This window comes from Carcharodon carcharias, chromosome 9 (genome assembly GCF_017639515.1).
Source record: "Carcharodon carcharias isolate sCarCar2 chromosome 9, sCarCar2.pri, whole genome shotgun sequence".
Taxonomy (NCBI): domain Eukaryota; kingdom Metazoa; phylum Chordata; class Chondrichthyes; order Lamniformes; family Lamnidae; genus Carcharodon; species Carcharodon carcharias.
In genome coordinates this window covers 60,348,366-60,415,112 of record NC_054475.1, presented here as the reverse complement: position 1 = coordinate 60,415,112, position 66,747 = coordinate 60,348,366, and positions in this window count along the sequence as shown.

The window sequence follows — 66,747 nt, the reverse complement described above, 5'->3', positions numbered from 1 at the left end:
TGAGTGATGGAGAGAGAGTGAGTGCTGATGGGAGAGATAGAGAGTGAGTGCGGGACAGGGAGAGCGAGTGGGTGCTCGGGAGAGGGAGACAGTGGGTGAGTAATGGGGAGAGAGAGAGAGAGAGAGTGAGTGCTGGAGAGAGAGAGTGAGTGCTGGAGAGAGAGAGAGTGAGTGAGTGCTGGAGAGAGAGAGATAGAGAGTGAGTGGTGGAGAGAGAGTGAGTGCTGGTGAGAGAGATAGAGAGTGAGTGGTGGAGAGAGAGTGTGTGCTGGTGGGAGAGATAGAGAGTGAATGTGGGACAGGGAGAGAGAGTGAGTGCTGGAGAGGGAGAGATAGCGAGTGCTGGAGAGGGAGAGAGAGCGAGTGCTGGAGAGGGAGAGAAAGCGAGTGCTGGAGTGGGAGAGATAGTGAGTGCTGGAGAGGGAGAGATAGAGAGGGCTGGAGAGGGAGAGAGAGAGCGAGTGCTGGAGAGGGAGAGATAGCGAGTGCTGGAGAGGGAGAGATAGTGAATGCTGGAGAGGGAGAGATAGCGAGTGCTGGAGAGGGAGAGATAGTGAATGCTGGAGAGGGAGAGATAGCGAGTGCTGGAGAGGGAGAGATAGTGAATGCTGGAGAGGGAGAGATAGCGAGTGCTGGAGCGGGAGAGATAGTGAATGCTGGAGAGGGAGAGATAGAGAGTGCTGGAGAGGGAGAGAGAGCGAGTGCTGGAGAGGGAGAGATAGCGAGTGCAGGAGAGGGAGAGATAGAGATGGAGTGCTGGACAGAGAGGTAGAGAGTGAGTGCTACGGAGAGAGATAGAGAGTGAGTGCTGGAGACCGAGAATGAGTGAGTGCTGGAGAGAGAGAAATAGAGATTGAGTGCTGGAGAGAGAGATAGGGAGTCAGTGCTGGAAAGAGAGAGAGTGAGTGCTGGAGAGAGAGAAATAAAGAGAGAGTCGTGGAGAGAAAGATATAGAGAATGAGTGGTGCAGAGAGAGTGAGTGCTGGCGAGAGAGATAGAAAGTGAGTGCGGGAGAGGGAGAGAATCTGAGTGCTGGAGAGAGAGAGATGGAGAATGAATAGTGGAGAGAGGGAGTGAGTGCTGGGGAGACAGGGACAGAGAGATTGAATGCTGCAGTGAAAGAGAGAATGAGTGCTGGAGGGAGAGAGAGTGAGCGAGCGCTGTAGAGAGAGAGGGAGAGAGTGAGTGCAGGAGAGGGAGATAGGGAGTGAATGCTGGAGAGGGAGAGATAGAGAGTGCTGGAGAGAGAGTGAGAGAGCGAGTGCTGGAGAGAAAGAGAGAATGAATGCTGGAGAGAGAGAGTGAGCGAGTGCTGGAGAGGGAGAAAGAGCAAGTGCTGGACAGAGAGATAAAGATTGAGTGCTGGAGAGAGAGATAGAGAGTGAGAGCTGGAGAGAGAGCGAGATAGATTGTGAGTGCTGGAGAGAGAGAGAGAGTGAGTGCTGGAGAGAGAGAAATAAAGAGAGAGTCATGGAGAGAAAGGGATAGAGAGTGAGTGGTGCAGAGAGAGTGAGTGCTGGCGAGAGAGATAGAGAGTGAGAGCGGGAGAGGGAGAGAATCTGAGTGCTGGAGTGAGCGAGATGGAGAATGACTAGTGGAGAGAGGGAGTGAGTGCTGGGGAGACAGGGACAGAGAGATTGAATGCTGCAGTGAAAGAGAGAATGAGTGCTGGAGGGAGAGAGAGAGTGAGCGAGTGCTGGAGAGAGAGAGGGAGAGAGTGAGTGCTGGAGAGGGAGACAGGGAGTGCATGCTGGAGAGGGAGAAATCGAGAGTGACTGATAGAGAGAGAGAAAGAGAGAGTGAGTGGTGGCTAGAGGACAGAGGGTGACTGCTGGAGAGGTAGAGAGTCTGAGTGCTGGAGAGGGAGAGAGACTGAGTGCTGGAGTGAAAGAAATATTGAGTGCTGGAGAGAGGGAGTGAGTGCTAGACAGAGAGTGAGTGACTACTGGAGAGAGAGAGATAGAGAGTGAGTGGTGGAGAGAGAGTGAGTGCTGGTGAGAGAGATAGAGTGAGTGGTGGAGAGAGAGTGAGTGCTGGTGGGAGAGATAGAGTGTGAGTGCGGGACAGGGAGAGCGAGTGGGTGCTGGGGAGAGGGAGAGAGTGGGTGAGCACTGGAGAGAGAGGGAGAGAAAGAGAGAGAGTACTGGAGAGGGAGAGAGAGCGAGTGCTGGAGAGGGAGAGATAGCAAGTGCTGGAGAGGGAGAGATGGAGATGGAGTGTTGGAGAGAGAGAGAGTGAGTGCTGGAGAGAGAGATATAGAGAGTGAGTGCTGGAGAGAGAGAGAGAGTGAGTGGTGGAGAGAGAGAGAGAGAGTGAGAGAGCGAGTGCTGGAGAGAAGGAGAGAGAGAGTGAGTGCTGGTTAAAGAAAATGAGTGAGTGCTGTAGAGAGAGAGATGGAGAGTGAGTGCTGGAGAGAGAGAGAGAGTGAGTAAGTGCTGGGGAGAGAGAGATAAGACAGCGACTGCTGGAGAAAGAGATAGAGAGTTAATGCTCGAGAGAGAGAGAGAGTGCTGGAGATGGAGAGAGAGCGAGTGCTGGAGAGAGAGTGTGAGTGAGTGCTGGAGAGAGAGAGTGAGAGAGCGAGTGCTGGAGAGAAAGAGAGAGAGAGTGAGTGCTGGATAAAGAAAATGAGTAAGTGCTGGAGAGAGAGATATAGAGGGTGAATGCTGGAGAGAGAGAGGGAGTGAGTGGTGGAGAGAGTGAGAGAGAGTGAGTGGTGGAGAGATAGAGAGAGAGTGAGTGCTGGAGAGAGAGACTGAGAGAGCGAGTGCTGGAGCGAAGGAGAGAGAGAGTGAGTGCTGGTTAAAGAAAATGTGTGAGTGCTGGAGAGAGAGAGATAGAGAGTGAGTGCTGGAGAGAGAGAGAGTGCAGGAGAGAGAGAGAGAGTGAGTGCAGGAGAGAGAGAGCGTGAACGGGTGCTGTAGAAGGAGAGAGCGCGAGTGCTGGAGCGGGAGAGAGATCGAGTGCTGTAGATGGAGAGAGAGCGAGTGCTGGAGAGGGAGAGGGAGTGAGTCAGTGCTGGAGAGAGAGATCGGGAGAGAGTGCTGGAGAGAGAGAGATAGAGAGCTAGTGGTGGAGAGGGAGAGAGAGCGAGTGCTGGAGCTGGAGAGAGCGAGTGCTGGAGAGTGAGAGATAGAGAGTGAGTGCGGGAGAGTGAGAGATAGAGAGTGAATGCTGGAGAGAGAGAGAGATAGAGAGTGAGTGCTCGAGAGAGAGAGATAGGGAGAGAATGCTGGCGAGAGAGAGGAGTGCAGGACAGAGCGAGTGAGTGCAGGAGAGAGAGAGAGAGTGAGTGCAGGAGAGAGAGAGAGAGTGAGCGAGTGCTGGAGAGGGAGAAAGATCAAGTGCTGGACAGAGAGATAAAGATTGAGTGCTGGAGAGAGAGATAGAGAGTGAGTGCTGGAGAGAGAGTGAGAGAGCGAGTGCAGGAGAGAAAGAGAGAATGAGTGCTGGAGAGAGAGATTGAGCGAATGCTGGAGAGGGAGAAAGAGCAAGTGCTGGACAGAGAGATAAAGATTGAGTGCTGGAGAGAGAGATAGAGAGTGAGAGCTGGAGAGAGAGCGAGATAGATTGTGAGTGCTGGAGAGAGAGAGAGAGTGAGTGCTGGAGAGAGAGAAATAAAGAGAGAGTCATGGAGAGAAAGGGATAGAGAGTGAGTGGTGCAGAGAGAGTGAGTGCTGGCGAGAGAGATAGAGAGTGAGAGCGGGAGAGGGAGAGAATCTGAGTGCTGGAGTGAGCGAGATGGAGAATGACTAGTGGAGAGAGGGAGTGAGTGCTGGGGAGACAGGGACAGAGAGATTGAATGCTGCAGTGAAAGAGAGAATGAGTGCTGGAGGGCGAGAGAGAGTGAGCGAGTGCTGGAGAGAGAGAGGGAGAGAGTGAGTGCTGGAGAGGGAGACAGGGAGTGCATGCTGGAGAGGGAGAAATCGAGAGTGACTGATAGAGAGAGAGAAAGAGAGAGTGAGTGGTGGCTAGAGGACAGAGGGTGACTGCTGGAGAGGTAGAGAGTCTGAGTGCTGGAGAGGGAGAGAGACTGAGTGCTGGAGTGAAAGAAATATTGAGTGCTGGAGAGAGGGAGTGAGTGCTAGACAGAGAGTGAGTGACTACTGGAGAGAGAGAGATAGAGAGTGAGTGGTGGAGAGAGAGTGAGTGCTGGTGAGAGAGATAGAGTGAGTGGTGGAGAGAGAGTGAGTGCTGGTGGGAGAGATAGAGTGTGAGTGCGGGACAGGGAGAGCGAGTGGGTGCTGGGGAGAGGGAGAGAGTGGGTGAGCACTGGAGAGAGAGGGAGAGAAAGAGAGAGAGTACTGGAGAGGGAGAGAGAGCGAGTGCTGGAGAGGGAGAGATAGCAAGTGCTGGAGAGGGAGAGATGGAGATGGAGTGTTGGAGAGAGAGAGAGAGTGAGTGCTGGAGAGAGAGATATAGAGAGTGAGTGCTGGAGAGAGAGAGAGAGTGAGTGGTGGAGAGAGAGAGAGAGAGTGAGAGAGCGAGTGCTGGAGAGAAGGAGAGAGAGAGTGAGTGCTGGTTAAAGAAAATGAGTGAGTGCTGTAGAGAGAGAGATGGAGAGTGAGTGCTGGAGAGAGAGAGAGAGTGAGTAAGTGCTGGGGAGAGAGAGATAAGACAGCGACTGCTGGAGAAAGAGATAGAGAGTTAATGCTCGAGAGAGAGAGAGAGTGCTGGAGATGGAGAGAGAGCGAGTGTTGGAGAGAGAGTGTGAGTGAGTGCTGGAGAGAGAGAGTGAGAGAGCGAGTGCTGGAGAGAAAGAGAGAGAGAGTGAGTGCTGGATAAAGAAAATGAGTAAGTGCTGGAGAGAGAGATATAGAGGGTGAATGCTGGAGAGAGAGAGAGAGTGAGTGGTGGAGAGAGAGAGAGAGAGTGAGTGGTGGAGAGATAGAGAGAGAGTGAGTGCTGGAGAGAGAGACTGAGAGAGCGAGTGCTGGAGCGAAGGAGAGAGAGAGTGAGTGCTGGTTAAAGAAAATGTGTGAGTGCTGGAGAGAGAGAGATAGAGAGTGAGTGCTGGAGAGAGAGAGAGTGCAGGAGAGAGAGAGAGAGTGAGTGCAGGAGAGAGAGAGCGTGAACGGGTGCTGTAGAAGGAGAGAGCGCGAGTGCTGGAGCGGGAGAGAGATCGAGTGCTGTAGATGGAGAGAGAGCGAGTGCTGGAGAGGGAGAGGGAGTGAGTCAGTGCTGGAGAGAGAGATCGGGAGAGAGTGCTGGAGAGAGAGAGATAGAGAGCTAGTGGTGGAGAGGGAGAGAGAGCGAGTGCTGGAGCTGGAGAGAGCGAGTGCTGGAGAGTGAGAGATAGAGAGTGAGTGCGGGAGAGTGAGAGATAGAGAGTGAATGCTGGAGAGAGAGAGAGATAGAGAGTGAGTGCTCGAGAGAGAGAGATAGGGAGAGAATGCTGGCGAGAGAGAGGAGTGCAGGACAGAGCGAGTGAGTGCAGGAGAGAGAGAGAGAGTGAGTGCAGGAGAGAGAGAGAGAGTGAGCGAGTGCTGGAGAGGGAGAAAGATCAAGTGCTGGACAGAGAGATAAAGATTGAGTGCTGGAGAGAGAGATAGAGAGTGAGTGCTGGAGAGAGAGTGAGAGAGCGAGTGCAGGAGAGAAAGAGAGAATGAGTGCTGGAGAGAGAGATTGAGCGAATGCTGGAGAGGGAGAAAGAGCAAGTGCTGGACAGAGAGATAAAGATTGAGTGCTGGAGAGAGAGATAGAGAGTGAGAGCTGGAGAGAGAGCGAGATAGATTGTGAGTGCTGGAGAGAGAGAGAGAGTGAGTGCTGGAGAGAGAGAAATAAAGAGAGAGTCATGGAGAGAAAGGGATAGAGAGTGAGTGGTGCAGAGAGAGTGAGTGCTGGCGAGAGAGATAGAGAGTGAGAGCGGGAGAGGGAGAGAATCTGAGTGCTGGAGTGAGCGAGATGGAGAATGACTAGTGGAGAGAGGGAGTGAGTGCTGGGGAGACAGGGACAGAGAGATTGAATGCTGCAGTGAAAGAGAGAATGAGTGCTGGAGGGCGAGAGAGAGTGAGCGAGTGCTGGAGAGAGAGAGGGAGAGAGTGAGTGCTGGAGAGGGAGACAGGGAGTGCATGCTGGAGAGGGAGAAATCGAGAGTGACTGATAGAGAGAGAGAAAGAGAGAGTGAGTGGTGGCTAGAGGACAGAGGGTGACTGCTGGAGAGGTAGAGAGTCTGAGTGCTGGAGAGGGAGAGAGACTGAGTGCTGGAGTGAAAGAAATATTGAGTGCTGGAGAGAGGGAGTGAGTGCTAGACAGAGAGTGAGTGACTACTGGAGAGAGAGAGATAGAGAGTGAGTGGTGGAGAGAGAGTGAGTGCTGGTGAGAGAGATAGAGTGAGTGGTGGAGAGAGAGTGAGTGCTGGTGGGAGAGATAGAGTGTGAGTGCGGGACAGGGAGAGCGAGTGGGTGCTGGGGAGAGGGAGAGAGTGGGTGAGCACTGGAGAGAGAGGGAGAGAAAGAGAGAGAGTACTGGAGAGGGAGAGAGAGCGAGTGCTGGAGAGGGAGAGATAGCAAGTGCTGGAGAGGGAGAGATGGAGATGGAGTGTTGGAGAGAGAGAGAGAGTGAGTGCTGGAGAGAGAGATATAGAGAGTGAGTGCTGGAGAGAGAGAGAGAGTGAGTGGTGGAGAGAGAGAGAGAGAGTGAGAGAGCGAGTGCTGGAGAGAAGGAGAGAGAGAGTGAGTGCTGGTTAAAGAAAATGAGTGAGTGCTGTAGAGAGAGAGATAGAGAGTGAGTGCTGGAGAGAGAGAGAGAGTGAGTAAGTGCTGGGGAGAGAGAGATAAGACAGCGACTGCTGGAGAAAGAGATAGAGAGTTAATGCTCGAGAGAGAGAGAGAGTGCTGGAGATGGAGAGAGAGCGAGTGCTGGAGAGAGAGTGTGAGTGAGTGCTGGAGAGAGAGAGTGAGAGAGCGAGTGCTGGAGAGAAAGAGAGAGAGAGTGAGTGCTGGATAAAGAAAATGAGTAAGTGCTGGAGAGAGAGATATAGAGGGTGAATGCTGGAGAGAGAGAGAGAGTGAGTGGTGGAGAGAGAGAGAGAGAGTGAGTGGTGGAGAGATAGAGGGAGAGTGAGTGCTGGAGAGAGAGACTGAGAGAGCGAGTGCTGGAGCGAAGGAGAGAGAGAGTGAGTGCTGGTTAAAGAAAATGTGTGAGTGCTGGAGAGAGAGAGATAGAGAGTGAGTGCTGGAGAGAGAGAGAGTGCAGGAGAGAGAGAGAGAGTGAGTGCAGGAGAGAGAGAGCGTGAACGGGTGCTGTAGAAGGAGAGAGCGCGAGTGCTGGAGCGGGAGAGAGATCGAGTGCTGTAGATGGAGAGAGAGCGAGTGCTGGAGAGGGAGAGGGAGTGAGTCAGTGCTGGAGAGAGAGATCGGGAGAGAGTGCTGGAGAGAGAGAGATAGAGAGCTAGTGGTGGAGAGGGAGAGAGAGCGAGTGCTGGAGCTGGAGAGAGCGAGTGCTGGAGAGTGAGAGATAGAGAGTGAGTGCGGGAGAGTGAGAGATAGAGAGTGAATGCTGGAGAGAGAGAGAGATAGAGAGTGAGTGCTCGAGAGAGAGAGATAGGGAGAGAATGCTGGCGAGAGAGAGGAGTGCAGGACAGAGCGAGTGAGTGCAGGAGAGAGAGAGAGAGTGAGTGCAGGAGAGAGAGAGAGAGTGAGCGAGTGCTGGAGAGGGAGAAAGATCAAGTGCTGGACAGAGAGATAAAGATTGAGTGCTGGAGAGAGAGATAGAGAGTGAGTGCTGGAGAGAGAGTGAGAGAGCGAGTGCAGGAGAGAAAGAGAGAATGAGTGCTGGAGAGAGAGATTGAGCGAATGCTGGAGAGGGAGAAAGAGCAAGTGCTGGACAGAGAGATAAAGATTGAGTGCTGGAGAGAGAGATAGAGAGTGAGAGCTGGAGAGAGAGCGAGATAGATTGTGAGTGCTGGAGAGAGAGAGAGAGTGAGTGCTGGAGAGAGAGAAATAAAGAGAGAGTCGTGGAGAGAAAGAGATAGAGAGTGAGTGGTGCAGAGAGAGTGAGTGCTGGCGAGAGAGATAGAGAGTGAATGCGGGAGAGGGAGAGAATCTGAGTGCTGGAGTGAGCGAGATGGAGAATGACTAGTGGAGAGAGGGAGTGAGTGCTGGGGAGACAGGTACAGAGAGATTGAATGCTGCAGTTAAAGAGAGAATGAATGCTGGAGGGCGAGAGAGAGTGAGCGAGTGCTGGAGAGAGAGAGGGAGAGAGTGAGTGCTGGAGAGGGAGAGAGAGTGAGTGCTGGACAGAGAGATAAAGATTGAGTGCTGGAGAGAGAGATAGAGAGTGAGAGCTGGAGAGAGAGCGGGATAGATTGTGACTGCTGGAGAGAGAGAGAGAGTGAGTGCTGGAGAGAGAGAGTGAGTGCTGGATAAAGAGAATGAGTGAGTGCTGGAGAGAGAGAGGTAGAGAGTGAATGCTGGAGAGAGAGATAGAGAGTGACTGCTAGAGAGAGAGAGAGAGTGAGTGCAGGACAGAGAGAGTGAGTGCAAGAGAGAGACAGAGAGTGAAAGAGAGAGTGCGTGCTGGAGAGAGAGAGAGAGAGTGAGTTCTGGATAAAGAGAATGAGTGAGTGTTGGAGAGAGAGAGAGAGAGAGAGAATGAGTGCTGGAGAGAGAAAGATAGAGAGTGAGTGCTGGAGAGGGAGAGAGATTGAGTGCTAGAGTTGGAGAGAGAGCGAGTGCTGGAGAGGGCGTGATAGAGAGTGAGTGCTGGAGAGGGAGTGATAGAGAGTGAGTGCTGGAGAGTGAATGCTGGAGTGTGAGCGATGGAATGGGAGCGAGAGAGATTGAGAGCTGGAGAGGGAGAGAAGCAAGTGCTGGAGAGAGAGAGACAGAGAGAGAGCACGTTCTGAAGAGGGAGCGATAGCGAGTGCTGGAGAGGAAGAGATAGAGAGTGAGTGCTCGAGAGAGAAAGGTCAAGAGTGTGTGCTGGAGAGTGAGAGAGAGAGAGAGTGAGTGCTGGAGAGAGAGAGAGTGAGTGCTGGAGAGAGAGAGAGAGAGAGAGAGGGAGTGAGTCCTGGAGAGTGAGAAATCGAGAGTGAGTGGTGGAGTGAGAGAAGAGAGTGAGTGGTTGAGAGAGAGTGAGTGCTGGCGAGCGAGATAGAGAGTGAGTGCAGGAGAGGGAGATAGAGAGTGAATGCTGGACAGTGAGAGATAGAGAGTGAATGCTGGAGAGTGAGAGAGAGAGCTAGAGAGTTACTGCTGGAGAGAGACAGAGTGAGTGCAGGAGTGTGAGAGATGGAGAGTGAGTGGAGGAGAGAGAGAGAGAGAGTGCGAGTGCTGGAGAGGGAGAGAGAGTGAGTCCTGTAGAGGGAGAGAGAGCGAGTGCTGGAGAGAGAGAATGAATGAGTGCTGTAGAGAGAGAAATAGAGATAGAGTGCTGGAGAGAGAGAGTGAGAGACTGAATGCTGGAGAGAGAGATAGAGAGTGAGTGCTGGAGAGAGAGATAGAGACTGAGTGCTAGAGGGAGAGAGATAGAGACTGAGTGCTGGAGAGAGGGTGTGAGTGCTGGAGAGAGAGAGAGAGTGAGTGCTGGATAAAGAGAATGAGTGAGTGCTGGAGAGAGAGAGAGATAGAGAGTGCTGGAGAGAGAGCGAGAGAGAGTGAGTGGTGGAGAGAGAGAGTGAGAGAGCGAGTGCTGGAGAGAAAGAGATGTGAGTGCTGGAGAGAGAGAGAGAGATTGAGTGCTGGATAAAGAGAATGAGTGAGTGCTGGAGAGAGGGAGAGGGAGTGCAGGACAGAGAGAGAGAGTGCAGGACGAGAGAAAGAGTGAATGAGTACAGGAGAGAGAGAGAGTGAGTACAGGAGAGAGAGAGAGTGCGTGCTGGAGAGAGAAGAGTGAATGAGTGCTGGAGAGGGAGTGAAGAGAGTGAGTGCTGGATAAAGAGAATGAGTGAGTGCTGGAGAGAGAGAGATAGAGAGTGAATGCTGGATAGATAGATAGAGAGTGAGTGCTAGAGAGAGAGAGAGAGTGAGTGCAGGACAGAGAGAGTGAGTGCAGGAGAGAGAGAGAGAGAGCGTGTGAGTGCTGGAGAGAGAGAGAGAGAGTGAGTGTTGGAGAGAGAAGGATAGAGAGTGAGTGCTGGAGAGGGAGAGAGTGAGTGCTGGACAGAGAGCGAGTGAGTGCAGGAGAGAGAGCGAGTGAGTGCTGGAGAGAGAGAGAGTGAGTGAGTGCTGGAGAGAGAGAGTGAACGAGTGTTGGAGAGGGAGTGAAGAGAGTGAGTGCTGGATAAAGAGAATGAGTGAGTGCTGGAGAGAGAGAGAGAGAGAGTGAGTGCATGAGAGAGAGAGAGTGAGTGCTGGGGAGAGAGAGTGAGTGCAGGGGAGAGAGAGAGAGAGTGAGTGCAGGAGAGAGAGAGAGTGAGTGCTGGAGAGAGAGAGAGAGAGTGAGTGCAGGAGAGAGAGAGAGTGAGTTCTGTAGAGAGAGAGAGTGAACGAGTGCTGGAGTGGGAGTGAAGAGAGAGAGTGCTGGATAAAGAGAATGAGTGAGTGCTGGGGAGAGAGAGATAGAGAGTGAATGGTGGAGAGATAGATAGAGAGTGAGGGCTAGAGAGAGAGAGAGTGAGTGCAGGACAGAGAGAGTGAGTGCAGGAGAGAGAGAGAGAGAGTGTGAGTGCTGGAGAGAGAGAGAGAGTGAGTGTTGGAGAGAGAGAGAGAGTGAGTGCTGGAGAGAGAGAGAGAGAGAGAGAGTGAGTGCTAGAGAGAGAGTGAGTGCTGGAGGGAGAGAGTCAGAGAGCGAGTGCTGGAGAGAAAGAGAGAGTGAGTGCTGGATAAAGAGAATGAGTGAATGCTGGAGAGAGAAAGATAGAGAGTGAGTGCTGCAGAGGGAGAGAGATTGAGTGCTAGAGATGGAGAGAGAGCGAGTGCAGCAGAGGGAGTGATAGAGAGGGAGTGCTGGAGAGGAAGAGATAGAGAGTGCATGCTCGAAAGAGAGAGGTCCAGAGTGTGTGCTGGAGAGTGAGAGAGAGAGAGAGTGAGTGCTGGAGAGAGAGAGAGTGAGTGCTGGAGAGATAGAGAGAGAGGGAGTGAGTGCTGGAGAGAGAGAAATCGAGAGTGAGTGGTGGAGTGAGAGAGAAGAGAGTGAGTGGTTGAGAGAGAGTGAGTTCTGGCGAGGGTGATAGAGAGTGAGTGCAAGAGAGGGAGAAAGCCTGAGTGCTAGAGTGAGAGAGATAGAGTGTGACTAGTGGAGAGAGAGAGTGAGTGCTGGGGAGAGAGGGAGAGACAGATTCAATGCTGGAGAGAAAGAGAGAATGAGTGCTGGAGAGGGAGAGAGAGTGATTGCTGGAGAGGGAGAGATAGAGACTGTGTGCTGGAGAGAGAAAGATAGAGAGTGAGTGCTGGGGAGAGAGATAGGGAGTGAATGCTGGAGAGAGAGAGAGAGAGAGCGAGAGAGTGAGTGCTGGAGAGAAAGGGTGAGAGAGCGAGTGCTGGAGAGAAAGGGAGAGTATGTGCTGGAGAGAGAGAGAGAGAGAGAGAGAGTGAGTGCTGGATAAAGTGAATGAGTGAGTGCTGGAGAGAGTGATATAGAGAGTGAGTGCTGGAGAGAGATGGTGAGTACAGGACAGAGAGAGTGAGCGCACGAGAGAGAGAGTGAGTGCTGGAGAGAGAGAGAGAGCGAGTGCTGTAGATGGAGAGAGAGCGAGTGCTGGAGAGGGAGAGATAGAGAGTCACTGCTGGATAGAGAGATAGAGAGTGTGCGCTGGAGAGAGAGAGATAGAGAGTGAGTGCTGGAGAGAGAGAGAGAGATAGAGAGTGAGTGCTGTAGAGAGGGAGAGTGAGCGAATGCTGGAGAGGGAGAGTGAGCTACTGCTGGAGAGGGAGAGAGAGCAAGTGCTGGAGAGGGAGAGAGAGTGAGTGCTGGAGAGAGAGAGAGGGAGTGAGTGCTGGAGAGAGAGAGAGAGATAGAGTGAGAGGGGGAGAGAGAGAGTGAGTGCTGGGGAGAGAGAGTGAGTGCAGGGGAGAGAGAGAGAGAGTGAATGAGTGCTGGAGAGGGAGTGAAGAGAGTGAGTGCTGGATAAAGAGAATGAGTGAGTGCTGGAGAGAGAGAGATAGAGAGTGAATGCTGGAGAGAGAGATAGAGAGTGAATGCTGGAGAGAGAGATAGAGAGTGATGCTAGAGAGAGAGAGAGAGAGTGAGTGCTGGAGGGAGACAGTCAGAGAGCGAATGCTGGAGAGAAAGAGAGAGTGAGTGCTGGATAAAGAGAATGAGTGACTGCTGGAGAGAGAGAGATAGAGAGTGAGTGCTGGAGAGAGAAAGGTAGAGAGTGAGTGCTGGAGAGGGAGAGAGTTTGAGTGCTAGAGGTGGAGAGAGAGCGAGTGTAGCAGAGGGAGTGATAGAGAGTGAGTGCTGGAGAGTGAATGCTGGAGTGTGAGTGATGGAATGGGAGAGAGAGAGATCGAGTGCTGGAGAGGGAGAGAAGCAAGTGCTGGAGAGAGAGAGACAGAGAGAGAGAACGTGCTGAAGAGGGAGAGATAGCGAATGCTGGAGAGGAAGAGATAGAGAGTGAGTGCTCGAGAGGGAGAGGTCAAGAGTGAGTGCTGGAGAGAGAGATAGAGAGTGAATGCTGGAGAGAGAGATAGAGAGTGAGTGCTAGAGAGAGAGTTAGAGAGTGAGTGCTAGAGACAGAGAGAGAGTGAGTGCAGGAGAGAGAGAGAGTGAGTGCTGGAGAGAGAGAGAGTGAACGAGTGCTGGAGAGGGAGTGAAGAGAGTGAGTGCTGGATAAAGAGAATGAGTGAGTGCTGGAGAGAGAGAGATAGAGAGTGAATGCTTGATAGATAGATAGAGAGTGAGTGCTAGAGAGAGAGAGAGAGTGAGTGCAGGACAGAGAGAGTGAGTGCAGGAGAGAGAGAGAGAGAGCGTGTGAGTGCTGGAGAGAGAGAAAGAGAGTGAGTGTTGGAGAGAGAGAGAGTGAGTGAGTGCTGGAGAGAGAGAGTGAACGAGTGTTGGAGAGGGAGTGAAGAGAGTGAGTGCTGGATAAAGAGAATGAGTGAGTGCTGGAGAGAGAGAGAGAGAGAGTGAGTGCAGGAGAGAGAGAGAGTGAGTGCTGGGGAGAGAGAGTGAGTGCAGGGGAGAGAGAGAGAGTGAGTGCAGGAGAGAGAGAGAGTGAGTGCAGGAGAGAGAGAGAGAGAGTGAGTGCAGGAGAGAGAGAGAGTGAGTGCTGGAGAGAGAGAGAGTGAACGAGTGCTGGAGTGGGAGTGAAGAGAGAGAGTGCTGGATAAAGAGAATGAGTGAGTGCTGGAGAGAGAGAGATAGAGAGTGAATGGTGGAGAGATAGATAGAGAGTGAGTGCTAGAGAGAGAGAGAGAGTGAGTGCAGGACAGAGAGAGTGAGTGCAGGAGAGAGAGAGAGAGAGAGTGAGAGTGAGTGCTAGAGAGAGAGTGAGTGCTGGAGGGAGAGAGTCAGAGAGCGAGTGCTGGAGAGAAAGAGAGAGTGAGTGCTGGATAAAGAGAATGAGTGAATGCTGGAGAGAGAGAGATAGAGAGTGAGTGCTCCAGAGGGAGAGAGATTGAGTGCTAGAGATGGAGAGAGAGCGAGTGAAGCAGAGGGAGTGATAGAGAGGGAGTGCTGGAGAGGAAGAGATAGAGAGTGAGTGCTCGAGAGAGAGAGGTCAAGAGTGTGTGCTGGAGAGTGAGAGAGAGAGAGATTGAGTGCTAAAGAGAGAGAGAGTGAGTGCTGGAGAGAGAGAGAGAGAGGGAGTGAGTGCTGGAGAGAGAGAAATCGAGAGTGAGTGGTGGAGTGAGAGAGAAGAGAGTGAGTGGTTGAGAGAGAGTGAGTTCTGGCGAGGGTGATAGAGAGTGATTGCAAGAGAGGGAGAAAGCCTGAGTGCTAGAGTGAGAGAGATAGAGTGTGACTAGTGGAGAGAGAGAGTGAGTGCTGGGGAGAGAGGGAGAGAGAGATTCAATGCTGGAGAGAAAGAGAGAATGAGTGCTGGAGAGGGAGAGAGAGTGATTGCTGGAGAGGGAGAGATAGAGACTGTGTGCTGGAGAGAGAAAGATAGAGAGTGAGTGCTGGGGAGAGAGATAGGGAGTGAATGCTGGAGAGAGAGAGAGAGAGCGAGAGAGTGAGTGCTGGAGAGAAAGGGTGAGAGAGCGAGTGCTGGAGAGAAAGGGAGAGTGTGTGCTGGAGAGAGAGAGAGAGAGAGAGAGAGTGAGTGCTGGATAAAGTGAATGAGTGAGTGCTGGAGAGAGTGAGATAGAGAGTGAGTGCTGGAGAGAGATGGTGAGTACAGGACAGAGAGAGTGAGCGCACGAGAGAGAGAGTGAGTGCTGGAGAGAGAGAGAGCGAGTGCTGTAGATGGAGAGAGAGCGAGTGCTGGAGAGGGAGAGATAGAGAGTCAATGCTGGATAGAGAGATAGAGAGTGCGCTGGAGAGGGAGAGATAGAGAGTGGGTGCTGGAGAGAGAGAGAGAGATAGAGAGTGAGTGCTGTAGAGAGGGAGAGTGAGCGAATGCTGGAGAGGGAGAGTGAGCTACTGCTGGAGAGGGAGAGAGAGCAAGTGCTGGAGAGGGAGAGAGAGTGAGTGCTGGAGAGAGAGAGGGAGTGAGTGCTGGAGAGAGAGAGAGAGATAGAGTGAGAGGGGGAGAGAGAGAGTGAGTGCTGGGGAGAGAGAGTGAGTGCAGGGGAGAGAGAGAGAGAGAGTGAATGAGTGCTGGAGAGGGAGTGAAGAGAGTGAGTGCTGGATAAAGAGAATGAGTGAGTGCTGGAGAGAGAGAGATAGAGAGTGAATGCTGGAGAGAGAGATAGAGAGTGAATGCTGGAGAGAGAGATAGAGAGTGATGCTAGAGAGAGAGAGAGAGAGAGAGTGAGTGCTGGAGGGAGACAGTCAGAGAGCGAATGCTGGAGAGAAAGAGAGAGTGAGTGCTGGATAAAGAGAATGAGTGACTGCTGGAGAGAGAGAGATAGAGAGTGAGTGCTGGAGAGAGAAAGGTAGAGAGTGAGTGCTGGAGAGGGAGAGAGTTTGAGTGCTAGAGGTGGAGAGAGAGCGAGTGTAGCAGAGGGAGTGATAGTGAGTGCTGGAGAGTGAATGCTGGAGTGTGAGTGATGGAATGGGAGAGAGAGAGATCGAGTGCTGGAGAGGGAGAGAAGCAAGTGCTGGAGAGAGAGAGACAGTGAGAGAGAACGTGCTGAAGAGGGAGAGATAGCGAATGCTGGAGAGGAAGAGATAGAGAGTGAGTGCTCGAGAGGGAGAGGTCAAGAGTGAGTGCTGGAGAGAGAGATAGAGAGTGAATGCTGGAGAGAGAGATAGAGAGTGAGTGCTAGAGACAGAGAGAGAGTGAGTGCTGGAGAGACAGAGATAGAGAGAGTGAGTGCAGGGGAGAGAGAGTGAGTGCAGGGGAGAGAGAGAGAGAGAGTGCAGGAGAGAGAGTGAGTGCTGGAGAGAGAGAGAGAGAGTGAGTGCAGGAGAGAGAGAGAGTGAGTGCTGGAGAGAGAGAGAGTGAATGAGTGCTGGAGAGGGAGTGAAGAGAGTGAGTGCTGGATAAAGAGAATGAGTGAATGCTGGAGAGAGAGAGATAGAGAGTGAATGGTGGAGAGATAGATAGAGAGTGAGTGCTAGAGAGAGAAAGAGAGTGAGTGCAGGACAGAGAGAGTGAGTGCAGGAGATAGAGAGAGAGAGAGAGAGAGTGTGAGTGCTGGAGAGAGAGAGAGAGAGTGAGTGCTGGAGAGAGAGAGAGAGAGTGAGTGCGGGAGGGAGAGAGTCAGAGAGTGAGTGCCGGAGAGAAAGAGAGAGTGATTGCTGGTGAGCGAGAGAGTTTGAGTGCTAGAGTTGGAGAGAGAGCGAGTGCTGGAGAGGGAGTGATAGAGAATGAGTGCTGGAGAGTAAATGCTGGAGTGTGAGTGATGGAATAGGAGAAAGAGAGATCGAGTGCTGGAGAGGGAGAGAAGCAAGTGCTGGAGAGAGAGAGACAGAGAGAGAGCACGTGCTGAAGAGGGAGAGATAGCGAATGCTGGAGAGGAAGAGATAGAGAGTGAGTGCTCGACAGAGAGAGGTCAAGAGTGAGTGCTGGAGAGAGAGATGGAGAGTGAGTGCTCGAGGGAGATAGATAGAGACTGAGCGCTGGAGAGAGGGTGTGAGTGCTGGAGAGAGAGAGAGTGAGTGATGGATAAAGAGAATGAGTGAGTGCTGGAGAGAGAGAGATAGAGAGTGCTGGAGAGAGCGCTAGAGAGAGTGAGTGGTGGAGAGAGAGAGTGAGAGAGCGAGTGCTGGAGAGAAAGAGATGTGAGTGCTGGAGAGAGAGAGAGAGAGAGAGAGAGGGAGTGAGTCCTGGAGAGTGAGAAATCGAGAGTGAGTGGTGGAGTGAGAGAAGAGAGTGAGTGGTTGAGATAGAGTGAGTGCTGGCGAGGGAGATAGAGAGTGAGTGCAGGAGAGGGAGATAGAGAGTGAATGCTGGACAGTGAGAGATAGAGAGTGAATGCTGGAGAGTGAGAGAGAGAGATAGAGAGTTACTGTTGGAGAGAGACAGAGAGTGAGTGCAGGAGTGTGAGAGATGGAGAGTGAGTGCAGGAGAGAGAGAGAGAGTGCGAGTGCTGGAGAGGGAGAGAGAGTGAGTCCTGTAGAGGGAGAGAGAGCGAGTGCTGGAGAGAGAGAATGAATGAGTGCTGGAGAGAGAGAAATAGAGATAGAGTGCTGGAGAGAGAGATAGAGAGTGAGTGCTAGAGGGAGAGAGATAGAGACTGAGTGCTGGAGAGAGGGTGTGAGTGCTGGAGAGAGAGAGAGTGAGTGCTGGATAAAGAGAATGAGTGAGTGCTGGAGAGAGAGAGAGATTGAGAGTGCTGGAGAGAGAGCGAGAGAGAGTGAGTGGTGGAGAGAGAGAGTGAGAGAGCGAGTGCTGGAGAGAAAGAGATGTGAGTGCTGGAGAGAGAGAGAGAGATTGAGTGCTGGATAAAGTGAATGAGTGAGTGCTGGAGAGAGACAGAGAGTGAGTGCTGGAGAGAGGGAGAGTGAGTGCAGGACAGAGAGAGTGAGTTCAGGACGAGAGAAAGAGTGAATGAGTACAGGAGAGAGAGAGAGTGAGTGCAGGAGAGAGAGAGAGTGCGTGCTGGAGAGAGAGAGAGTGAATGAGTGCTGGAGAGGGAGTGAAGAGAGTGAGTGCTGGATAAAGAGAATGAGTGAGTGCTGGAGAGAGTGAGATAGAGAGTTAATGCTGGAGAGAGAGATAGAGAGGGAGTGTTAGAGAGAGAGAGAGAGTGAGTGCTGGAGTGAGAGAGGGAGTGAGTGCTGGAGGGAGAGAGTCAGAGAGCGAATGCTGGAGAGAACGAGAGTGTGAGTGATGGATAAAGAGAATGAGTAAGTGCTGGAGAGATAGATAGAGAGTGAGTGCTGGAGAGAGATAGAGAGTGAGTGCTGGAGAGGCAGAGAGATTGAGTGCTAGAGATGGAGAGAGAGCGATTGCTGGAGAGGGTGTGATAGAGAGTGAGTGCTGGAGAGTGAATGCTGGAGTGTGAGTGATGGAATGGGAGAAAGAGAGATCGAGTGCTGGAGAGGGAGAGACAGAGAGAGAGCACGTGCTGAAGAGGGAGAGATAGCGAGTGCTGGAGAGGTAGAGATAGAGAGTGAGTGCTCAACAGAGAGAGGTCAAGAGTGTGTGCTAGAGAGTGAGAGAGAGAGAGAGTGAGTGCTGGAGAGAGAGAGAGAGTGAATGCTGGAGAGAGAGAGATAGAGAGTGAGTGCTGGAGAGAGAGAGAGAGAGAGGGAGTGAGTGCTGGAGAGAGAGAAATCGAGAGTGAGTGGTGGAGTGAGAGAGAAGAGATTGAGTTGTTGAGAGAGAGTGAGTGCTGGCGAGGAAGATAGAGAGTGAGTGCAAGAGAGGGAGAGAGCCTGAGTGCTGGAGTCAGAGAGATAGAGTGTGACTAGTGGAGAGAGAGACTGAATGATGGGGAGAGAGCGAGAAAGAGATTCAATGCTGGAGAGAAAGAGAGAATAAGTGCTGGAGAGGGAGAGAGAGTGAATGTTGGAGAGAGAGAGAGTGATTGCTGGAGAGGGAGAGATAGCAATGCTGGAGAGGGAGAGATAGAGACTGAGTGCTGGAGAGGGAAAGATAGAGAGTGAGTGCTGGGGAGAGAGATAGGGAGTGAATGCTGTAGAGAGGGAGAGTGAGCGAATGCTGGAGAGGGAGAGTGAGCTACTGCTGGAGAGCGAGTGAGAGCAAGTGCTGGAGAGGGAGAGAGAGTGAGTGCTGGAGAGAGAGAGAGTGAGTGAGTGCTGGAGAGAGAGAGAGAGATAGAGTGAGAGGGGGAGAGAGAGAGTGAGTGCTGGGGAGAGAGAGTGAGTGCAGGGGAGAGAGAGAGAGAGAGAGTGAATGAGTGCTGGAGAGGGAGTGAAGAGAGTGAGTGCTGGATAAAGAGAATGAGTGAGTGCTGGAGAGAGAGAGATAGAGAGTGAATGCTGGAGAGAGAGATAGAGAGTGAATGCTGGAGAGAGAGATAGAGAGTGAGTGCTAGGGAGAGAGAGAGAGAGTGCTGGAGGGAGACAGTCAGAGAGCGAATGCTGGAGAGAAAGAGAGAGTGAGTGCTGGATAAAGAGAATGAGTGACTGCTGGAGAGAGAGAGATAGAGAGTGAGTGCTGGAGAGAGAAAGGTAGAGAGTGAGTGCTGGAGAGGGAGAGAGTTTGAGTGCTAGAGGTGGAGAGAGAGCGAGTGTAGCAGAGGGAGTGATAGAGAGTGAGTGCTGGAGAGTGAATGCTGGAGTGTGAGTGATGGAATGGGAGAGAGAGAGATCGAGTGCTGGAGAGGGAGAGAAGCAAGTGCTGGAGAGAGAGAGACAGAGAGAGAGAACGTGCTGAAGAGGGAGAGATAGCGAATGCTGGAGAGGAAGAGATAGAGAGTGAGTGCTCGAGAGGGAGAGGTCAAGAGTGAGTGCTGGAGAGAGAGATAGAGAGTGAATGCTGGAGAGAGAGATAGAGAGTGAGTGCTAGAGACAGAGAGAGAGTGAGTGCTGGAGAGACAGAGATAGAGAGAGTGAGTGCAGGAGAGAGAGAGAGTGAGTGCTGGAGAGAGAGAGAGAGATTGAGTGCAGGAGAGACAGAGAGTAAGTGCTAGAGAGAGAGAGAGAGTGAGTGCAGGACAGAGAGAGTGAGTGCAGGAGAGAGAGAGAGAGAGAGAGAGTGCGTGCTGGAGAGAGAGAGAGAGAGTGAGTGCTGGAGAGAGAGAGTGAGTGCTGGATAAAGAGAATGAGTGAGTGCTGGAGAGAGAGAGGTAGAGAGTGAATGCTGGAGAGAGAGATAGAGAGTGACTGCTAGAGAGAGAGAGAGAGTGAGTGCAGGACAGAGAGAGTGAGTGCAAGAGAGAGACAGAGAGTGAAAGAGAGAGTGCATGCTGGAGAGAGAGAGAGAGAGTGAGTTCTGGATAAAGAGAATGAGTGAGTGTTGGAGAGAGAGAGAGAGAGAGAGAATGAGTGCTGGAGAGAGAAAGATAGAGAGTGAGTGCTGGAGAGGGAGAGAGATTGAGTGCTAGAGTTGGAGAGAGAGCGAGTGCTGGAGAGGGCGTGATAGAGAGTGAGTGCTGGAGAGGGAGTGATAGAGAGTGAGTGCTGGAGAGTGAATGCTGGAGTGTGAGCGATGGAATGGGAGTGAGAGAGATTGAGAGCTGGAGAGGGAGAGAAGCAAGTGCTGGAGAGAGAGAGACAGAGAGAGAGCACGTTCTGAAGAGGGAGCGATAGCGAGTGCTGGAGAGGAAGAGATAGAGAGTGAGTGCTCGAGAGAGAAAGGTCAAGAGTGTGTGCTGGAGAGTGAGAGAGAGAGAGAGTGAGTGCTGGAGAGAGAGAGAGTGAGTGCTGGAGAGAGAGAGAGAGAGAGAGAGGGAGTGAGTCCTGGAGAGTGAGAAATCGAGAGTGAGTGGTGGAGTGAGAGAAGAGAGTGAGTGGTTGAGAGAGAGTGAGTGCTGGCGAGCGAGATAGAGAGTGAGTGCAGGAGAGGGAGATAGAGAGTGAATGCTGGACAGTGAGAGATAGAGAGTGAATGCTGGAGAGTGAGAGAGAGAGCTAGAGAGTTACTGCTGGAGAGAGACAGAGTGAGTGCAGGAGTGTGAGAGATGGAGAGTGAGTGCAGGAGAGAGAGAGAGAGAGTGCGAGTGCTGGAGAGGGAGAGTGAGTGAGTCCTGTAGAGGGAGAGAGAGCGAGTGCTGGAGAGAGAGAATGAATGAGTGCTGTAGAGAGAGAAATAGAGATAGAGTGCTGGAGAGAGAGAGTGAGAGACTGAATGCTGGAGAGAGAGATAGAGAGTGAGTGCTGGAGAGAGAGATAGAGACTGAGTGCTAGAGGGAGAGAGATAGAGACTGAGTGCTGGAGAGAGGGTGTGAGTGCTGGAGAGAGAGAGAGAGTGAGTGCTGGATAAAGAGAATGAGTGAGTGCTGGAGAGAGAGAGAGATAGAGAGTGCTGGAGAGAGAGCGAGAGAGAGTGAGTGGTGGAGAGAGAGAGTGAGAGAGCGAGTGCTGGAGAGAAAGAGATGTGAGTGCTGGAGAGAGAGAGAGAGATTGAGTGCTGGATAAAGAGAATGAGTGAGTGCTGGAGAGAGAGACAGAGAGTGAGTGCTGGAGAGAGGGAGAGGGAGTGCAGGACAGAGAGAGAGAGTGCAGGACGAGAGAAAGAGTGAATGAGTACAGGAGAGAGAGAGAGTGAGTACAGGAGAGAGAGAGAGTGCGTGCTGGAGAGAGAAGAGTGAATGAGTGCTGGAGAGGGAGTGAAGAGAGTGAGTGCTGGATAAAGAGAATGAGTGAGTGCTGGAGAGAGAGAGATAGAGAGTGAATGCTGGATAGATAGATAGAGAGTGAGTGCTAGAGAGAGAGAGAGAGTGAGTGCAGGACAGAGAGAGTGAGTGCAGGAGAGAGAGAGAGAGCGTGTGAGTGCTGGAGAGAGAGAGAGAGAGTGAGTGTTGGAGAGAGAAGGATAGAGAGTGAGTGCTGGAGAGGGAGAGAGTGAGTGCTGGACAGAGAGCGAGTGAGTGCAGGAGAGAGAGCGAGTGAGTGCTGGAGAGAGAGAGAGTGAGTGAGTGCTGGAGAGAGAGAGTGAACGAGTGTTGGAGAGGGAGTGAAGAGAGTGAGTGCTGGATAAAGAGAATGAGTGAGTGCTGGAGAGAGAGAGAGAGAGAGTGAGTGCATGAGAGAGAGAGAGTGAGTGCTGGGGAGAGAGAGTGAGTGCAGGGGAGAGAGAGAGAGAGTGAGTGCAGGAGAGAGAGAGAGTGAGTGCTGGAGAGAGAGAGAGAGAGTGAGTGCAGGAGAGAGAGAGAGTGAGTTCTGTAGAGAGAGAGAGTGAACGAGTGCTGGAGTGGGAGTGAAGAGAGAGAGTGCTGGATAAAGAGAATGAGTGAGTGCTGGAGAGAGAGAGATAGAGAGTGAATGGTGGAGAGATAGATAGAGAGTGAGGGCTAGAGAGAGAGAGAGTGAGTGCAGGACAGAGAGAGTGAGTGCAGGAGAGAGAGAGAGAGAGTGTGAGTGCTGGAGAGAGAGAGAGAGTGAGTGTTGGAGAGAGAGAGAGAGTGAGTGCTGGAGAGAGAGAGAGAGAGAGAGAGTGAGTGCTAGAGAGAGAGTGAGTGCTGGAGGGAGAGAGTCAGAGAGCGAGGGCTGGAGAGAAAGAGAGAGTGAGTGCTGGATAAAGAGAATGAGTGAATGCTGGAGAGAGAAAGATAGAGAGTGAGTGCTGCAGAGGGAGAGAGATTGAGTGCTAGAGATGGAGAGAGAGTGAGTGCAGCAGAGGGAGTGATAGAGAGGGAGTGCTGGAGAGGAAGAGATAGAGAGTGCATGCTCGAAAGAGAGAGGTCCAGAGTGTGTGCTGGAGAGTGAGAGAGAGAGAGAGTGAGTGCTGGAGAGAGAGAGAGTGAGTGCTGGAGAGAGAGAGAGAGAGGGAGTGAGTGCTGGAGAGAGAGAAATCGAGAGTGAGTGGTGGAGTGAGAGAGAAGAGAGTGAGTGGTTGAGAGAGAGTGAGTTCTGGCGAGGGTGATAGAGAGTGAGTGCAAGAGAGGGAGAAAGCCTGAGTGCTAGAGTGAGAGAGATAGAGTGTGACTAGTGGAGAGAGAGAGTGAGTGCTGGGGAGAGAGGGAGAGACAGATTCAATGCTGGAGAGAAAGAGAGAATGAGTGCTGGAGAGGGAGAGAGAGTGATTGCTGGAGAGGGAGAGATAGAGACTGTGTGCTGGAGAGAGAAAGATAGAGAGTGAGTGCTGGGGAGAGAGATAGGGAGTGAATGCTGGAGAGAGAGAGAGAGAGAGCGAGAGAGTGAGTGCTGGAGAGAAAGGGTGAGAGAGCGAGTGCTGGAGAGAAAGGGAGAGTATGTGCTGGAGAGAGAGAGAGAGAGAGAGAGAGTGAGTGCTGGATAAAGTGAATGAGTGAGTGCTGGAGAGAGTGATATAGAGAGTGAGTGCTGGAGAGAGATGGTGAGTACAGGACAGAGAGGGTGAGCGCACGAGAGAGAGAGTGAGTGCTGGAGAGAGAGAGAGCGAGTGCTGTAGATGGAGAGAGAGCGAGTGCTGGAGAGGGAGAGATAGAGAGTCACTGCTGGATAGAGAGAGAGAGAGTGTGCGCTGGAGAGAGAGAGATAGAGAGTGAGTGCTGGAGAGAGAGAGAGAGATAGAGAGTGAGCGCTGTAGAGAGGGAGAGTGAGCGAATGCTGGAGAGGGAGAGTGAGCTACTGCTGGAGAGGGAGAGAGAGCAAGTGCTGGAGAGGGAGAGAGAGTGAGTGCTGGAGAGAGAGAGAGGGAGTGAGTGCTGGAGAGAGAGAGAGAGATAGAGTGAGAGGGGGAGAGAGAGAGTGAGTGCTGGGGAGAGAGAGTGAGTGCAGGGGAGAGAGAGAGAGAGAGAGTGAATGAGTGCTGGAGAGGGAGTGAAGAGAGTGAGTGCTGGATAAAGAGAATGAGTGAGTGCTGGAGAGAGAGAGATAGAGAGTGAATGCTGGAGAGAGAGATAGAGAGTGAATGCTGGAGAGAGAGATAGAGAGTGAGTGCTAGGGAGAGAGAGAGAGAGTGCTGGAGGGAGACAGTCAGAGAGCGAATGCTGGAGAGAAAGAGAGAGTGAGTGCTGGATAAAGAGAATGAGTGACTGCTGGAGAGAGAGAGATAGAGAGTGAGTGCTGGAGAGAGAAAGGTAGAGAGTGAGTGCTGGAGAGGGAGAGAGTTTGAGTGCTAGAGGTGGAGAGAGAGCGAGTGTAGCAGAGGGAGTGATAGTGAGTGCTGGAGAGTGAATGCTGGAGTGTGAGTGATGGAATGGGAGAGAGAGAGATCGAGTGCTGGAGAGGGAGAGAAGCAAGTGCTGGAGAGAGAGAGACAGTGAGAGAGAACGTGCTGAAGAGGGAGAGATAGCGAATGCTGGAGAGGAAGAGATAGAGAGTGAGTGCTCGAGAGGGAGAGGTCAAGAGTGAGTGCTGGAGAGAGAGATAGAGAGTGAATGCTGGAGAGAGAGATAGAGAGTGATTGCTAGAGACAGAGAGAGAGTGAGGGCTGGAGAGACAGAGATAGAGAGAGTGAGTGCAGGGGAGAGAGAGTGAGTGCAGGGGAGAGAGAGAGAGAGAGTGCAGGAGAGAGAGTGAGTGCTGGAGAGAGAGAGAGAGAGTGAGTGCAGGAGAGAGAGAGAGTGAGTGCTGGAGAGAGAGAGAGAGAAAGAGTGCAGGAGAGAGAGAGATTGAGTGCTGGAGAGAGAGAGAGTGAATGAGTGCTGGAGAGGGAGTGAAGAGAGTGAGTGCTGGATAAAGAGAATGAGTGAATGCTGGAGAGAGAGAGATAGAGAGTGAATGGTGGAGAGATAGATAGAGAGTGAGTGCTAGAGAGAGAAAGAGAGTGAGTGCAGGACAGAGAGAGTGAGTGCAGGAGATAGAGAGAGAGAGAGAGAGAGTGTGAGTGCTGGAGAGAGAGAGAGAGAGTGAGTGCTGGAGAGAGAGAGAGATAGAGTGAGTGCGGGAGGGAGAGAGTCAGAGAGTGAGTGCCGGAGAGAAAGAGAGAGTGATTGCTGGTGAGCGAGAGAGTTTGAGTGCTAGAGTTGGAGAGAGAGCGAGTGCTGGAGAGGGAGTGATAGAGAATGAGTGCTGGAGAGTAAATGCTGGAGTGTGAGTGATGGAATAGGAGAAAGAGAGATCGAGTGCTGGAGAGGGAGAGAAGCAAGTGCTGGAGAGAGAGAGACAGAGAGAGAGCACGTGCTGAAGAGGGAGAGATAGCGAATGCTGGAGAGGAAGAGATAGAGAGTGAGTGCTCGACAGAGAGAGGTCAAGAGTGAGTGCTGGAGAGAGAGATGGAGAGTGAGTGCTCGAGGGAGATAGATAGAGACTGAGCGCTGGAGAGAGGGTGTGAGTGCTGGAGAGAGAGAGAGTGAGTGATGGATAAAGAGAATGAGTGAGTGCTGGAGAGAGAGAGATAGAGAGTGCTGGAGAGAGCGCTAGAGAGAGTGAGTGGTGGAGAGAGAGAGTGAGAGAGCGAGTGCTGGAGAGAAAGAGATGTGAGTGCTGGAGAGAGAGAGAGAGAGAGAGAGGGAGTGAGTCCTGGAGAGTGAGAAATCGAGAGTGAGTGGTGGAGTGAGAGAAGAGAGTGAGTGGTTGAGATAGAGTGAGTGCTGGCGAGGGAGATAGAGAGTGAGTGCAGGAGAGGGAGATAGAGAGTGAATGCTGGACAGTGAGAGATAGAGAGTGAATGCTGGAGAGTGAGAGAGAGAGATAGAGAGTTACTGCTGGAGAGAGACAGAGAGTGAGTGCAGGAGTGTGAGAGATGGAGAGTGAGTGCAGGAGAGAGAGAGAGAGTGCGAGTGCTGGAGAGGGAGAGAGAGTGAGTCCTGTAGAGGGAGAGAGAGCGAGTGCTGGAGAGAGAGAATGAATGAGTGCTGGAGAGAGAGAAATAGAGATAGAGTGCTGGAGAGAGAGATAGAGATTGAGTGCTGGAGAGAGAGATAGAGAGTGAGTGCTAGAGGGAGAGAGATAGAGACTGAGTGCTGGAGAGAGGGTGTGAGTGCTGGAGAGAGAGAGAGTGAGTGCTGGATAAAGAGAATGAGTGAGTGCTGGAGAGAGAGAGAGATTGAGAGTGCTGGAGAGAGAGCGAGAGAGAGTGAGTGGTGGAGAGAGAGAGTGAGAGAGCGAGTGCTGGAGAGAAAGAGATGTGAGTGCTGGAGAGAGAGAGAGAGATTGAGTGCTGGATAAAGTGAATGAGTGAGTGCTGGAGAGAGACAGAGAGTGAGTGCTGGAGAGAGGGAGAGTGAGTGCAGGACAGAGAGAGTGAGTTCAGGACGAGAGAAAGAGTGAATGAGTACAGGAGAGAGAGAGAGTGAGTGCAGGAGAGAGAGAGAGTGCGTGCTGGAGTGAGAGAGAGAGTGAATGAGTGCTGGAGAGGGAGTGAAGAGAGTGAGTGCTGGATAAAGAGAATGAGTGAGTGCTGGAGAGAGTGAGATAGACAGTTAATGCTGGAGAGAGAGATAGAGAGGGAGTGTTAGAGAGAGAGAGAGAGTGAGTGCTGGAGTGAGAGAGGGAGTGAGTGCTGGAGGGAGAGAGTCAGAGAGCGAATGCTGGAGAGAACGAGAGTGTGAGTGATGGATAAAGAGAATGAGTAAGTGCTGGAGAGATAGATAGAGAGTGAGTGCTGGAGAGAGATAGAGAGTGAGTGCTGGAGAGGCAGAGAGATTGAGTGCTAGAGATGGAGAGAGAGCGATTGCTGGAGAGGGTGTGATAGAGAGTGAGTGCTGGAGAGTGAATGCTGGAGTGTGAGTGATGGAATGGGAGAAAGAGAGATCGAGTGCTGGAGAGGGAGAGACAGAGAGAGAGCACGTGCTGAAGAGGGAGAGATAGCGAGTGCTGGAGAGGTAGAGATAGAGAGTGAGTGCTCAACAGAGAGAGGTCAAGAGTGTGTGCTAGAGAGTGAGAGAGAGAGAGAGTGAGTGCTGGAGAGAGAGAGAGAGTGAATGCTGGAGAGAGAGAGATAGAGAGTGAGTGCTGGAGAGAGAGAGAGAGAGAGGGAGTGAGTGCTGGAGAGAGAGAAATCGAGAGTGAGTGGTGGAGTGAGAGAGAAGAGATTGAGTTGTTGAGAGAGAGTGAGTGCTGGCGAGGAAGATAGAGAGTGAGTGCAAGAGAGGGAGAGAGCCTGAGTGCTGGAGTCAGAGAGATAGAGTGTGACTAGTGGAGAGAGAGACTGAATGATGGGGAGAGAGCGAGAAAGAGATTCAATGCTGGAGAGAAAGAGAGAATAAGTACTGGAGAGGGAGAGAGAGTGAATGTTGGAGAGAGAGAGAGTGATTGCTGGAGAGGGAGAGATAGCAATGCTGGAGAGGGAGAGATAGAGACTGAGTGCTGGAGAGGGAAAGATAGAGAGTGAGTGCTGGGGAGAGAGATAGGGAGTGAATGCTGTAGAGAGGGAGAGTGAGCGAATGCTGGAGAGGGAGAGTGAGCTACTGCTGGAGAGCGAGTGAGAGCAAGTGCTGGAGAGGGAGAGAGAGTGAGTGCTGGAGAGAGAGAGAGTGAGTGAGTGCTGGAGAGAGAGAGAGAGATAGAGTGAGAGGGGGAGAGAGAGAGTGAGTGCTGGGGAGAGAGAGTGAGTGCAGGGGAGAGAGAGAGAGAGAGAGTGAATGAGTGCTGGAGAGGGAGTGAAGAGAGTGAGTGCTGGATAAAGAGAATGAGTGAGTGCTGGAGAGAGAGAGATAGAGAGTGAATGCTGGAGAGAGAGATAGAGAGTGAATGCTGGAGAGAGAGATAGAGAGTGAGTGCTAGGGAGAGAGAGAGAGAGTGCTGGAGGGAGACAGTCAGAGAGCGAATGCTGGAGAGAAAGAGAGAGTGAGTGCTGGATAAAGAGAATGAGTGACTGCTGGAGAGAGAGAGATAGAGAGTGAGTGCTGGAGAGAGAAAGGTAGAGAGTGAGTGCTGGAGAGGGAGAGAGTTTGAGTGCTAGAGATGGAGAGAGAGCGAGTGTAGCAGAGGGAGTGATAGAGAGTGAGTGCTGGAGAGTGAATGCTGGAGTGTGAGTGATGGAATGGGAGAGAGAGAGATCGAGTGCTGGAGAGGGAGAGAAGCAAGTGCTGGAGAGAGAGAGACAGAGAGAGAGAACGTGCTGAAGAGGGAGAGATAGCGAATGCTGGAGAGGAAGAGATAGAGAGTGAGTGCTCGAGAGGGAGAGGTCAAGAGTGAGTGCTGGAGAGAGAGATAGAGAGTGAATGCTGGAGAGAGAGATAGAGAGTGAGTGCTAGAGACAGAGAGAGAGCGAGTGCTGGAGAGACAGAGATAGAGAGAGTGAGTGCAGGAGAGAGAGAGAGTGAGTGCTGGAGAGAGAGAGAGAGATTGAGTGCAGGAGAGACAGAGAGTAAGTGCTAGAGAGAGAGAGAGAGTGAGTGCAGGACAGAGAGAGTGAGTGCAGGAGAGAGAGAGAGAGAGAGAGAGTGCGTGCTGGAGAGAGAGAGAGAGAGTGAGTGCTGGAGAGAGAGAGTGAGTGCTGGATAAAGAGAATGAGTGAGTGCTGGAGAGAGAGAGGTAGAGAGTGAATGCTGGAGAGAGAGATAGAGAGTGACTGCTAGAGAGAGAGAGAGAGAGTGAGTGCAGGACAGAGAGAGTGAGTGCAAGAGAGAGACAGAGAGTGAAAGAGAGAGTGCGTGCTGGAGAGAGAGAGAGAGAGTGAGTTCTGGATAAAGAGAATGAGTGAGTGTTGGAGAGAGAGAGAGAGAGAGAGAATGAGTGCTGGAGAGAGAAAGATAGAGAGTGAGTGCTGGAGAGGGAGAGAGATTGAGTGCTAGAGTTGGAGAGAGAGCGAGTGCTGGAGAGGGCGTGATAGAGAGTGAGTGCTGGAGAGGGAGTGATAGAGAGTGAGTGCTGGAGAGTGAATGCTGGAGTGTGAGCGATGGAATGGGAGCGAGAGAGATTGAGAGCTGGAGAGGGAGAGAAGCAAGTGCTGGAGAGAGAGAGACAGAGAGAGAGCACGTTCTGAAGAGGGAGCGATAGCGAGTGCTGGAGAGGAAGAGATAGAGAGTGAGTGCTCGAGAGAGAAAGGTCAAGAGTGTGTGCTGGAGAGTGAGAGAGAGAGAGAGTGAGTGCTGGAGAGAGAGAGAGTGAGTGCTGGAGAGAGAGAGAGAGAGAGAGAGGGAGTGAGTCCTGGAGAGTGAGAAATCGAGAGTGAGTGGTGGAGTGAGAGAAGAGAGTGAGTGGTTGAGAGAGAGTGAGTGCTGGCGAGCGAGATAGAGAGTGAGTGCAGGAGAGGGAGATAGAGAGTGAATGCTGGACAGTGAGAGATAGAGAGTGAATGCTGGAGAGTGAGAGAGAGAGCTAGAGAGTTACTGCTGGAGAGAGACAGAGTGAGTGCAGGAGTGTGAGAGATGGAGAGTGAGTGCAGGAGAGAGAGAGAGAGAGTGCGAGTGCTGGAGAGGGAGAGAGAGTGAGTCCTGTAGAGGGAGAGAGAGCGAGTGCTGGAGAGAGAGAATGAATGAGTGCTGTAGAGAGAGAAATAGAGATAGAGTGCTGGAGAGAGAGAGTGAGAGACTGAATGCTGGAGAGAGAGATAGAGAGTGAGTGCTGGAGAGAGAGATAGAGACTGAGTGCTAGAGGGAGAGAGATAGAGACTGAGTGCTGGAGAGAGGGTGTGAGTGCTGGAGAGAGAGAGAGAGTGAGTGCTGGATAAAGAGAATGAGTGAGTGCTGGAGAGAGAGAGAGATAGAGAGTGCTGGAGAGAGAGCGAGAGAGAGTGAGTGGTGGAGAGAGAGAGTGAGAGAGCGAGTGCTGGAGAGAAAGAGATGTGAGTGCTGGAGAGAGAGAGAGAGATTGAGTGCTGGATAAAGAGAATGAGTGAGTGCTGGAGAGAGAGACAGAGAGTGAGTGCTGGAAAGAGGGAGAGGGAGTGCAGGACAGAGAGAGAGAGTGCAGGACGAGAGAAAGAGTGAATGAGTACAGGAGAGAGAGAGAGTGAGTACAGGAGAGAGAGAGAGTGCGTGCTGGAGAGAGAAGAGTGAATGAGTGCTGGAGAGGGAGTGAAGAGAGTGAGTGCTGGATAAAGAGAATGAGTGAGTGCTGGAGAGAGAGAGATAGAGAGTGAATGCTGGATAGATAGATAGAGAGTGAGTGCTAGAGAGAGAGAGAGAGTGAGTGCAGGACAGAGAGAGTGAGTGCAGGAGAGAGAGAGAGAGCGTGTGAGTGCTGGAGAGAGAGAGAGAGAGTGAGTGTTGGAGAGAGAAGGATAGAGAGTGAGTGCTGGAGAGGGAGAGAGTGAGTGCTGGACAGAGAGCGAGTGAGTGCAGGAGAGAGAGCGAGTGAGTGCTGGAGAGAGAGAGAGTGAGTGAGTGCTGGAGAGAGAGAGTGAACGAGTGTTGGAGAGGGAGTGAAGAGAGTGAGTGCTGGATAAAGAGAATGAGTGAGTGCTGGAGAGAGAGAGAGAGAGAGTGAGTGCATGAGAGAGAGAGAGTGAGTGCTGGGGAGAGAGAGTGAGTGCAGGGGAGAGAGAGAGAGAGTGAGTGCAGGAGAGAGAGAGAGTGAGTGCTGGAGAGAGAGAGAGAGAGTGAGTGCAGGAGAGAGAGAGAGTGAGTTCTGTAGAGAGAGAGAGTGAACGAGTGCTGGAGTGGGAGTGAAGAGAGAGAGTGCTGGATAAAGAGAATGAGTGAGTGCTGGAGAGAGAGAGATAGAGAGTGAATGGTGGAGAGATAGATAGAGAGTGAGGGCTAGAGAGAGAGAGAGTGAGTGCAGGACAGAGAGAGTGAGTGCAGGAGAGAGAGAGAGAGAGTGTGAGTGCTGGAGAGAGAGAGAGAGTGAGTGTTGGAGAGAGAGAGAGAGTGCTGGAGAGAGAGAGAGAGAGAGAGAGTGAGTGCTAGAGAGAGAGTGAGTGCTGGAGGGAGAGAGTCAGAGAGCGAGTGCTGGAGAGAAAGAGAGAGTGAGTGCTGGATAAAGAGAATGAGTGAATGCTGGAGAGAGAAAGATAGAGAGTGAGTGCTGCAGAGGGAGAGAGATTGAGTGCTAGAGATGGAGAGAGAGTGAGTGCAGCAGAGGGAGTGATAGAGAGGGAGTGCTGGAGAGGAAGAGATAGAGAGTGCATGCTCGAAAGAGAGAGGTCCAGAGTGTGTGCTGGAGAGTGAGAGAGAGAGAGAGTGAGTGCTGGAGAGAGAGAGAGTGAGTGCTGGAGAGAGAGAGAGAGAGGGAGTGAGTGCTGGAGAGAGAGAAATCGAGAGTGAGTGGTGGAGTGAGAGAGAAGAGAGTGAGTGGTTGAGAGAGAGTGAGTTCTGGCGAGGGTGATAGAGAGTGAGTGCAAGAGAGGGAGAAAGCCTGAGTGCTAGAGTGAGAGAGATAGAGTGTGACTAGTGGAGAGAGAGAGTGAGTGCTGGGGAGAGAGGGAGAGACAGATTCAATGCTGGAGAGAAAGAGAGAATGAGTGCTGGAGAGGGAGAGAGAGTGATTGCTGGAGAGGGAGAGATAGAGACTGTGTGCTGGAGAGAGAAAGATAGAGAGTGAGTGCTGGGGAGAGAGATAGGGAGTGAATGCTGGAGAGAGAGAGAGAGAGAGCGAGAGAGTGAGTGCTGGAGAGAAAGGGTGAGAGAGCGAGTGCTGGAGAGAAAGGGAGAGTGTGTGCTGGAGAGAGAGAGAGAGAGAGAGAGAGTGAGTGCTGGATAAAGTGAATGAGTGAGTGCTGGAGAGAGTGATATAGAGAGTGAGTGCTGGAGAGAGATGGTGAGTACAGGACAGAGAGGGTGAGCGCACGAGAGAGAGAGTGAGTGCTGGAGAGAGAGAGAGCGAGTGCTGTAGATGGAGAGAGAGCGAGTGCTGGAGAGGGAGAGATAGAGAGTCACTGCTGGATAGAGAGATAGAGAGTGTGCGCTGGAGAGAGAGAGATAGAGAGTGAGTGCTGGAGAGAGAGAGAGAGATAGAGAGTGAGTGCTGTAGAGAGGGAGAGTGAGCGAATGCTGGAGAGGGAGAGTGAGCTACTGCTGGAGAGGGAGAGAGAGCAAGTGCTGGAGAGGGAGAGAGAGTGAGTGCTGGAGAGAGAGAGAGGGAGTGAGTGCTGGAGAGAGAGAGAGAGATAGAGTGAGAGGGGGAGAGAGAGAGTGAGTGCTGGGGAGAGAGAGTGAGTGCAGGGGAGAGAGAGAGAGAGTGAATGAGTGCTGGAGAGGGAGTGAAGAGAGTGAGTGCTGGATAAAGAGAATGAGTGAGTGCTGGAGAGAGAGAGATAGAGAGTGAATGCTGGAGAGAGAGATAGAGAGTGAATGCTGGAGAGAGAGATAGAGAGTGATGCTAGAGAGAGAGAGAGAGTGAGTGCTGGAGGGAGACAGTCAGAGAGCGAATGCTGGAGAGAAAGAGAGAGTGAGTGCTGGATAAAGAGAATGAGTGACTGCTGGAGAGAGAGAGATAGAGAGTGAGTGCTGGAGAGAGAAAGGTAGAGAGTGAGTGCTGGAGAGGGAGAGAGTTTGAGTGCTAGAGATGGAGAGAGAGCGAGTGTAGCAGAGGGAGTGATAGAGAGTGAGTGCTGGAGAATGAATGCTGGAGTGTGAGTGATGGAATGGGAGAGAGAGAGATCGAGTGCTGGAGAGGGAGAGAAGCAAGTGCTGGAGAGAGAGAGACAGAGAGAGAGAACGTGCTGAAGAGGGAGAGATAGCGAATGCTGGAGAGGAAGAGATAGAGAGTGAGTGCTCGAGAGGGAGAGGTCAAGAGTGAGTGCTGGAGAGAGAGATAGAGAGTGAATGCTGGAGAGAGAGATAGAGAGTGAGTGCTAGAGACAGAGAGAGAGTGAGTGCTGGAGAGACAGAGATAGAGAGAGTGAGTGCAGGGGAGAGAGAGTGAGTGCAGGGGAGAGAGAGAGAGAGTGAGTGCAGGAGACAGAGAGAGTGAGTGCTGGAGAGAGAGAGAGAGAGTGAGTGCAGGAGAGAGAGAGAGTGAGTGCTGGAGAGAGAGAGAGAGAGTGAGTGCAGGAGAGAGAGAGAGTGAGTGCTGGAGAGATAGAGAGTGAACGAGTGCTGGAGTGGGAGTGAAGAGAGAGAGTGCTGGGTAAAGAGAATGAGTGAGTGCTGGAGAGAGAGAGATAGAGAGTGAATGGTGGAGAGATAGATAGAGAGTGAGTGCTAGAGAGAGAGAGAGAGTGAGTGCAGGACAGAGAGAGTGAGTGCAGGAGAGAGAGAGAGAGAGAGTGTGAGTGCTGGAAAGAGAGAGAGAGAGTGAGTGTTGGAGAGAGAGAGAGAGTGAGTGCTGGAGAGAGAGAGAGAGAGAGAGTGAGTGCTAGAGAGAGAGTGAGTGCTGGAGGGAGAGAGTCAGAGAGTGAGTGCTGGAGAGAGAGAGATAGAGAGTGAATGGTGGAGAGATAGATAGAGAGTGAGTGCTCGAGAGAGAAAGAGAGTGAGTGCAGGACAGAGAGAGTGAGTGCAGGAGATAGAGAGAGAGAGAGAGAGATTGTGAGTGCTGGAGAGAGAGAGAGAGAGTGAGTGCTGGAGAGAAAGAGAGAGAGTGAGTGCGGGAGGGAGAGAGTCAGAGAGCGAGTGCCGGAGAGAAAGAGAGAGTGATTGCTGGTGAGCGAGAGAGATTGAGTGCTAGAGTTGGAGGGAGAGCGAGTGCTGGAGAGGGAGTGATAGAGAGTGAGTGCTGGAGAGTAAATGCTGGAGTGTGAGTGATGGAATAGGAGAAAGAGAGATCGAGTGCTGGAGAGGGAGAGAAGCAAGTGCTGGAGAGAGAGAGACAGAGAGAGAGCACGTGCTGAAGAGGGAGAGATAGCGAATGCTGGAGAGGAAGAGATAGAGAGTGAGTGCTTGACAGAGAGAGGTCAAGAGTGAGTGCTGGAGAGAGAGATAGAGAGTGAGTGCTAGAGGGAGATAGATAGAGACTGAGTGCTGGAGAGAGGGTGTGAGTGCTGGAGAGAGAGAGAGTGAGTGCTGGATAAAGAGAATGAGTGAGTGCTGGAGAGAGAGAGATAGAGAGTGCTGGAGAGAGCGCGAGAGAGAGTGAGTGGTGGAGAGAGAGAGTGAGAGAGCGAGTGCTGGAGAGAAAGAGATGTGAGTGCTGGAGAGAGAGAGAGAGAGGGAGTGAGTCCTGGAGAGTGAGAAATCGAGAGTGAGTGGTGGAGTGAGAGAAGAGATTGAGTGGTTGAGAGAGACTGAGTGCTGGCGAGGGAGATAGAGAGTGAGTGCAGGAGAGGGAGATAGAGAGTGAATGCTGGACAGTGAGAGATAGAGAGTGAATGCTGGAGAGTGAGAGAGAGAGATAGAGAGTTACTGCTGGAGAGAGACAGAGAGTGAGTGCAGGAGTGTGAGAGATGGAGAGTGAGTGCAGGAGAGAGAGAGAGAGTGCGAGTGCTGGAGAGGGAGAGAGAGTGAGTCCTGTAGAGGGAGAGAGAGCGAGTGCTGGAGAGAGAGAATGAATGAGTGCTGGAGAGAGAGAAATAGAGATAGAGTGCTGGAGAGAGAGATAGAGAGTGAGTGCTGGAGAGAGAGATAGAGAGTGAGTGCTAGAGGGAGAGAGATAGAGACTGAGTGCTGGAGAGAGGGTGTGAGTGCTGGAGAGAGAGAGAGTGAGTGCTGGATAAAGAGAATGAGTGAGTGCTGGAGAGAGAGAGAGATTGAGAGTGCTGGAGAGAGAGCGAGAGAGAGTGAGTGGTGGAGAGAGAGAGTGAGAGAGCGAGTGCTGGAGAGAAAGAGATGTGAGTGCTGGAGAGAGAGAGAGAGAGAGATTGAGTGCTGGATAAAGAGAATGAGTGAGTGCTGGAGAGAGACAGAGAGTGAGTGCTGGAGAGAGGGAGAGTGAGTGCAGGACAGAGAGAGTGAGTTCAGGACGAGAGAAAGAGTGAATGAGTACAGGAGATAGAGAGAGTGAGTGCAGGAGAGAGAGAGAGTGCGTGCTGGAGAGAGAGAGAGTGAATGAGTGCTGGAGAGGGAGTGAAGAGAGTGAGTGCTGGATAAAGAGAATGAGTGAGTGCTGGAGAGAGTGAGATAGAGAGTTAATGCTGGAGAGAGAGATAGAGAGAGAGTGTTAGAGAGAGAGAGAGAGTGAGTGCTGGAGAGAGAGAGAGAGAGTGAGTGCAGGACAGAGAGAGTGAGTTCAGGAGAGAGAGAGAGAGAGAGTGAGTGCTGGAGTGAGAGAGGGAGTGAGTGCTGGAGGGAGAGAGTCAGAGAGCGAATGCTGGAGAGAACGAGAGTGTGAGTGATGGATAAAGAGAATGAGTAAGTGCTGGAGAGATAGATAGAGAGTGAGTGCTGGAGAGAGATAGAGAGTGAGTGCTGGAGAGGCAGAGAGATTGAGTGCTAGAGATGGAGAGAGAGCGATTGCTGGAGAGGGTGTGATAGAGAGTGAGTGCTGGAGAGTGAATGCTGGAGTGTGAGTGATGGAATGGGAGAGAGAGAGATCGAGTGCTGGAGAGGGAGAGACAGAGAGAGAGCACGTGCTGAAGAGGGAGAGATAGCGAGTGCTGGAGAGGAAGATGTAGAGAGTGAGTGCTCAACAGAGAGAGGACAAGAGTGTGTGCTAGAGAGTGAGAGAGAGAGAGAGTGAGTGCTGGAGAGAGAGAGAGAGTGAATGCTGGAGAGAGAGAGATAGAGAGTGAGTGCTGGAGAGAGAGAGAGAGAGAGGGAGTGAGTGCTGGAGAGAGAGAAATCGAGAGTGAGTGGTGGAGTGAGAGAGAAGAGATTGAGTTGTTGAGAGAGAGTGAGTGCTAGCGAGGAAGATAGAGAGTGAGTGCAAGAGAGGGAGAGAGCCTGAGTGCTGGAGTCAGAGAGATAGAGTGTGACTAGTGGAGAGAGAGACTGAATGATGGAGAGAGAGCGAGAAAGAGATTCAATGCTGGAGAGAAAGAGAGAATAAGTGCTGGAGAGGGAGAGAGAGTGAATGTTGGAGAGAGAGAGAGTGATTGCTGGAGAGGGAGAGATAGCGATGCTGGAGAGGGAGAGATAGAGACTGAGTGCTGGAGAGGGAAAGATAGAGAGTGAGTGCTGGGGAGAGAGATAGGGGGTGAATGCTGTAGAGAGGGAGAGTGAGCGAATGCTGGAGAGGGAGAGTGAGCTACTGCTGGAGAGCGAGTGAGAGCAAGTGCTGGAGAGGGAGAGAGAGTGAGTGCTGGAGAGAGAGAGAGTGAGTGAGTGCTGGAGAGAGAGAGAGAGATAGAGTGAGAGGGGGAGAGAGAGAGTGAGTGCTGGGGAGAGAGAGTGAGTGCAGGGGAGAGAGAGAGAGAGAGAGTGAATGAGTGCTGGAGAGGGAGTGAAGAGAGTGAGTGCTGGATAAAGAGAATGAGTGAGTGCTGGAGAGAGAGAGATAGAGAGTGAATGCTGGAGAGAGAGATAGAGAGTGAATGCTGGAGAGAGAGATAGAGAGTGAGTGCTAGAGAGAGAGAGAGAGAGAGAGAGTGCTGGAGGGAGACAGTCAGAGAGCGAATGCTGGAGAGAAAGAGAGAGTGAGTGCTGGATAAAGAGAATGAGTGACTGCTGGAGAGAGAGAGACATAGAGAGTGAGTGCTGGAGAGAGAAAGGTAGAGAGTGAGTGCTAGAGATGGAGAGAGAGCGAGTGTAGCAGAGGGAGTGATAGAGAGTGAGTGCTGGAGAGTGAATGCTGGAGTGTGAGTGATGGAATGGGAGAGAGAGAGATCGAGTGCTGGAGAGGGAGAGAAGCAAGTGCTGGAGAGAGAGAGACAGAGAGAGAGAACGTGCTGAAGAGGGAGAGATAGCGAATGCTGGAGAGGAAGAGATAGAGAGTGAGTGCTCGAGAGGGAGAGGTCAAGAGTGAGTGCTGGAGAGAGAGATAGAGAGTGAATGCTGGAGAGAGAGATAGAGAGTGAGTGCTAGAGACAGAGAGAGTGAGTGCTGGAGAGACAGAGATAGAGAGAGTGAGTGCAGGGGAGAGAGAGTGAGTGCAGGGGAGAGAGAGAGAGAGTGAGTGCAGGAGACTGAGAGAGTGAGTGCTGGAGAGAGAGAGAGAGATTGAGTGCAGGAGAGAGAGAGAGTGAGTGCTGGTGAGAGAGAGAGAGAAAGAGTGCAGGAGAGAGAGGGAGAGAGAGAGGGAGTGAGTGCTGGAGAGAGAGAGAGTGAATGAGTGCTGGAGAGGGAGTGAAGAGAGTGAGTGCTGGATAAAGAGAATGAGTGAGTGCTGGAGAGAGAGAGATAGAGAGTGAATGGTGGAGAGATAGATAGAGAGTGAGTGCTAGAGAGAGAAAGAGAGTGAGTGCAGGACAGAGAGAGTGAGTGCAGGAGATAGAGAGATAGAGAGAGAGATTGTGAGTGCTGGAGAGAGAGAGAGAGAGTGAGTGCTGGAGAGAAAGAGAGAGAGTGAGTGCGGGAGGGAGAGAGTCAGAGAGCGAGTGCCGGAGAGAAAGAGAGAGTGAGTGCTGGTGAGCGAGAGAGATTGAGTGCAGGAGAGAGAGAGAGTGAGTGCTAGAGAGAGAGAGAGAGTGAGTGCAGGACAGAGAGAGTGAGTGCAGGAGAGAGAGAGAGAGAGAGAGTGCGTGCTGGAGAGAGAGAGAGAGAGTGAGTGCTGGAGAGAGAGAGAGAGAGTGAGTGTTGGATAAAGAGAATGAGTGAGGGCTGGAGAGAGAGAGGTAGAGAGTGAATGCTGGAGAGAGAGATAGAGAGTGAGTGCTAGAGAGAGAGAGAGAGAGTGAGTGCAGGACAGAGAGAGTGAGTGCAAGAGAGAGAGAGAGTGAAAGAGAGAGTGCGTGCTGGAGAGAGAGAGAGAGAGTGAGTTCTGGATAAAGAGATAGAGAGTGAGTGCTCGAGAGAGAAAGGTCAAGAGTGTGTGCTGGAGAGTGAGAGAGAGAGAGAGTGAGTGCTGGAGAGAGAGAGAGTGAGTGCTGGAGAGAGAGAGATAGAGAGTGAGTGCTGGAGAGAGAGAGAGAGAGAGAGAGGGAGTGAGTCCTGGAGAGTGAGAAATCGAGAGTGAGTGGTGGAGTGAGAGAAGAGAGTGAGTGGTTGAGAGAGAGTGAGTGCTGGCGAGCGAGATAGAGAGTGAGTGCAGGAGAGGGAGATAGAGAGTGAATGCTGGACAGTGAGAGATAGAGAGTGAATGCTGGAGAGTGAGAGAGAGAGCTAGAGAGTTACTGCTGGAGAGAGACAGAGTGAGTGCAGGAGTGTGAGAGATGGAGAGTGAGTGCAGGAGAGAGAGAGAGAGAGTGCGAGTGCTGGAGAGGCAGAGAGAGTGAGTCCTGTAGAGGGAGAGAGAGCGAGTGCTGGAGAGAGAGAATGAATGAGTGCTGGAGAGAGAGAAATAGAGATAGAGTGCTGGAGAGAGAGAGTGAGAGACTGAATGCTGGAGAGAGAGATAGAGAGTGAGTGCTGGAGAGAGAGATAGAGACTGAGTGCTAGAGGGAGATAGATAGAGACTGAGTGCTGTAGAGAGGGTGTGAGTCCTGGAGAGAGAGAGAGTGAGTGCTGGATAAAGAGAATGAGTGAGTGCTGGAGAGAGAGAGAGATAGAGAGTGCTGGAGAGAGAGCGAGAGAGAGTGAGTGGTGGAGAGAGAGAGTGAGAGAGTGAGTGCTGGAGAGAAAGAGATGTGAGTGCTGGAGAGAGAGAGAGAGATTGAGTGCTGGATAAAGAGAATGAGTGAGTGCTGGAGAGAGAGACAGAGAGTGAGTGCTGGAGAGAGGGAGAGTGAGTGCAGGACAGAGAGAGTGAGTGCAGGACGAGAGAAAGAGTGAATGAGTACAGGAGAGAGAGAGAGTGAGTGCAGGAGAGAGAGAGAGTGCGTGCTGGAGAGAGAAGAGTGAATGAGTGCTGGAGAGGGAGTGAAGAGAGTGAGTGCTGGATAAAGAGAATGAGTGAGTGCTGGAGAGAGTGAGATAGAGAGTTAATGCTGGAGAGAGAGAGAGAGAGTGAGTGTTAGAGAGAGAGAGAGAGAGTGAGTGCTGGAGAGAGAGAGAGAGAGAGAGAGAGTGCAGGACAGAGAGAGTGAGTTCAGGAGAGAGAGAGAGAGAGAGAGTGAGTGCTGGAGGGAGAGAGTCAGAGAGCGAATGCTGGAGAGAACGAGAGTGTGAGTGATGGATAAAGAGAATGAGTAAGTGCTGGAGAGAGAGAGATAGAGAGTGAGTGCTGGAGAGAGATAGAGAGTGAGTGCTGGAGAGGGAGAGAGATTGAGTGCTAGAGATGGAGAGAGAGCGATTGCTGGAGAGGGTGTGATAGAGAGAGGGAGCTGGAGAGAGAATGCTGGAGTGTAAGTGATGGAATGGGAGAGAGAGAGATCGAGTGCTGGAGAGGGAGAGACAGAGAGAGAGCACGTGCTGAAGAGGGAGAGATAGCGAGTGCTGGAGAGGAAGAGATAGAGAGTGAGTGCTCAACAGAGAGAGGTCAAGAGTGTGTGTTAGAGAGTGAGAGAGATAGAGAGTGAGTGCTGGAGAGAGAGAGAGAGTGAATGCTGGAGAGAGAGAGATAGAGAGTGAGTGCTGGAGAGAGAGAGAGAGAGAGGGAGTGAGTGCTGGAGAGAGAGAAATCGAGAGTGAGTGGTGGAGTGAGAGAGAAGAGATTGAGTTGTTGAGAGAGAGTGAGTGCTGGCGAGGAAGATAGAGAGTGAGTGCAAGAGAGGGAGAGAGCCTGAGTGCTGGAGTCAGAGAGATAGAGTGTGACTAGTGGAGAGAGAGACTGAATGATGTGGAGAGAGCGAGAAAGAGATTCAATGCTGGAGAGAAAGAGAGAATAAGTGCTGGAGAGGGAGAGAGAGTGAATGTTGGAGAGAGAGAGAGTGATTGCTGGAGAGGGAGAGAGAGCAAGTGCTGGAGAGGGAGAGAGAGTGAGTGCTGGAGAGAGAGAGAGTGAGTGAGTGCTGGAGAGAGAGAGAGAGATAGAGTGAGAGGGGGAGAGAGAGAGTGAGTGCTGGGGAGAGAGAGTGAGTGCAGGGGAGAGAGAGAGAGAGAGAGAGTGAATGAGTGCTGGAGAGGGAGTGAAGAGAGTGAGTGCTGGATAAAGAGAATGAGTGAGTGCTGGAGAGAGAGAGATAGAGAGTGAATGCTGGAGAGAGAGATAGAGAGTGAATGCTGGAGAGAGAGATAGAGAGTGAGTGCTAGAGAGAGAGAGAGAGAGTGAGTGCTGGAGGGAGACAGTCAGAGAGCGAATGCTGGAGAGAGAGAGTGAGTGCTGGATAAAGAGAATGAGTGACTGCTGGAGAGAGAGAGATAGAGAGTGAGTGCTGGAGAGAGAAAGGTAGAGAGTGAGTGCTGGAGAGGGAGAGAGTTTGTGTGCTAGTGTAGCAGAGGGAGTGATAGAGAGTGAGTGCTGGAGAGTGAATGCTGGAGTGTGAGTGATGGAATGGGAGAGAGAGAGATCGAGTGCTGGAGAGGGAGAGAAGCAAGTGCTGGAGAGAGAGAGACAGAGAGAGAGAACGTGCTGAAGAGGGAGAGATAGCGAATGCTGGAGAGGAAGAGATAGAGAGTGAGTGCTCGAGAGGGAGAGGTCAAGAGTGAGTGCTGGAGAGAGAGATAGAGAGTGAATGCTGGAGAGAGAGATAGAGAGTGAGTGCTAGAGACAGAGAGAGAGTGAGTGCTGGAGAGACAGAGATAGAGAGAGTGAGTGCAGGGGAGAGAGAGTGAGTGCAGGGGAGAGAGAGAGAGAGAGTGCAGGAGAGAGAGTGAGTGCTGGAGAGAGAGAGAGAGAGTGAGTGCAGGAGAGAGAGAGAGTGAGTGCTGGAGAGAGAGAGAGAGAAAGAGTGCAGGAGAGAGAGAGATTGAGTGCTGGAGAGAGAGAGAGTGAATGAGTGCTGGAGAGGGAGTGAAGAGAGTGAGTGCTGGATAAAGAGAATGAGTGAGTGCTGGAGAGAGAGAGATAGAGAGTGAATGGTGGAGAGATAGATAGAGAGTGAGTGCTAGAGAGAGAAAGAGAGTGAGTGCAGGACAGAGAGAGTGAGAGCAGGAGATAGAGAGAGAGAGAGAGAGAGAGTGTGAGTGCTGGAGAGAGAGAGAGAGAGTGAGTGCTGGAGAGAGAGAGAGAGTGAGTGCTGGAGGGAGAGAGTCAGAGAGCGAGTGCTGGAGAGAAAGAGGGAGTGAGTGCTGGTGAGGGAGAGAGATTGAGTGCTAGAGTTGGAGAGAGAACGAGTGCTGGAGAGGAGTGATAGAGAGTGAGTGCTGGAGAGTAAATGCTGGAGTGTGAGTGATGGAATAGGAGAAAGAGAGATCGAGTGCTGGAGAGGGAGAGAAGCAAGTGCTGGAGAGAGAGAGACAGAGAGAGAGCACGTGCTGAAGAGGGAGAGATAGCGAATGCTGGAGAGGAAGAGATAGAGAGTGAGTGCTCGACAGAGAGAGGTCAAGAGTGAGTGCTGGAGGGAGAGATAGAGAGTGAGTGCTAGAGGGAGATAGATAGAGACTGAGTGCTGGAGAGAGGGTGTGAGTGCTGGAGAGAGAGAGTGAGTGCTGGATAAAGAGAATGAGTGAGTGCTGGAGAGAGAGAGATAGAGAGTGCTGGAGGGAGCGCGAGAGAGAGTGAGTGGTGGAGAGAGAGAGTGAGAGAGTGAGTGCTGGAGAGAAAGAGATGTGAGTGCTGGAGAGAGAGAGAGAGATTGAGTGCTGGATAAAGAGAATGAGTGAGTGCTGGAGAGAGAGACAGAGAGTGAGTGCTGGAGAGAGGGAGAGTGAGTGCAGGACAGAGAGAGTGAGTGCATGATGTGAGAAAGAGAGAATGAGTACAGGAGAGAGAGAGAGTGAGTGCAGGAGAGAGAGAGAGTGCGTGCTGGAGAGAGAGAGAGAGTGAATGAGTGCTGGAGAGGGAGTGAAGAGAGTGAGTGCTGGATAAAGAGAATGAGTGAGTGCTGGAGAGAGTGAGATAGAGAGTTAATGCTGGAGAGAGAGAGAGAGAGTGAGTGTTAGAGAGAGAGAGAGAGAGTGAGTGCTGGAGAGAGAGAGAGAGAGAGAGAGAGAGAGTGCAGGACAGAGAGAGTGAGTTCAGGAGAGAGAGAGAGAGAGAGAGTGAGTGCTGGAGGGAGAGAGTCAGAGAGCGAATGCTGGAGAGAACGAGAGTGTGAGTGATGGATAAAGAGAATGAGTAAGTGCTGGAGAGAGAGAGATAGAGAGTGAGTGCTGGAGAGAGATAGAGAGTGAGTGCTGGAGAGGGAGAGAGATTGAGTGCTAGAGATGGAGAGAGAGCGATTGCTGGAGAGGGTGTGATAGAGAGAGGGAGCTGGAGAGAGAATGCTGGAGTGTAAGTGATGGAATGGGAGAGAGAGAGATCGAGTGCTGGAGAGGGAGAGACAGAGAGAGAGTACGTGCTGAAGAGGGAGAGATAGCGAGTGCTGGAGAGGAAGAGATAGAGAGTGAGTGCTCAACAGAGAGAGGTCAAGAGTGTGTGCTAGAGAGTGAGAGAGATAGAGAGTGAGTGCTGGAGAGAGAGAGAGAGTGAATGCTGGAGAGAGAGAGATAGAGAGTGAGTGCTGGAGAGAGAGAGAGAGAGAGAGAGTGAGTGCTGGAGAGAGAGAAATCGAGAGTGAGTGGTGGAGTGAGAGAGAAGAGATTGAGTTGTTGAGAGAGAGTGAGTGCTGGCGAGGAAGATAGAGAGTGAGTGCAAGAGAGGGAGAGAGCCTGAGTGCTGGAGTCAGAGAGATAGAGTGTGTCTTGTGGAGAGAGAGACTGAATGATGTGGAGAGAGCGAGAAAGAGATTCATTGCTGGAGAGAAAGAGAGATTAAGTGCTGGAGAGGGAGAGAGAGTGAATGTTGGAGAGAGAGAGAGTGATTGCTGGAGAGGGAGAGAGAGCAAGTGCTGGAGAGGGAGAGAGAGTGAGTGCTGGATAGAGAGAGAGTGAGTGAGTGCTGGAGAGAGAGAGAGAGATAGAGTGAGAGGGGGAGAGAGAGAGTGAGTGCTGGGGAGAGAGAGTGAGTGCAGGGGAGAGAGAGAGAGAGAGAGAGTGAATGAGTGCTGGAGAGGGAGTGAAGAGAGTGAGTGCTGGATAAAGAGATTGAGTGAATGCTGGAGAGAGAGAGATAGAGAGTGAATGCTGGAGAGAGAGATAGAGAGTGAATGCTGGAGAGAGAGATAGAGAGTGAGTGCTAGAGAGAGAGAGAGAGAGTGAGTGCAGGAGGGAGACAGTCAGAGAGCGAATGCTGGAGAGAGAGAGTGAGTGCTGGATAAAGAGAATGAGTGACTGCTGGAGAGAGAGAGATAGAGAGTGAGTGCTGGAGAGAGAAAGGTAGAGAGTGAGTGCTGGAGAGGGAGAGAGTTTGTGTGCTAGTGTAGCAGAGGGAGTGATAGAGAGTGAGTGCTGGAGAGTGAATGCTGGAGTGTGAGTGATGGAATGGGAGAGAGAGAGATCGAGTGCTGGAGAGGGAGAGAAGCAAGTGCTGGAGAGAGAGAGACAGAGAGAGAGAACGTGCTGAAGAGGGAGAGATAGCGAATGCTGGAGAGGAAGAGATAGAGAGTGAGTGCTCGAGAGGGAGAGGTCAAGAGTGAGTGCTGGAGAGAGAGATAGAGAGTGAATGCTGGAGAGAGAGATAGAGAGTGAGTGCTAGAGACAGAGAGAGAGTGAGTGCTGGAGAGACAGAGATAGAGAGAGTGAGTGCAGGGGAGAGAGAGTGAGTGCAGGGGAGAGAGAGAGAGAGTGCAGGAGAGAGAGTGAGTGCTGGAGAGAGAGAGAGAGAGTGAGTGCAGGAGAGAGAGAGAGTGAGTGCTGGAGAGAGAGAGAGAGAAAGAGTGCAGGAGAGAGAGAGATTGAGTGCTGGAGAGTGAGAGAGTGAATGAGTGCTGGAGAGGGAGTGAAGAGAGTGAGTGCTGGATAAAGAGAATGAGTGAGTGCTGGAGAGAGAGAGATAGAGAGTGAATGGTGGAGAGATAGATAGAGAGTGAGTGCTAGAGAGAGAAAGAGAGTGAGTGCAGGACAGAGAGAGTGAGAGCAGGAGATAGAGAGAGAGAGAGAGAGAGAGTGTGAGTGCTGGAGAGAGAGAGAGAGAGTGAGTGCTGGAGAGAGAGAGAGAGTGAGTGCTGGAGGGAGAGAGTCAGAGAGCGAGTGCTGGAGAGAAAGAGGGAGTGAGTGCTGGTGAGGGAGAGAAATTGAGTGCTAGAGTTGGAGCGAGAGCGAGTGCTGGAGAGGGAGAGACAGAGAGAGAGTACGTGCTGAAGAGGGAGAGATAGCGAGTGCTGGAGAGGAAGAGATAGAGAGTGAGTGCTCAACAGAGAGAGGTCAAGAGTGTGTGCTAGAGAGTGAGAGAGATAGAGAGTGAGTGCTGGAGAGAGAGAGAGAGTGAATGCTGGAGAGAGAGAGATAGAGAGTGAGTGCTGGAGAGAGAGAGAGAGAGAGAGAGTGAGTGCTGGAGAGAGAGAAATCGAGAGTGAGTGGTGGAGTGAGAGAGAAGAGATTGAGTTGTTGAGAGAGAGTGAGTGCTGGCGAGGAAGATAGAGAGTGAGTGCAAGAGAGGGAGAGAGCCTGAGTGCTGGAGTCAGAGAGATAGAGTGTGACTAGTGGAGAGAGAGACTGAATGATGTGGAGAGAGCGAGAAAGAGATTCAATGCTGGAGAGAAAGAGAGAATAAGTGCTGGAGAGGGAGAGAGAGTGAATGTTGGAGAGAGAGAGAGTGATTGCTGGAGAGGGAGAGAGAGCAAGTGCTGGAGAGGGAGAGAGAGTGAGTGCTGGATAGAGAGAGAGTGAGTGAGTGCTGGAGAGAGAGAGAGAGATAGAGTGAGAGGGGGAGAGAGAGAGTGAGTGCTGGGGAGAGAGAGTGAGTGCAGGGGAGAGAGAGAGAGAGAGAGAGTGAATGAGTGCTGGAGAGGGAGTGAAGAGAGTGAGTGCTGGATAAAGAGATTGAGTGAATGCTGGAGAGAGAGAGATAGAGAGTGAATGCTGGAGAGAGAGATAGAGAGTGAATGCTGGAGAGAGAGATAGAGAGTGAGTGCTAGAGAGAGAGAGAGAGAGTGAGTGCAGGAGGGAGACAGTCAGAGAGCGAATGCTGGAGAGAGAGAGTGAGTGCTGGATAAAGAGAATGAGTGACTGCTGGAGAGAGAGAGATAGAGAGTGAGTGCTGGAGAGAGAAAGGTAGAGAGTGAGTGCTGGAGAGGGAGAGAGTTTGTGTGCTAGTGTAGCAGAGGGAGTGATAGAGAGTGAGTGCTGGAGAGTGAATGCTGGAGTGTGAGTGATGGAATGGGAGAGAGAGAGATCGAGTGCTGGAGAGGGAGAGAAGCAAGTGCTGGAGAGAGAGAGACAGAGAGAGAGAACGTGCTGAAGAGGGAGAGATAGCGAATGCTGGAGAGGAAGAGATAGAGAGTGAGTGCTCGAGAGGGAGAGGTCAAGAGTGAGTGCTGGAGAGAGAGATAGAGAGTGAATGCTGGAGAGAGAGATAGAGAGTGAGTGCTAGAGACAGAGAGAGAGTGAGTGCTGGAGAGACAGAGATAGAGAGAGTGAGTGCAGGGGAGAGAGAGTGAGTGCAGGGGAGAGAGAGAGAGAGTGCAGGAGAGAGAGTGAGTGCTGGAGAGAGAGAGAGAGAGTGAGTGCAGGAGAGAGAGAGAGTGAGTGCTGGAGAGAGAGAGAGAGAAAGAGTGCAGGAGAGAGAGAGATTGAGTGCTGGAGAGTGAGAGAGTGAATGAGTGCTGGAGAGGGAGTGAAGAGAGTGAGTGCTGGATAAAGAGAATGAGTGAGTGCTGGAGAGAGAGAGATAGAGAGTGAATGGTGGAGAGATAGATAGAGAGTGAGTGCTAGAGAGAGAAAGAGAGTGAGTGCAGGACAGAGAGAGTGAGAGCAGGAGATAGAGAGAGAGAGAGAGAGAGAGTGTGAGTGCTGGAGAGAGAGAGAGAGAGTGAGTGCTGGAGAGAGAGAGAGAGTGAGTGCTGGAGGGAGAGAGTCAGAGAGCGAGTGCTGGAGAGAAAGAGGGAGTGAGTGCTGGTGAGGGAGAGAAATTGAGTGCTAGAGTTGGAGCGAGAGCGAGTGCTGGAGAGGAGTGATAGAGAGTGAGTGCTGGAGAGTAAATGCTGGAGTGTGAGTGATGGAATAGGAGAAAGAGAGATCGAGTGCTGGAGAGGGAGAGAAGCAAGTGCTGGAGAGAGAGAGACAGAGAGAGAGCACGTGCTGAAGAGGGAGAGATAGCGAATGCTGGAGAGGAAGAGATAGAGAGTGAGTGCTCGACAGAGAGAGGTCAAGAGTGAGTGCTGGAGGGAGAGATAGAGAGTGAGTGCTAGAGGGAGATAGATAGAGACTGAGTGCTAGAGAGAGGGTGTGAGTGCTGGAGGGAGAGAGAGTGAGTGCTGGATAAAGAGAATGAGTGAGTGCTGGAGAGAGAGAGATAGAGAGTGCTGGAGAGAGCGCGAGAGAGAGTGAGTGGTGGAGAGAGAGAGTGAGAGAGTGAGTGCTGGAGAGAAAGAGATGTGAGTGCTGGAGAGAGAGAGAGAGAGATTGAGTGCTGGATAAAGAGAATGAGTGAGTGCTGGAGAGAGAGACAGAGAGTGAGTGCTGGAGAGAGGGAGAGTGAGTGCAGGACAGAGAGAGTGAGTGCATGATGAGAGAAAGAGAGAATGAGTACAGGAGAGAGAGAGAGTGAGTGCAGGAGAGAGAGAGAGTGCGTGCTGGAGAGAGAGAGAGAGTGAATGAGTGCTGGAGAGGGAGTGAAGAGAGTGAGTGCTGGAGAGAGAGAGAGGGAGTGAGTGCTGGAGAGAGAGAGAGAGATAGAGTGAGAGGGGGAGAGAGAGAGTGAGTGCTGGGGAGAGAGAGTGAGTGCAGGGGAGAGAGAGAGAGAGTGAATGAGTGCTGGAGAGGGAGTGAAGAGAGTGAGTGCTGGATAAAGAGAATGAGTGAGTGCTGGAGAGAGAGAGATAGAGAGTGAATGCTGGAGAGAGAGATAGAGAGTGAATGCTGGAGAGAGAGATAGAGAGTGATGCTAGAGAGAGAGAGAGAGAGTGAGTGCTGGAGGGAGACAGTCAGAGAGCGAATGCTGGAGAGAAAGAGAGAGTGAGTGCTGGATAAAGAGAATGAGTGACTGCTGGAGAGAGAGAGATAGAGAGTGAGTGCTGGAGAGAGAAAGGTAGAGAGTGAGTGCTGGAGAGGGAGAGAGTTTGAGTGCTAGAGATGGAGAGAGAGCGAGTGTAGCAGAGGGAGTGATAGAGAGGGAGTGCTGGAGAGGAAGAGATAGAGAGTGAGTACTCGAGAGAGAGAGGTCAAGAGTGTGTGCTGGAGAGTGAGAGAGAGAGAGAGTGGGTGCTGGAGAGAGAGAGAGTGAGTGCTGGAGAGAGAGAGAGAGAGAGAGAGAGTGAGTGCTGGAGAGAGAGAGAGTGAATGAGTGCTGGAGAGGGAATGAAGAGAGTGAGTGCTGGATAAAGAGAATGAGTGAGTGCTGGAGAGAGAGAGATAGAGAGTGAATGGTGGAGAGATAGATAGAGAGTGAGTGCTCGAGAGAGAAAGAGAGTGAGTGCAGGACAGAGAGAGTGAGTGCAGGAGATAGAGAGAGAGAGAGAGAGATTGTGAGTGCTGGAGAGAGAGAGAGAGAGTGAGTGCTGGAGAGAAAGAGAGAGAGTGAGTGCGGGAGGGAGAGAGTCAGAGAGCGAGTGCCGGAGAGAAAGAGAGAGTGAGTGCTGGTGAGCGAGTGAGATTGAGTGCTAGAGTTGGAGAGAGAGCGAGTGCTGGAGAGGGAGTGATAGAGAGTGAGTGCTGGAGAGTAAATGCTGGAGTGTGAGTGATGGAATAGGAGAAAGAGAGATCGAGTGCTGGAGAGGGAGAGAAGCAAGTGCTGGAGAGAGAGAGACAGAGAGAGAGCACGTGCTGAAGAGGGAGAGATAGCGAATGCTGGAGAGGAAGAGATAGAGAGTGAGTGCTTGACAGAGAGAGGTCAAGAGTGAGTGCTGGAGAGAGAGATAGAGAGTGAGTGCTAGAGGGAGATAGATAGAGACTGAGTGCTGGAGAGAGGGTGTGAGTGCTGGAGAGAGAGAGAGTGAGTGCTGGATAAAGAGAATGAGTGAGTGCTGGAGAGAGAGAGATAGAGAGTGCTGGAGAGAGCGCGAGAGAGAGTGAGTGGTGGAGAGAGAGAGTGAGAGAGCGAGTGCTGGAGAGAAAGAGATAGAGAGTGAGTGCTGGAGAGAGAGAGAGAGGGAGTGAGTCCTGGAGAGTGAGAAATCGAGAGTGAGTGGTGGAGTGAGAGAAGAGATTGAGTGGTTGAGAGAGACTGAGTGCTGGCGAGGGAGATAGAGAGTGAGTGCAGGAGAGGGAGATAGAGAGTGAATGCTGGACAGTGAGAGATAGAGAGTGAATGCTGGAGAGTGAGAGAGAGAGATAGAGAGTTACTGCTGGAGAGAGACAGAGAGTGAGTGCAGGAGTGTGAGAGATGGAGAGTGAGTGCAGGAGAGAGAGAGAGAGTGCGAGTGCTGGAGAGGGAGAGAGAGTGAGTCCTGTAGAGGGAGAGAGAGCGAGTGCTGGAGAGAGAGAATGAATGAGTGCTGGAGAGAGAGAAATAGAGATAGAGTGCTGGAGAGAGAGATAGAGAGTGAGTGCTGGAGAGAGAGATAGAGAGTGAGTGCTAGAGGGAGAGAGATAGAGACTGAGTGCTGGAGAGAGGGTGTGAGTGCTGGAGAGAGAGAGAGTGAGTGCTGGATAAAGAGAATGAGTGAGTGCTGGAGAGAGAGAGAGATTGAGAGTGCTGGAGAGAGAGCGAGAGAGAGTGAGTGGTGGAGAGAGAGAGTGAGAGAGCGAGTGCTGGAGAGAAAGAGATGTGAGTGCTGGAGAGAGAGAGAGAGAGAGATTGAGTGCTGGATAAAGAGAATGAGTGAGTGCTGGAGAGAGACAGAGAGTGAGTGCTGGAGAGAGGGAGAGTGAGTGCAGGACAGAGAGAGTGAGTTCAGGACGAGAGAAAGAGTGAATGAGTACAGGAGATAGAGAGAGTGAGTGCAGGAGAGAGAGAGAGTGCGTGCTGGAGAGAGAGAGAGTGAATGAGTGCTGGAGAGGGAGTGAAGAGAGTGAGTGCTGGATAAAGAGAATGAGTGAGTGCTGGAGAGAGTGAGATAGAGAGTTAATGCTGGAGAGAGAGATAGAGAGAGAGTGTTAGAGAGAGAGAGAGAGTGAGTGCTGGAGAGAGAGAGAGAGAGTGAGTGCAGGACAGAGAGAGTGAGTTCAGGAGAGAGAGAGAGAGAGAGTGAGTGCTGGAGTGAGAGAGGGAGTGAGTGCTGGAGGGAGAGAGTCAGAGAGCGAATGCTGGAGAGAACGAGAGTGTGAGTGATGGATAAAGAGAATGAGTAAGTGCTGGAGAGATAGATAGAGAGTGAGTGCTGGAGAGAGATAGAGAGTGAGTGCTGGAGAGGCAGAGAGATTGAGTGCTAGAGATGGAGAGAGAGCGATTGCTGGAGAGGGTGTGATAGAGAGTGAGTGCTGGAGAGTGAATGCTGGAGTGTGAGTGATGGAATGGGAGAGAGAGAGATCGAGTGCTGGAGAGGGAGAGACAGAGAGAGAGCACGTGCTGAAGAGGGAGAGATAGCGAGTGCTGGAGAGGAAGAGATAGAGAGTGAGTGCTCAACAGAGAGAGGTCAAGAGTGTGTGCTAGAGAGTGAGAGAGAGAGAGTGAGTGCTGGAGAGAGAGAGAGAGTGAATGCTGGAGAGAGAGAGATAGAGAGTGAGTGCTGGAGAGAGAGAGAGAGAGAGGGAGTGAGTGCTGGAGAGAGAGAAATCGAGAGTGAGTGGTGGAGTGAGAGAGAAGAGATTGAGTTGTTGAGAGAGAGTGAGTGCTAGCGAGGAAGATAGAGAGTGAGTGCAAGAGAGGGAGAGAGCCTGAGTGCTGGAGTCAGAGAGATAGAGTGTGACTAGTGGAGAGAGAGACTGAATGATGGAGAGAGAGCGAGAAAGAGATTCAATGCTGGAGAGAAAGAGAGAATAAGTGCTGGAGAGGGAGAGAGAGTGAATGTTGGAGAGAGAGAGAGTGATTGCTGGAGAGGGAGAGATAGCGATGCTGGAGAGGGAGAGATAGAGACTGAGTGCTGGAGAGGGAAAGATAGAGAGTGAGTGCTGGGGAGAGAGATAGGGAGTGAATGCTGTAGAGAGGGAGAGTGAGCGAATGCTGGAGAGGGAGAGTGAGCTACTGCTGGAGAGCGAGTGAGAGCAAGTGCTGGAGAGGGAGAGAGAGTGAGTGCTGGAGAGAGAGAGAGTGAGTGAGTGCTGGAGAGAGAGAGAGAGATAGAGTGAGAGGGGGAGAGAGAGAGTGAGTGCTGGGGAGAGAGAGTGAGTGCAGGGGAGAGAGAGAGAGAGAGAGTGAATGAGTGCTGGAGAGGGAGTGAAGAGAGTGAGTGCTGGATAAAGAGAATGAGTGAGTGCTGGAGAGAGAGAGATAGAGAGTGAATGCTGGAGAGAGAGATAGAGAGTGAATGCTGGAGAGAGAGATAGAGAGTGAGTGCTAGAGAGAGAGAGAGAGAGAGAGAGAGTGCTGGAGGGAGACAGTCAGAGAGCGAATGCTGGAGAGAAAGAGAGAGTGAGTGCTGGATAAAGAGAATGAGTGACTGCTGGAGAGAGAGAGACATAGAGAGTGAGTGCTGGAGAGAGAAAGGTAGAGAGTGAGTGCTAGAGATGGAGAGAGAGCGAGTGTAGCAGAGGGAGTGATAGAGAGTGAGTGCTGGAGAGTGAATGCTGGAGTGTGAGTGATGGAATGGGAGAGAGAGAGATCGAGTGCTGGAGAGGGAGAGAAGCAAGTGCTGGAGAGAGAGAGACAGAGAGAGAGAACGTGCTGAAGAGGGAGAGATAGCGAATGCTGGAGAGGAAGAGATAGAGAGTGAGTGCTCGAGAGGGAGAGGTCAAGAGTGAGTGCTGGAGAGAGAGATAGAGAGTGAATGCTGGAGAGAGAGATAGAGAGTGAGTGCTAGAGACAGAGAGAGAGCACGTGCTGAAGAGGGAGAGATAGCGAATGCTGGAGAGGAAGAGATAGAGAGTGAGTGCTCGACAGAGAGAGGTCAAGAGTGAATGCTGGAGGGAGAGATAGAGAGTGAGTGCTAGAGGGAGATAGATAGAGACTGAGTGCTGGAGAGAGGGTGTGAGTGCTGGAGAGAGAGAGAGTGAGTGCTGGATAAAGAGAATGAGTGAGTGCTGGAGAGAGAGAGATAGAGAGTGCTGGAGAGAGCGCGAGAGAGAGTAAGTGGTGGAGAGAGAGAGTGAGAGAGTGAGTGCTGGAGAGAAAGAGATGTGAGTGCTGGAGAGAGAGAGAGAGAGATTGAGTGCTGGATAAAGAGAATGAGTGAGTGCTGGAGAGAGAGACAGAGAGTGAGTGCTGGAGAGAGGGAGAGTGAGTGCAGGACAGAGAGAGTGAGTGCATGATGAGAGAAAGAGAGAATGAGTACAGGAGAGAGAGAGAGTGAGTGCAGGAGAGAGAGAGAGTGCGTGCTGGAGAGAGAGAGAGAGTGAATGAGTGCTGGAGAGGGAGTGAAGAGAGTGAGTGCTGGATAAAGAGAATGTGTGAGTGCTGGAGAGAATGAGATAGAGAGTGAATGCTGGAGAGAGAGATAGAGAGTGAGTGCTAGAGAGAGAGAGAGAGTGAGTGCTGGAGAGGGAGAGAGAGCAAGTGCTGGAGAGGGAGTGAGAGTGAGTGCTGGAGAGAGCGGGAGTGAGTGAGTGCTGGAGAGAGAGTGAGATAGAGTGAGTGGGGGAGAGAGAGAGTGAGTGCTGGAGAGAGGGAAAGGGAGAGATTGAATGGTGGAGAGAAAGAGAGAATGAGTGCTGAAGAGAGTGAGAGAGTGAGTGCTGGAGAGGGAGAGAGAGCGAGTGCGGGAGAAGAGAGAGATAGCAAGAGCTGGAGGGAGAGATAGAGAGCGAGTGCTCAAGAGACAGGTAGAGAGTGAATGCTGGAGAGAGAGAGATAGAGAGTGATTGCTGGAGAGAGAGATAGGGAGTGAGTGCCGCACAGAGAGAGATAGTGAGTGAATGCTGGAGAGAGAGATAGTGAGTGAGTGCTGGGGAGAGAGAATGAGTGCAGGCCAGAGAGGGTGAGTGCAGGAGAGAGAGAGAGAGAGAGAGTGCTGGATAAAGAGAATGAGTGAGTGCTGGAGAGAGAGAGATAGAGAGTGAATGCTGGAGAGAGAGTTAGAGAGTGAGTGCTAGAGACAGAGAGAGAGTGAGTGCTGGAGAGAGAGAGAGTGAACGAGTGCTGGAGAGGGAGTGAAGAGAGTGAGTGCTGGATAAAGAGAATGAGTGAGTGCTGGAGAGAGAGAGATAGAGAGTGAATGCTTGAGAGATAGATAGAGAGTGAGTGCTAGAGAGAGAGAGAGAGTGAGTGCAGGACAGAGAGAGTGAGTGCAGGAGAGAGAGAGAGAGAGCGTGTGAGTGCTGGAGAGAGAGAGAGAGTGTGAGTGTTGGAGAGAGAGAAATCGAGAGTGAGTGGTGGAGTGAGAGAGAAGAGAGTGAATGGTTGAGAGAGAGTGAGTTCTGGCGAGGGTGATAGAGAGTAAGTGCAAGAGAGGGAGAAAGCCTGAGTGCTAGAGTGAGAGAGATAGAGTGTGACTAGTGGAGAGAGAGAGTGAGTGCTGGGGAGAGAGGGAGAGAGAGATTCAATGCTGGAGAGAAAGAGAGAATGAGTGCTGGAGAGGGAGAGAGAGTGATTGCTGGAGAGGGAGAGATAGAGACTGTGTGCTGGAGAGAGAAAGATAGAGAGTGAGTGCTGGGGAGAGAGATAGGGAGTGAATGCTGGAGAGAGAGAGAGAGAGAGCGAGAGAGTGAGTGCTGGAGAGAAAGGGTGAGAGAGCGAGTGCTGGAGTGAAAGGGAGAGTATGTGCTGGAGAGAGAGAGAGAGAGAGAGAGTGAGTGCTGGATAAAGTGAATGAGTGAGTGCTGGAGAGAGTGAGATAGAGAGTGAGTGCTGGAGAGAGATGGTGAGTACAGGACAGAGAGAGTGAGCGCACGAGAGAGAGAGTGAGTGCTGGAGAGAGAGAGAGTGAGTGCTGGAGAGGGAGAGAGTGAACGAGTGCTGGAGGGGGAGAGAGAGCGAGTGCTGTAGATGGAGATAGAGCGAGTGCTGGAGAGGGAGAGATAGAGAGTCACTGCTGGATAGAGAGATAGAGAGTGTGCACTGGAGCGAGAGAGATAGAGAGTGAGTGCTGTAGAGAGGGAGAGTGAGCGAATGTTGGAGAGGGAGAGTGAGCTACTGCTGGAGAGGGAGAGAGAGCAAGTGCTGGAGAGGGAGAGAGAGTGAGTGCTGGAGAGAGAGAGAGTGAGTGAGTGCTGGAGAGAGAGAGAGATATAGAGTGAGAGGGGGAGAGAGAGAGTGAGTGCTGGGGAGAGAGAGTGAGTGCAGGGGAGAGAGAGAGAGAGAGAGTGAATGAGTGCTGGAGAGGGAGTGAAGAGAGTGAGTACTGGATAAAGAGAATGAGTGAGTGCTGGAGAGAGAGAGATAGAGAGTGAATGCTGGAGAGAGAGATAGAGAGTGAATGCTGGAGAGAGAGATAGAGAGTGAGTGCTAGAGAGAGAGAGAGAGAGTGAGTGCTGGAGGGAGACAGTCAGAGAGCGAATGCTGGAGAGAAAGAGAGAGTGAGTGCTGGATAAAGAGAATGAGTGACTGCTGGAGAGAGAGAGATAGAGAGTGAGTGCTGGAGAGAGAAAGGTAGAGAGTGAGTGCTAGAGATGGAGAGAGAGCGAGTGTAGCAGAGGGAGTGATAGAGAGTGAGTGCTGGAGAGTGAATGCTGGAGTGTGAGTGATGGAATGGGAGAGAGAGAGATCGAGTGCTGGAGAGGGAGAGAAGCAAGTGCTGGAGAGAGAGAGACAGAGAGAGAGAACGTGCTGAAGAGGGAGAGATAGCGAATGCTGGAGAGGAAGAGATAGAGAGTGAGTGCTCGAGAGGGAGAGGTCAAGAGTGAGTGCTGGAGAGAGAGATAGAGAGTGAATGCTGGAGAGAGAGATAGAGAGTGAGTGCTAGAGACAGAGAGAGAGCACGTGCTGAAGAGGGAGAGATAGCGAATGCTGGAGAGGAAGAGATAGAGAGTGAGTGCTCGACAGAGAGAGGTCAAGAGTGAATGCTGGAGGGAGAGATAGAGAGTGAGTGCTAGAGGGAGATAGATAGAGACTGAGTGCTGGAGAGAGGGTGTGAGTGCTGGAGAGAGAGAGTGAGTGCTGGATAAAGAGAATGAGTGAGTGCTGGAGAGAGAGAGATAGAGAGTGCTGGAGAGAGAGCGAGAGAGAGTGAGTGGTGGAGAGAGAGGGTGAGAGAGTGAGTGCTGGAGAGAAAGAGATGTGAGTGCTGGAGAGAGAGAGAGAGAGATTGAGTGCTGGATAAAGAGAATGAGTGAGTGCTGGAGAGAGAGACAGAGAGTGAGTGCTGGAGAGAGGGAGAGTGAGTGCAGGACAGAGAGAGTGAGTGCATGATGAGAGAAAGAGAGAATGAGTACAGGAGAGAGAGAGAGTGAGTGCAGGAGAGAGAGAGAGTGCGTGCTGGAGAGAGAGAGAGAGTGAATGAGTGCTGGAGAGGGAGTGAAGAGAGTGAGTGCTGGATAAAGAGAATGTGTGAGTGCTGGAGAGAGTGAGATAGAGAGTGAATGCTGGAGAGAGAGATAGAGAGTGAGTGCTAGAGAGAGAGAGAGAGTGAGTGCTGGAGAGGGAGAGAGAGCAAGTGCTGGAGAGGGAGTGAGAGTGAGTGCTGGAGAGAGCGGGAGTGAGTGAGTGCTGGAGAGAGAGTGAGATAGAGTGAGTGGGGGAGAGAGAGAGTGAGTGCTGGAGAGAGGGAAAGGGAGAGATTGAATGGTGGAGAGAAAGAGAGAATGAGTGCTGAAGAGAGTGAGAGAGTGAGTGCTGGAGAGGGAGAGAGAGCGAGTGCGGGAGAAGAGAGAGATAGCAAGAGCTGGAGGGAGAGATAGAGAGCGAGTGCTCAAGAGACAGGTAGAGAGTGAATGCTGGAGAGAGAGAGATAGAGAGTGATTGCTGGAGAGAGAGATAGGGAGTGAGTGCCGCACAGAGAGAGATAGTGAGTGAATGCTGGAGAGAGAGATAGTGAGTGAGTGCTGGGGAGAGAGAATGAGTGCAGGCCAGAGAGGGTGAGTGCAGGAGAGAGAGAGAGAGAGTGAGTGCTGGATAAAGAGAATGAGTGAGTGCTGGAGAGAGAGAGATAGAGAGTGAATGCTGGAGAGAGAGTTAGAGAGTGAGTGCTAGAGACAGAGAGAGAGTGAGTGCTGGAGAGAGAGAGAGTGAACGAGTGCTGGAGAGGGAGTGAAGAGAGTGAGTGCTGGATAAAGAGAATGAGTGAGTGCTGGAGAGAGAGAGATAGAGAGTGAATGCTTGATAGATAGATAGAGAGTGAGTGCTAGAGAGAGAGAGAGAGTGAGTGCAGGACAGAGAGAGTGAGTGCAGGAGAGAGAGAGAGAGAGCGTGTGAGTGCTGGAGAGAGAGAGAGAGTGTGAGTGTTGGAGAGAGAGAAATCGAGAGTGAGTGGTGGAGTGAGAGAGAAGAGAGTGAATGGTTGAGAGAGAGTGAGTTCTGGCGAGGGTGATAGAGAGTAAGTGCAAGAGAGGGAGAAAGCCTGAGTGCTAGAGTGAGAGAGATAGAGTGTGACTAGTGGAGAGAGAGAGTGAGTGCTGGGGAGAGAGGGAGAGAGAGATTCAATGCTGGAGAGAAAGAGAGAATGAGTGCTGGAGTGAAAGGGAGAGTATGTGCTGGAGAGAGAGAGAGAGAGAGAGAGTGAGTGCTGGATAAAGTGAATGAGTGAGTGCTGGAGAGAGTGAGATAGAGAGTGAGTGCTGGAGAGAGATGGTGAGTACAGGACAGAGAGAGTGAGCGCACGAGAGAGAGAGTGAGTGCTGGAGAGAGAGAGAGTGAGTGCTGGAGAGGGAGAGAGTGAACGAGTGCTGGAGGGGGAGAGAGAGCGAGTGCTGTAGATGGAGAGAGAGCGAGTGCTGGAGAGGGAGAGATAGAGAGTCACTGCTGGATAGAGAGATAGAGAGTGTGCGCTGGAGCGAGAGAGATAGAGAGAGAGTGCTGTAGAGAGGGAGAGTGAGCGAATGTTGGAGAGGGACAGTGAGCTAGTGCTGGAGAGGGAGAGAGAGCAAGTGCTGGAGAGGGAGAGAGAGTGAGTGCTGGAGAGAGAGAGAGTGAGTGAGTGCTGGAGAGAGAGAGAGATATAGAGTGAGAGGGGGAGAGAGAGAGTGAGTGCTGGGGAGAGAGAGTGAGTGCAGGGGAGAGAGAGAGAGAGAGAGTGAATGAGTGCTGGAGAGGGAGTGAAGAGAATGAGTACTGGATAAAGAGAATGAGTGAGTGCTGGAGAGAGAGAGATAGAGAGTGAATGCTGGAGAGAGAGATAGAGAGTGAATGCTGGAGAGAGAGATAGAGAGTGAGTGCTAGAGAGAGAGAGAGAGAGTGAGTGCTGGAGGGAGACAGTCAGAGAGCGAATGCTGGAGAGAAAGAGAGAGTGAGTGCTGGATAAAGAGAATGAGTGACTGCTGGAGAGAGAGAGATAGAGAGTGAGTGCTGGAGAGAGAAAGGTAGACAGTGAGTGCTGGAGAGGGAGAGAGATTGAGTGCTAGAGTTGGAGAGAGAGCGAGTGCTGGAGAGGGCGTGATAGAGAGTGAGTGCTGGAGAGGGAGTGATAGAGAGTGAGTGCTGGAGAGTGTCTGCTGGAGTGTGAGCGATGGAATGGGAGCGAGAGAGATCGAGTGCTGGAGAGGGAGAGAAGCAAGTGCTGGAGAGAGAGAGCACGTTCTGAAGAGGGAGCGATAGCGAGTGCTGGAGAGGAAGAGATAGAGAGTGAGTGCTCGAGAGAGAAAGGTCAAGAGTGTGTGCTGGAGAGTGAGAGAGAGAGAGAGTGAGTGCTGGAGAGAGAGAGAGTGAGTGCTGGAGAGAGAGAGATAGAGAGTGAGTGCTGGAGAGAGAGAGAGAGGGAGTGAGTCCTGGAGAGTGAGAAATCGAGAGTGAGTGGTGGAGTGAGAGAAGAGAGTGAGTGGTTGAGAGAGAGTGAGTGCTGGCGAGCGAGATAGAGAGTGAGTGCAGGAGAGGGAGATAGAGAGTGAATGCTGGACAGTGAGAGATAGAGAGTGAATGCTGGAGAGTGAGAGAGAGAGCTAGAGAGTTACTGCTGGAGAGAGACAGAGTGAGTGCAGGAGTGTGAGAGATGGAGAGTGAGTGCAGGAGAGAGAGAGAGAGAGTGCGAGTGCTGGAGAGGGAGAGAGAGTGAGTCCTGTAGAGGGAGAGAGAGCGAGTGCTGGAGAGAGAGAATGAATGAGTGCTGGAGAGAGAGAAATAGAGATAGAGTGCTGGAGAGAGAGAGTGAGAGACTGAATGCTGGAGAGAGAGATAGAGAGTGAGTGCTGGAGAGAGAGATAGAGACTGAGTGCTAGAGGGAGAGAGATAGAGACTGAGTGCTGGAGAGAGGGTGTGAGTGCTGGAGAGAGAGAGAGAGTGAGTGCTGGATAAAGAGAATGAGTGAGTGCTGGAGAGAGAGAGAGATAGAGAGTGCTGGAGAGAGAGCGAGAGAGAGTGAGTGGTGGAGAGAGAGAGTGAGAGAGCGAGTGCTGGAGAGAAAGAGATGTGAGTGCTGGAGAGAGAGAGAGAGATTGAGTGCTGGATAAAGAGAATGAGTGAGATAGAGAGTGAGTGCTGGAGAGAGAGAGAGTGAGTGCTGGAGAGAGAGAGAGAGATTGAGTGCAGGAGAGACAGAGAGTGAGTGCTGGAGAGAGGGAGAGTGAGTGCAGGACAGAGAGAGTGAGTGCAGGACGAGAGAAAGAGTGAATGAGTACAGGAGAGAGAGAGAGTGAGTGCAGGAGAGAGAGAGAGTGCGTGCTGGAGAGAGAAGAGTGAATGAGTGCTGGAGAAGGAGTGAAGAGAGTGAGTGCTGGATAAAGAGAATGAGTGAGTGCTGGAGAGAGTGAGATAGAGAGTTAATGCTGGAGAGAGAGAGAGAGAGTGAGTGTTAGAGAGAGAGAGAGAGAGTGAGTGCTGGAGAGAGAGAGAGAGAGAGAGTGAGTGCAGGACAGAGAGAGTGAGTTCAGGAGAGAGAGAGAGAGAGAGAGTGAGTGCTGGAGGGAGAGAGTCAGAGAGCGAATGCTGGAGAGAACGAGAGTGTGAGTGATGGATAAAGAGAATGAGTAAGTGCTGGAGAGAGAGAGATAGAGAGTGAGTGCTGGAGAGAGATAGAGAGTGAGTGCTGGAGAGGGAGAGAGATTGAGTGCTAGAGATGGAGAGAAAGCGATTGCTGGAGAGGGTGTGATAGAGAGTGAGAGCTGGAGAGTGAATGCTGGAGTGTGAGTGATGGAATGGGAGAGAGAGAGATCGAGTGCTGGAGAGGGAGAGACAGAGAGAGAGCACGTGCTGAAGAAGGAGAGATAGCGAGTGCTGGAGAGGAAGAGATAGAGAGTGAGTGCTCAACAGAGAGAGGTCAAGAGTGTGTGCTAGAGAGTGAGAGAGAGAGAGCATGAGCGCTGGAGAGAGAGAGAGAGTGAATGCTGGAGAGAGAGAGATAGAGAGTGAGTGCTGGAGAGAGAGAGAGAGAGGGAGTGAATGCTGGAGAGAGAGAAATTGAGAGTGAGTGGTGGAGTGAGAGAGAAGAGATTGAGTTGTTGAGAGAGAGTGAGTGCTGGCGAGGAAGATAGAGAGTGAGTGCAAGAGAGGGAGAGAGCCTGAGTGCTGGAGTCAGAGAGATAGAGTGTGACTAGTGGAGAGAGAGACTGAATGATGTGGAGAGAGCGAGAAAGAGATTCAATGCTGGAGAGAAAGAGAGAATAAGTGCTGGAGAGGGAGAGAGAGTGAATGTTGGAGAGAGAGAGAGTGATTGCTGGAGAGGGAGAGATAGCGAGTGCTGGTGAGGGAGAGATAGAGACTGAGTGCTGGAGAGAGAAAGATAGAGAGTGAGTGCTGGGGAGAGAGATAGGGATTGAATGCTGGAGAGAAAAAGTGAGAGAGCGAGTGCTGCAGAGAAAGGGAGAGTGAGTGCTGGATAGAGAGAGACAGAGAGAGGGAGTGCTGGATAAAGAAAATGAGTGAGTGCTGGAGGGAGTGAGATAGAGAGTGATTGCTGGAGAGAGAGTGAGTGCAGAACAGAGAGAGTGAGCGCTGGAGAGAGAGAGAGTGAGTGCTGGAGAGGGAGAGAGTGAACGAGTGCAGGAGGGGGAAAGAGAGCGAGTGCTGTAGATGGAGAGAGAGCGAGTGCTGGAGAGGGAGAGATAGAGAGTCAGTGCTGGAGAGAGAGATAGAGAGTGAGCGCTGGAGACATAGATAGCGAGTGCTGGAGAGAGAGAGATAGAGAGTGAGTGCTGGAGAGAGAGAGATAGAGACTGAGTGCTGGAGAGAGAGTGAGTGCTGGAGAGAGAGAGAGAGAGAGTGAGTGCAGGAGACAGAGAGAGTGAGTGCTGGAGAGAGAGAGAGAGATTGAGTGCAGGAGAGAGAGAGAGTGAGTGCTCTAGAGAGAGAGAGTGAGAGCTGGATAAAGAGAATGAGTGAGTGCTGGAGAGAGAGAGATAGAGACTGAGTGCTGGAGAGAGAGAGTGAGGGCTGGAGAGAGAGAGTGAGAGAGCGAATGCTGGAGAGAAAGAGAGAGTGAGTGCTGGCGAGAGAGATGGAGAATGAGTGCAGGAGAGGGAGTGAGTGCTGTGCTGACAGGAAGAGAGAGATTGAATGCTGGAGAGAATGAGTGAATAAGTGCTGGAGAGAGAGAGAGAGTGAGCGAGTGCTGGAGAGAGAGAATGAGTAAGTGCTGGGGAGTGAGAGATAAGAGATTGAGTGCTGGAGAGAGAGAGAGAATGAATGCTGGAGAGTGAGAGATGGAAAGTGAGTGCTGGAGAGAGAGAGATAGAGAGTGAGTGCTGGAGATGGAGAGAGAGCGAGGCTGGAGAGGGAGAAATAGCGAGTGCTGGAGGGCGAGATAGAGAGCGAGTGCTCGAGAGAGAGAGTGCTGGAGATTGCGAGAGAGCAACTGCTGGAGAGGGAGAGATAGTGCGTGTGTGCTCGAGAGAGAGATAGAATGTGCGTGCTGGAGAGAGAAAGATAGAGAGTGAGTGCTGGAGAGAGAGATAGGGAATGAGTGCTGGAGAGAGAGAGAGAGTGACTGCTGGCGAGAGAGAGTTAGAGTGTGAGAGCTGGAGAGATAGGGAAGTGAGTGCTGGAGAGAGAGAGAGAGAGTGAGTGCTGGAGAGGGAGAGATAGAGAGTCAGTGCTGGAGAGAGAGATAGAGAGTGAGCGCTGGACAGAGAGAGATAGAGAGCGAGTTCTGGAGAGATAGAGATAGAGAGGGAGTGCTGGAGAGAGAGAGATAGGGAGCGAGTACTCGAGAGAGAGAAAGAGAGAGTGAGTGCTGGAGAGAGAGTGAGTACTGGAGGGAGAGATAGAGAGTGAGAGCTGGAGAGTTAGAGAGTGAGTGCAGGAGAGAGAGAGAGAGAGAGAGTGAGTCCTCGAGAGAGAGAGAGTGCTGTAGATGGAGAGAGAGCGAGTGCTGGAGAGAGAGATAGAGACTGAGTGCTGGAGAGAGAGAGTGAGGGCTGCTGAGATAGAGTGAGAGAGCGAGTGCTGGAGAGAAAGAGACAGTGAGTGCTGTAGAGAGAGAGAGTGAGTGCTGGATAAAGAGAATAAGTGAGTGCTGGAGAGAGAGAGATAGAGACTGAGTGCTGGAGAGAGAGAGTGACTGCTGGAGAGAGAGAGAGAGTGACTGCTGGAGAGAGAGAGATAGAGAGTGAGAGCTGGAGAGAGAGAGAGAGAGAGTGAGTGTTGGAGAAAGAGAGATAGAGACTGAGTGCTGGAGAGAGATAGTGAGTGCTGTAGAGAGAGAGAGAGAGTGAGTGCTGGAGGGAGAGAGTGAGGGCTGGAGAGAGAGAGTGTGGGAGCGAATGCTGGAGAGAAAGAGAGAGTGAGTGCTGGCGAGAGAGATGGAGAGTGAGTGCGGGAGAGGGAGTGAGTGCTGGGCGGACAGGAAAAGAGAGATTGAATGCTGGAGAGAAAGAGAGAATGAGTGCTGGAGAGAGAGAGTGAGCAAGTGCATGAGAGAGAGAGGGAGAGAGAGTGAGTGAGCGCTGGAGAGAGAGCGAGTGCTGGAGAGGGAGAGAGAGTCAGTGCTGGAGAAAGAGATAAAGCCTGAGTGCTCGAGAGAGAGAGAGTTCTGGAGATTGCGAGAGAGCAACTGCTGGAGAGGGAGAGATAGAGCGTGAGTGCTCGAGAGAGAGAGATAGAGAGTGCATGCTGGAGATAGAAAGATAGAGAGTGAGTGCTGGAGAGAGAGATAGGGAGTGAGTGCTGGAGAGAGAGAGAGTGAGTGCTGTAGAGAGAGAGAGAGAGAGTGACTGCTGGAGAGAGAGAGTTAGAGTCTGAGAGCTGGAGAGATAGAGAGTGAGTGCTGGAGAGAGAGAGAGAGTGAGTGCTGGAGAGAGAGAGAGAGTGATTGCTGGAGAGAGAGAGTTAGAGAGTGAGAGCTGGAGAGATAGAGAGTGAGTGCTGGAGAGAGAGAGAGATAGAGTGAGTGCTTTAGAGAGTGAGTGAAAGAGCTGGAGAGAGAGAGAGAGTGACTGCTGGAGAGAGAGAGAGAGAGTGAGTGCTGCAGTGAGAGATAGGGAGTGAGTGCTGGAGAGAATGAGTGAGAGAGCGAGTGCTGGAGAGAAAGGGAGAGTGAGTGCTGGAGAGAGAGAGAGAGAAAGAGAGTGAGTGCTGGATAAAGAGAATGAGAGAGTGCTGGAGAGAGTGAGATAGAGAGTGAATGCTGGAGAGAGAGGGTGAGTGCAGGACAGAGAGAGTGAGCGCACGAGAGAGAGAGTGAGTGCTGGAGAGGGAGAGAGTGAACGAGTGCTGGAGGGGGAGAGAGAGCGAGTGTTGTAGATGGAGAGAGAGCGAGTGTTGGAGAGGGAGAGATGGAGAGTCAGTGCTGGAGAGAGAGATAGAGAGTGAGCGCTGGAGAGAGAGAGATAGAGAGCGAGTGCTGGAGAGGGAGAGAGAGCGAGCACTGGAGAGGGAGAGACAGCGAGTGCTGAAGAGAGAGAGAGAGCGAGTGCTGGAGTGCTGGATAGAGAGTGGGCGCTGGAGAGTGAGTGCTGGAGTCTGAGAGATGGAGAGTGAGTGCTGGAGAGTGAGAGATGGAGAGTGAGTGCTCGAGAGAGAGAGATGGAGTGAATGCTGGAGAGAAAGAAATATTCAGTGCTGGAGAGGGAGAGGGAGTGATGGAGATGGAGAGAGAGAGATCAAGTGCTGGAGAGAGAGACAGAGAGAGAGCACGTGCTGAAGAGGGAGAGATAACGAGTGCTTTAGAGGGAGAGATCGCGACAGCTGGAGAGGGAGAGATAGCAAGTGCTGGAAATGGAGAGATAGAGAGTGAATGCTGGACAGAGAGAGATAGAGAATGAATGCTGGAGAGTGAGATAGAGAGATAGAGAGTGACTGCTGGAGAGAGACAGAGAGTGAGTGCAGGAGTGTGAGAGATGGAGAGTGAGTGCTGGAAATAGAGAGAGAGAGAGTGAGTGCTGGAGAGGGAGAGAGAGTGAGTCCTGTAGAGGGAGAGAGAGTGAGTGCTGGAGAGAGAGAATGAATGAGTGCTGGAGAGAGAGAAATAGAGATTGAGTGCTGGAGAGAGAGATAGAGAGTGAGTGCTGTAGAGAGAGATAGAGAGTGAGTGCTGAAGAGAGAGAGTGAGAGACTGAATGCTGGAGAGAGAGATAGAGAGTGAGTGCTGAAGAGAGAGAGAGAGAGTGAGTGCTGGAGAGAGAGAGTGAGGGCTGGAGAGAGAGAGTGAGAGAGCGAATGCTGGAGAGAAAGAGAGAGTGAGTTCTGGCGAGAGAGATGCAGAGTGATTGCGGGAGAGGGAGTGAGTGCTGGGCAGACAGGAAGAGAGAGATTGAATGCTGGAGAGAAAGAGAGAATGAGTGCTGGAGAGAGAGAGAGAGCGAGCGAGTGCTGGAGAGAGAGAGGGAGAGAGACTGAGTGAGTGCTGGAGAGGGAGAGAGAGCGAGTGCTGGAGAAGGAGAGATAGAGACTGAGTGCTGGAGAGAGAAAGATAGAGAGTGAGTGCTGGGGAGAGATGGAGAAAGAGATTCAATGCGGGAGAGAAAGAGAGAATAAGTGCTGGAGAGCGGTAGAGAGCGAATGCTGGAGAGAGAGAGAGAGAGTGATTGTTGGAGAGGGAGAGATAGCAAGTGCTGGAGAGGGAGAGATAGAGACTGAGGGCTGGAGAGAGAAAGATAGAGAGTGAGTGCTGGAGAGAGAGATAGGGAGTGAGTGCTGGAGAGAGAGAGAGAGTGACTGCTGGAGAGAGACAGTTAGAGTGTGAGAGCTGGAGAGATAGGGAGTGAGTGCTGGAGAGAGAGAGAGAGAGAGTGCTGGAGAGGGAGAGATAGAGAGTCAGTGCTGGAGAGAGAGATAGAGAGTGAGCGCTGGACAGAGAGAGATAGAGAGCGAGTTCTGGAGAGATAGAGAGGGAGTGCTGGACAGAGAGAGATAGGGAGCGAGTACTCGAGAGAGAGAAAGAGAGAGTGAGTGCTGGAGAGAGAGATAGAGACTGACCGCTGGACAGAGAGAGATAGAGAGCGAGTTCTGGAGAGATAGAGATAGAGAGGGAGTGCTGGACAGAGAGTGATAGGGAGCGAGTACTCGAGAGAGAGAAAGAGAGAGTGAGTGCTGGAGAGAGAGTGAGTGCTGGAGAGAGAGATAGCAAGTGAATGCTGGAGAGAGAGAGTGACTGCTGGAGAGAGAGATAGAGAATGAGAGCTGGAGAGTTAGAGAGTGAGTGCTCGAGAGAGAGAGAGAGTGAGTGCTGGAGAGAAAGAGAGAATGACTGCTGGAGAGAGAGAGATAGAGCTGGAGAGTTAGAGAGTGAGTGCAGGAGAGAGAGAGAGAGTGAGTGCTCGAGGGAGAGGGAGTGCTGTAGATGGAGAGAGAGCGAGTGCTGGAGAGAGAGATAGAGAGTGAGTGCTGGAGAAAGAGAGATAGAGACTGAGTGCTGGAGAGAGAGAGTGAGGGCTGGAGAGAGAGATAGAGAGTGAGTGCAGGAGAGGGAGTGTGTGCTGGGCAGACAGGAAGAGAGGGATTGAATGCTGGAGAGAAAGTGAGAATGAGTGCTGGAGAGAGAGAGAGAGTGAGCGAGTGCTGGAGAGAGAAAGGGAAAGAGAGTGACTGAGCGCTGGAGAGAGAGCAAGTGCTGGAGAGGGAGAGAGAGCAAGTGCTGGAGAAAGAGATAGAGCCTGAGTGCTCGAGAGGGAGTGAGTGCTGGAGATTGCGAGAGAGCAACTGCTGGACAGGGAGAGATAGAGCGTGAGTGCTCGAGAGAGAGAGATAGAGAGTGCGTGCTGGAGAGAGAAAGATAGAGAGTGAGTGCTGGAGAGAGAGATAGGGAGTGAGGGCTGGAGAGAGAGAGACAGTGAGTGCTGGAGAGAGAGAGAGAGAGTGAGTGCTGGTGAGAGAGACTTAGAGAGTGAGAGCTGGAGAGATAGAGAGTGAGTGCTGGAGAGAGAGAGAGATAGAGTGAGTGCTTTAGAGAGTGAGTGAGAGAGCTGGAGAGAGAGAGAGAGTGACTGCTGGAGAGAGAGAGAGAGAGTGAGTGCTGGAGCGAGAGATAGGGAGTGAATGCTGGAGAGAATGAGTGAGAGAGCGAGTGCTGGAGAGAAAGGGAGAGTGAGTGCTGGACAGAGAGAGAGAGAGAGTGATTGCTGGGTAAAGAGAATGAGTGAGTGCTGGAGAGAGAGAGAGAGAGTGAGCAAGTGCTGGAGAGAGAGAGTGAGTAAGTGCTGGGGAGTGAGAGATAAGAGAGTGAGTGCTGGAGAGAGAGAGAGAGAGTGAGTGGTGGAGAGAGAGAGTGAGCGAGTGCTGGAGAGAGAGAGGGAGAGAGAGTGAGTGAGTGCTGGAGAGGGAGAGAGAGCAAGTGCTGGAGAAGGAGAGATAGAGACTGAGTGTTGGAGAGAGAAAGATAGAGAGTGAGTGCTGGGGAGAGATGGAGAAAGAGATTCAATGCAGGAGAGAAAGAGAGAATAAGTGCTGGAGACCGGTGGAGAGCGAATGCTGGAGAGAGAGAGAGAGTGATTGCTGGAGAGGGAGAGATAGCGAGTCCTGGAGAGGGAGAGATAGAGACCGAGTGCTGGAGAGAGAAAGATAGAGAGTGATTGCTGGAGAGAGAGATAGGGAGTGAGTGCTGGAGAGAGAGAGAGTGTGACTGCTGGAGAGAGAGAGTTAGAGTGTGAGAGCTGGAGAGATAGGGAGTGAGTGCTGGAGAGAGAGAGAGAGAGTGAGTGCTGGAGAGGGAGAGATAGAGAGTCAGTGCTGGAGAGAGAGATAGAGAGTGAGCGCTGGACAGAGAGAGATAGAGAGCGAGTTCTGGAGAGATAGAGATAGAGAGGGAGTGCTGGACAGAGAGAGATAGGGAGCGAGTACTCGAGAGAGAGAAAGAGAGAGTGAGTGCTGGAGAGAGAGTGAGTGCTGGAGAGAGAGATAGCAAGTGAATGCTGGAGAGAGAGAGTGACTGCTGGAGAGAGAGATAGAGAATGAGAGCTGGAGAGTTAGAGAATGAGTGCTGGAGAGAGAGAGAGAGTGAGTGCTGGAGAGAAAGAGAGAATGACTGCTGGAGAGAGAGAGATAGAGAGTGAGAGCTGGAGAGTTAGAGAGTGAGTGCAGGAGAGAGAGAGAGAGTGAGTGCTCGAGAGAGAGAGAGTGCTGTAGATGGGGAGAGAGCGATTGCTGGAGAGAGAGAGGGAGAGAGTGAGTGCTGGAGAGAGAGAGTGAGGGCTGGAGAGATAGAGTGAGAGAGCGAGTGCTGGAGAGAAAGAGAGACTGAGTGCTGTAGAGAGAGAGAGTGAGTGCTGGATAAAGAGAATAAGTGAGTGCTGGAGAGAGAGAGATAGAGACTGAGTGCTGGAGAGAGAGAGTGAGGGCTGGAGAGAGTGAGTGAGAGAGCGAATGCTGGAGAGAAAGAGAGAGTGAGTGCTGTCGAGAGAGATGGAGAGTGAGTGCAGGAGAGGGAGTGAGTGCTGGGCAGACCGGAAGAGAGAGATTGAATGCTGGAGAGAAAGAGAGAATGAGTGCTGGAGAGAGAGAGAGAGTGAGCGAGTGCTGGAGAGAGAAAGGGAGAGAGAGTGAGTGAGCGCTGGAGAGAGAGCGAGTGCTGGAGAGGGAGAGAGAGCAAGTGCTGGAGAAAGAGATAGAGCCTGAGTGCTCGAGAGAGAGAGAGTGCTGGAGATTGCGAGAGAGCAACTGCTGGAAAGGGAGAGATAGAGCGTGAGTGCTCGAGAGAGAGAGATAGAGAGTGCGTGCTGGAGAGAGAAAGATAGAGAGTGAGTGCTGGAGAGAGAGACAGGGAGTGAGTGCTGGAGAGAGAGAGACAGTGAGTGCTGGAGAGAGAAAGAGAGAGTGACTGCTGGAGAGAGAGAGTTAGAGTGTGAGAGCTGGCGAGATAGAGAGTGAGTGCTGGAGAGAGAGAGAGTGATTGCTGGAGAGAAAGAGTTAGAGAGTGAGAGCTGGAGAGATAGAGAGTGAGTGCTGGAGAGAGAGAGAGAGTGATTGCTGGAGAGAGAGAGTTAGAGAGTGAGAGCTGGAGAGATAGAGAGTGAGTGCTGGAGAGAGAGAGAGAGAGTGAGTGCTGGAGAGAGAGAGAGAGTGATTGCTGGAGAGAGAGAGTTAGAGAGTGAGAGCTGGAGAGATAGAGAGTGAGTGCTGGAGAGAGAGAGATAGAGTGAGTGCTTTAGAGAGTGAGTGAGAGAGCTGGAGAGAGAGAGAGAGTGACTGCTGGAGACAGAGAGAGAGAGTGAGTGCTGGAGCGAGAGATAGGGAGTGAGTGCTGGAGAGAATGAGTGAGAGAGCGAGTGCTGGAGAGAAAGGGAGAGTGAGTGCTGGACAGAGAGAGAGAGAGAGTGATTGCTGGATAAAGAGAATGAGAGAGTGCTGGAGAGAGTGAGATAGAGAGTGAGTGCTGGAGAGAGAGGGTGAGTGCAGGACAGAGAGAGTGAGCGCACGAGAGAGAGAGTGAGTGCTGGAGAGGGAGAGAGTGAACGAGTGCTGGAGGGGGAGAGAGAGCGAGTGTTGTAGATGGAGAGAGAGCGATTGCTGGAGAGAGAGAATGAATGAGTGCTGGAGAGAGAGAAATAGAGATTGAGTGCTGGAGAGAGAGATAGAGAGTGAGTGCTGTAGAGAGAGAGAGAGAGAGTGAGTGCTGGAGAGAGAGAGATTGAGACTGAGTGCTGGAGAGAGGATGTGAGTGCTGGAGAGAGAGAGAGTGAATGCTGGATAAAGAGAATGAGTGAGTGCTGTAGAGAAAGAGATAGAGAGTGCTGGAGAGAGAGCGAGAGAGAGTGAGTGGTGGAGAGAGAGTGTGAGAGAGCGAGTGCTGGAGAGTAAGAGAGAGTGAGAGCTGGAGAGAGAGAGAGAGATTGAGTGATGGATAAAGAGAATGAGTGAGTGCTGGAGAGAGAGATAGAGAGTGAGTGCTGGAGAGAGAGACAGTGAGTGCAGGACGAGAGAAAGAGAGAATGAGTACAGGAGAGAGAGAGAGCAATTGAGTGCAGGACAGAGAGAGAGTGAGTGCTGGAGAGAGAGAGAGAGAGAGTGAGTGCAGGAGAGAGAGAGAGTTAGTGCTGGAGAGAGAGAGAGTGAGTGCTGGAGAGGGAGTGAAGAGAGTGAGTGCTCGATAAAGAGAATGAGTGATTGCTGGAGAGAGAGAGATAGAGAGTGAATGCTGGAGAGAGAGATAGAGAGTGGGTGCTAGAGAGAGAGAGAGAGTGAGTGCTGGAGAGAGAGAGAGAGAGAGTGAGTGAAGGACAGAGAGAGTGAGTTCAGGAGAGAGAGAGAGAGAGATATAGAGAGTGAGTGCTGGAGAGAGAGATAGAGAGTGAGTGCTGGAGAGGGAGAGAGATTGAGTGCTAGAGATGGAGAGAGAGCGAGTGCTGGAGAGGGAGAGACAGAGAGAGAGCACGTGCTGAAGAGGGAGAGATAGCGAGTGCTGGAGAGGAAGAGATAGAGAGTGAGTGCTCGAGAGAGAGAGGTCAAGAGTGTGTGCTGGAGAGTGAGAGAGAGAGAGTGAGTGCTGGAGAAAGAGAGTGAATGCTGGAGAGAGATAGATAGAGAGTGAGTGCTGGAGAGAGAGAGAGAGAGGGAGTGAGTGCTGGAGAGAGAGAAATC